This window comes from Bidens hawaiensis, unplaced genomic scaffold (assembly GCF_021521415.1).
Source record: "Bidens hawaiensis isolate Kalapana, Puna unplaced genomic scaffold, B.hawaiensis_p1.1 tig00012954_1, whole genome shotgun sequence".
NCBI classification, from domain to species: Eukaryota; Viridiplantae; Streptophyta; class Magnoliopsida; order Asterales; family Asteraceae; genus Bidens; species Bidens hawaiensis.
The window spans coordinates 523,644-595,732 of record NW_027492082.1 but is presented as its reverse complement, the minus strand read 5'-3'; the positions used below and the strand labels follow the sequence as shown (position 1 = coordinate 595,732).

Genomic DNA, 72,089 nt, shown 5'->3' with positions numbered 1-72,089 from the left:
CAAGAACACACATAATGTACCTAACAAAACCTTATCCTATGAAACAATCAACAAGTGTAATGTGGAATAATAAACCTAAGCAAATAAAACCAAGTAATCATACGCATCAATTAAATCAAACTCAACAATTTACTTAAAACATAAAATCCATAACGAACATAATCCCAATTAAAATCCAACCAAACAAAGGTTTATCATGGCCTAGGTAGTTTATAGAGTTTAGCCTAGCATTAAGTAATCAAAATCAAACAAAGTAATAAAATACGAAAACATGGTGAAATAATAAAGAACGGAAAATCAAATGTGATAAACCTCGTAATCTTCACCGGCTGATCTCTTGCCTTCAAAACCGCCAAGAATCTCGAATAATAGCTCAAGTAAACTCCAAATTCGTCTGGTGGTTGTAGGGTATTTTTCAGGTTAAGGTTAAGGGTGTTTATATAGTGAAATAGAGCCTTAAACTAACAAAATCGGAAACTTTTGGAATTTCTGGGTTTAGGTTCCGTGCGGCCATGATTGGCCCCTGATATACATCTATTTATACAACATGGATCCCTTGTAAAGTTATGTTTATTTAATGTTTTAAGTTCGTTTTAGTTCGTGTTTAGTTTATCTTTTATTAATTTAAGTTTTTGAGTCAAGTTTATTATATGTTTACATGTTTTATATCTTTTGGTGTCTTGCATGTTAAACTTAATTCTTTCTATCTTTTCATGCGAGGATTATGCTCGTTTTGTTCATCATTGGTTACGTGATTGCTTCACTTAGAGTTTTTATTTGTTGTCATGTAGATGATGGTTTGGAGAAGCAAGGGAAACAAGTTCTAGAAGATTCTAAGTGTTACTTGGAGTTCAAGAAAGATCAATCAAAGATTGGGCAAAGATTTAACAAGAAATAATAAAAAAATTCCGAAATCCACCCATGGAGGGCGCCGCACCGCGCTAAGGCTAGGGGCCAAGGCGGCCACCGGGCGTCTAGGCCTTCTGGGCTGCCAAATTTTGCAAGCCAAGCCCATTATGCGTTCTATATATACATCTTTATAACCAATCCGATTCGAAGACTTTGGCAGCCAATTTTCATAGGGTTTAAGCTAAGATTGAAGGTGTTTTGAAGGCTAGGAAGATAGGAGATCATCAAGCTTCTATACGGGTGTTCAAGGGTCGATTAAGACGGGTTCTTTCGTTCTTTTTTCGTTACCTTTGTTCATTATCTTTCATGATGTTTCCCTTTGTTCTTTGTTTTAGTTATTTGTCTTTGTTTATAACTATGCTAGGCTAGACTTCATGTCTACCTAGGTTTTATGAACATGTTTGATGCATGATTCTTGCTTTGGATGTATGTTTTGATTATGGATTTCGCTATTTAATAGTAAAGACTTGGTTTTGTTTTCATGATGCGTATAGGTATTTATTATCTTGATTGATTATTAATTATTGCTTCACATAGATCTCTTATCTTTTGATTGTGTTCTTTAGATTTAGGGTTTATGTTTAATCATTACTTGGTGTTTTGATTTTTGTGATTAAATGGGCCCGTTAGATCATAGAAGCTTATTAATTGTTAATTAGGATTTTGAATGTTTTGCTAAATTCCAATAGCTGTAAGGTGAGGGGTTATTCATGTGTCTTGGTCAATTGCATGCTATGATAAATAGTGACAATATTCTTGCTTATTGTGTTGATCCATGTTCATGATGTCATGTTAGTTTATCAAGTTATCGAGGGTTTAGTGTTTCGTAAGATTGCTTGCCTAAGATACTACTAATTAACCCTAATTGATGACTTTGCGGAAATCAATATAACTGATTGCTTAATAATCTAATAATTATCTTTGGGATGTCGTTTGATTCAGTCAAGGGTCCTTTAGGGTTTATTAGATGAATACGTTCAGAAATTAGTTTCCATAATCTTGTTATTTGTCCATTGCTTTATTGCTTGATGATTGTTGATGCATGGGATTCTTACCTAGGTAGATTCCTTCTCTATTTGGTTTCGATCTTGTGTTTGGTTGTTTGTTTCTCGTTTACTTGCTTATTTGTTTTCTTACTTTAATATTAGTTTTAAAATCCCCCTTAAAACATTAATAATAAATAGTCGAGTCGTAAGTCGAGTCTAATTAGTTAATTAACGTAATTTATAGAGTCCTGTGGGTTCGATATTCCGGACTTACTTAGCTTAGTACAATTGACCGGTTCACTTGGCGGTGTTTTATTTAGTTGAGTCTTAGGTCTAGTTTTTATTACTTGTTTAATTTAGTTAATATTTAATTAACTGTTTTGAGCACATCAGCCCCCATGGTCGCGGCGCGGCACTATCAATATGGGCGGCCGGTCTGACCAGCTGGTCCGACCGGTTCTCCTTCCGGTTCATTTCCTGATGCGTTCAGGCTTCTCGTTTAGGCTATTTTGACTTCTTTTTCGCCCTTTTCGACCAAGATCAACCTCTGGAACCTAAAAGACACAATAATGTTAGTAGTATGCAAATCTTAGCTAAAAACGATTAAAAACTAATTAAATATTAAATAAAATATACAAGGAAAGCATATATATTTAGCATTATATCAATTACATATATAATTATCCCTTATTAACGTTATTATTTATAATATAATTTTACTATTTCTTCGTCTTTTAACCATTTCTGTTTCTACACTCGTCCAATATCTAGCTCGTTTTGCAATAAATTTTAAACCTTTATTGGTTATGAAGCCCGATTTAGCTAGATCTAGGATTACCAAGTGATCCGAACCTAAACGAACAAGCTATTCGTTATGAAACGTACCTTGGATGAATCGGTTTCACGAACACGATCTAGTCTTGGCGTTATCTTGCTCGTAGAGACGTTCGAACACCAACAAGCCCGGGTTTTTCCTCGGATCTTGGTTCGTGATAAAGAGAGTGTGTTTGTGTGTGTGTGAGTGTGTATGGAGGCTAGAAGATGGAAATGAGGGTTTTAGGGTTTTAGGGAGGTTTAAGGGAGTTTATATACCTTTAAGCTCATGGACCTAAGGCCCATAACCATCCTTAATCCCATCTTTTATTGTCCAAATTCATACTCTATTATTTTTACCTATCATAACTATATAATAACACACTATTAAATAAACGAAATTCTTTTACTTATTATTATTATTATTATTATTATTATTATCAATAGTAGGATGTTACACATTAAAGAAGAAATTATTTTATGACTCAAATGGTTGATTTCTCGTTTTTGACAAATCAATATTCACAACATGAGGGGGAGTTAACAAGCAGTTGGAGAATAAAATTTTTTTTGGAATGAATTATCATTATGTTATATTGATCCTCAAACTAAAAAGTTCAAATGATAATTCATTTACAAGAATATGCGTATTAATAATCATAAAAATTCGCTGACCTAAATAAAGTGACTAGCTAAGTCACATGTATCAATTGTTAGTGCTCCATTTAAGATTAGTGTCCTGGAAGAACAACCATACATTGGTTATAAATCTATGGCACGCCCGAAGCGTGGTAGTCTATTCGGTTTCAAGAAAAAAAATCCTTGAAAATAGAGCAAGTGATGAAAGTGGTCAAGTCGAGGTATAGTAAAAGGCCTCCCGAAGAGATATTAGACATGATGGTTCCAGAAGAAACTAAGGTACCTGAATAAAGTGATCTCAGTAATTATATCATGTTTGAATTTATGTGGAACCGATACAAAATCGACGTCGTTTAAATTTAGCGCTTGAAATAATGAAAATGATGAGGATCGAGAACTAAGTTCTTCTGATAAATGAAATATGAATTTTTGACCAAAAAAAAAATGGAAAGATGCATATAACGTTTATGAATCTATTATTTTGGACAAGTGGTTCATACAACTGAAAGTGGTAAATATGTTAGATACAAATGAGAAAATGAAATTATAAAAGTTAAGACGTAATTGGTGGCACAAGATTTTTTGTAAAAAGTAAGGAGATATGTTCTTCGGTGGTTGATGCAACACCTTTTTAATTTGGTAATACAAGGATAATTGATATGCATCTAATAAATATCATGACAATGAAATTGTATGGAATTCCTATAGGTTTTAAATTGCCAAAATCATATAAAATAAGTCCTCGAGAATGATATGATTGCATGACATCCATTCGGATACAAATACATTAAATTTGTTGTATACTTTGAGAATTAAATACCCAGACCGATGAGTTTTTTATGGTGATTTACTGCATAAAGTAAACTTCTTGAGGATGTAATGTTGACGACATCTTTGAATATGATATAGAAAATGATTTACTTATTAGATGAAATTTATGTGTCAAACTTTTGAAGAGTAAATTTGTATACAAGATTGATCAACATGGAAGGAAGTTCATGGAATGTAAAAAAACTTTTGATTAGTATATTGCATACATGACTAATCAACATGGAAGGAAGTCCATGACCGATTATACATGCATGAAGCATTTTATGATACGAAATTAACAAGTTCTATATGTAGACTACAAAAGTTGAGTCAGACATAACATAATCAACTCGGTGATTATCTCATGTAAAGAGAGATTATTATGATGTATAATTCGTGATTATCTCGTGGAAAGAGATATGTATTTGTTGTAGCAATCAATGTCTTGAATATTTTAATATTAAATCAATTATATCATGTTGATTATTGCATTGTATCTCATAAAGAGATGGTATGTGGGTTGAGCATTTGTATTAGAATACATTAAAACATTTTAATGTGAATGAAGTTCATCTCTTATAAAACAAATTACCCGTATTTTTAATAGAAATAAAGTATCATAGTTTATTGCAATTGATACAATATTTCTTGTTAATTATACACAACTAGATATATTATTAATTTTTATCTTGTTTCAAGTAAAGAGGCATCAAAATGACTTAAACATAAATATTTTGATGCGTGAAAGGTATAAAAGATATAAGTTTATATTTTACTAACCCGTAAAAAAAAAGTTTGGTTAGTCGTATTAATACAGGAAATGTAATTTAGCAAAGTCATGGATCTCATGTTACTTATTTTCAAGATGAGGCACTACATGTTACTTATTTACAATAGAGAAAGTCTTACATGAAGATAGTACATAATTCCACCGAATAAGGAAGTGCACACTACAAGATCAAGCGGTGAATTATCAACTCCATATTCTTAGAAAAACTTTCACAGAAGATCAGAACCCGTTACTTAAAGGATGTATAAATGAGGGGGAGTATTATACGCGTTGCACTATTTTTCCCTTAAATATGGTTTTATCTCACTGGTTTTCCTAACAAGGTTTTTAATAAGGCAACATTACTAAGTGTATATCATTATGTGGATAGTCAAGGGGGAGTGTTATGAATGAACCATAATGTGGTGGCTTTCTACATACATAACTTACATCCTTAATTATGTTGTATTAATGTTCTAGCCCTATAAATATGGCTCTTGTATTTGGTATGAGAGACACATCTCAATGAATAAGAACTATCCCCTTTTCCACTTCTCATTTCTATCTATTCTATGATTATATGCATTTCCGATAATGTTAATAGGTCGTTGTTTTACAACAAATTTGTTGTAAATTGGTGCGAAAGATTTTTCTTTTTTATTTGCGTTTTTTACTTTTACTTTCAGTTCCGTAACCCGAACTGACCGTATTTGTGTCAGTTATGCGCTACAATGTGTGGTTTTTTTTGTATGATTTAATCTGGACACTGTCGATTATGATGGATTTCGCGTCAATGATTCTGGTCGATTTCACGTCAATTCTAAATATTGCCATTAAAAAAATAATAAAAAAAATTAAACGCATCAGTAAGACACCTAGTTAGGCTATGTGTAGTGGAGGGGCTACAAAATGGAGCGTTTTATGCCATATGACGCCCAATCAGCAAGGGGTGAGTTTTTGTTTTACGGGTGTAGTGGTGTAGTAACCCCTATATATATGTGTGTATATATCACACACACATGATTATTTGTGTCGCACACACAAATACTATCCCCCCCCCCAAAAAAAAATCGCCCCTATGTAGCCCAGGGTGGTGTTCACTAAAAAAATCACCCCTTTTGTCGCCCCACCACGAATGACCTTATAACTATAATCACATATAAAAGTTGCTGTTAAATATATTAATAAATTTAACTCGTGCTAATTATATCAAGTTACTTTTACAATTAATTAATAATAATCGGAAAGTATTGAGTGTTTTATCATTAACATATTTCCATATAATATAGACAAATATAGTTCGAAAAAAAATATATAATATAGACAAATTGTTTACAGATGTAGAATATAATAACAAAATTAATGTGTGATGTAGTCAAGCCAAAATAACATTGGATTGGTTCTCAACAAATTTTGGATAGAATAAGTTATCATACATTCATATACATACAAAATTATGGCTGTTGATAAAGTGCTATAGTTTGACTATGACTCTATGAGCAGCATAAGCGAGCACATGTAGAAAGACCAATTGTTTCATTAAAAAAATAGAAACTAAAGCTCCCACGCATCTATAAATAGCAAGCAGCTTGGCCTATTTTGAAAATAAAACCAGCAGCAAACTCAAAGCTTCTGGTGAGGTATATATCTCTTTGGTTTTTCATATCCAAATAAAAGTTTTATGCTTAAGTAGATTTAATGCATAGTTATAACCCTCTATATATATTTCTTTTTGTAGGTTCATTCGCTTAAAGTAACAAGATGGGAGCAGGCGGTAATATGAATGTTGACAACGGTGAGAAAAACGTCCTAGAACGCGTTCCTACCAAAAAACCTCCATTCGAGATTAGTGATCTCAAGAAAGCGATACCGTTGCACTGTTATAAACGTGATCTCCAACGTTCTCTCTACTATCTCTTTGCTGACATAGCCATCGTCTTCACAATTTACAAGATTGCATCAAATTTTATTCCTCTTTTACCTACACCCCTTAAATACATAGCATGGCCGGTTTATTGGTTCGTCCAAGGTAGTAGTTTTATGGGTATATGGAGTATCGGTCATGATTTGGGACATCATGCGTTTAGTGAATACGAGTGGCTTGACGACCTAATTGGTTTCGTCGTCCACTCGGCATTCCTCACCCCCTACTTTTCGTTTAAATATAGTCATCGTAGTCACCATGCTCACACCAATTCAATGGAGTACGATGAGGTTTGGATCCCCAAACGAAAGGCGGATAAGTTGTATTCCGAAATTCTAAACAACCCTATAGGTAACTTGTTCATGACTGTTGTTAGGTTAGGTTTCAGCTTTCCCATGTACTTCACTTTCAATATCCACGGCAGGCCTTACGATGGGTTTGTGAGTCATTTCTGGCCGCAAAGTCCTATGTTCAACGACAGTGAGAGGAAACTAGTTTGGCTCTCTGATGCGGGTATGCTTGCGGCTGCCTATGGACTTTACAAGATTGCGCAAGCCACAAGCGCTTCATGGTTATTTTGCATCTACTTTGGTCCTTTGTTTGTTATGAACGCGCATTTCATCTTTTTCACGTTTCTACACCATAGCCATCCTTCCCTAGCTCACTTCGACTCACGAGAGTGGGATTGGCTAAGAGGTGCCATGTCTACAGTCGACAGGGATTACGGGATCTTTAACAGTATTTTCCATGACGTGACTTGTTCGCATGTGGTGCATCATATGATCTCAACTATTCCACATTACAATACTGTAGAGGCCACCAAAGCGGTCAAACCCATCATGGGTGACTACTACAAGTATGACGATACGCCAATCCTAGAGGCTTTCTGGAGAGAAACAAAGAACTGTGTTTATGTTGAACCCGATGAAGGTGCTGAGGATAGCGGTGTCTATTGGTTCCGCAATTAGACTTGATAATAGTTGTACTGTACGTGTTTATGTACCTCCTTGAAGAAAAATAAGCGTGCCTTGGTTTATTTGAACTCGGGTCCCGTCATGTAACTTCTTTATTGATATCAAGATATATGTTCTTTTGGAATTGTATGTTGATTATATCTTAAACATAGATCAAAACAAAGAACCTTATTCAACCAACAATATAAGTAAACATGTAAATTCATACGACTTATTTGTGGGAAGCACGATCTTTGGAGAAGATGATAAATCATAGTAATTCCCGTTATGATGTCTTTTAGTGATGGATAATTGAGAAGTGAAATTCATTGTTGTTTATTAGAGTTTTATGGTGCTGATGATCGCTTATAAAACTCATTTCATTCTTTTCATTAAAAACAACCAAAGGGAAATCATAAAGCCCCTTAAACTTATTACATTTACTTCCATAAGTAAATGTCGGGGCTTGTAGTTATTGTCATATTAGTAAACTTAATTCAAATGATCCACAAGGCCACATTAACGGGTTATTTCCAACATTCTCTCACTTGGTCGGATGATCATTTGTTATGAACATAAGTTTAGCCAAGTTGAAACACTAATCAAGTTTCACATTAAAACTATAGCAGATAGTTACAGTCATTCGAATTTCAATTAATTCGAGACCCCAACATTCATACTAAAGCCTTAATATAAAATAGTTAATCATAAAACCAAATGACTTAAATAAATCCTTTAATGTACACTATTTAATTTGTACAAATTTGTCTATAGATCATTAAGCACGCATAAACATTATTATAGACAAAGTATTGAGGAAATTAAAATAATTCATACATACTACATGCTATTATATAAGGTCTCTACTAATACCCATCCGTAGTATAAGTTCTTGGAATTTTTAGGTGGGAGACTTGAAGTTATCGGATATGCTAACATATCTTTTGTGTTAATGTATTCGCTACAAAGATTAATTTCCTCTACTCGTTCACGTACGACTACGAACAAGTAATTTGTATCAAAATGTAATCCAACGCCACTCGAGCTGTTACTAATCAAGAAACTAATGACAGTTGAGTTATAAAAGTAAATCTTCAATGGACATGATATGGAGTAAGTTTGATTCCACTTATCATATTTATTAACAACATCCTCCCGTGGCACGTTACATTGTACACTACAACGTATTCGACCATCATTATGGAGGTTGTGGTTAACTGTTTCTTATGACTCCTCCATTAAATTAGTGTGCCTGTCATTTAGAGATGTACCTCGGAGTTGATTTCTTATCATCATTGCATTTAGCAAAGTCAGAATAAAAATAGCCAACTACTACCAAAATATTGGTTATTTTGTATGTGAATTTATAATTATCACAATACTTTCTTTTCAATGAACTAGGCAAAGATAATATTAATATGAGCCTAGCATTCCAACAATATATGTGATATCTAGATGTATTGTAAGGCCCCGTTCCCGGTGCATCACTTTGGACGTTGGATTTACTCATCAACACAGTTCTACAAATTAGAGTTTATTAAAACTTTCGCGGAATATAAAACATTAATCATTCGTTACAAAACATTCAATCTTTTCTTTAAAACCATAACATAAAACATCATAGTTAGAACATCGTTTCTTCTATCTTCAGATGCCAGCCATTCAATCCATGCCATGTGCCATCCTCATGACATCTCGATAAACATTATATACATGCGTGCATACTAAAAGTCAGCTACGCTGAGTGAGTTCTAGTTAATCAGGTAACATACAATACATACACATATCATACATTCTTATGTATCCGAAGATACATATTCATACTTAACCAGTTAACCTTCTATTCTACATACATACTTACTACTACCTACCTCAAAAAACAAAGAGTATGTTCATAGTCTGCCGTCTATACCTATACTCAGGGTCGTGAACATGAAAAAGGTCTGCCGTCCTTACCTATGTTCACCATTTATGATACGTACAAAGTCCGCAGTCCTTCCCTATACCATCCTATATTAACAACACGTGCAAGGTCCGCAGTCCTTCCCTGTGTTACAACCTATTTATTATCACGTAAGAGGCCCGCAGTCCTCCCCTATGCTATCACAACACAATTACAGCAAGTATAAGGTCCGCAGTCCTTTCCTATGCCGAATCCTATTTCATAAACACGTATAAGGTCCACAGTCCTTAACTACGTTCTCATCTATCGTATATAACTCGTATAAGGCCCTCCGTCCTTAACTACGGCATCACATGCCAAGTCTATGTCCAACGGAAGTTAGAGGGATTTGCCATCCTAACTTACTAAGTCAGATATAGAACTCATTTGCCATTCCTGTACCTGCATACACTTATTTGCATATACAATAATCACATCGTAGCATAAGAACACTCTAGGCGTTCTACACATCATTCATTTAACAATCATACTCCTTGTCGATACGTGCAATATCCGAAGATCGTTCACGCCCCGACATGCATTCATCTATCATGGTCATACATCATCTATACATTACATATAACATTCATATCTTTATTTATAACCTGACAGTATGCGCAATATCCGAAGATCGTTCACGTACCGACAAACAATCATTCATATCTATCACATATCATATATAGCATACACTTACCACTTAAGGTAAGTGTATTAACTAATCACATCGAGTATGCACACAGCCCCGAAAACATAACAAGGAATGGGGCTAGAAACTCACCTGAACTCGGTTAGGTTTACTGTTAATGGTTGTCCTTCTCTTTAGCTGTGCGCGACTAACTGTATAACAATTATACGTATCAATTAACTATCACTACCCATAACGCGTTCCTGGTCTAATTATAATCCTCAACGAACTGGGGTTCGGGGGCAGTGCCCCTGACAGCGGGGTTATAGGGGCGGCAACCCCTAGCAGGGTCCAAGGGGCAGAGCCCCTGGCTGGGGTCGAGCTGCCAAGTCAGCTTGGAAAAATTTTATTTACATTAACTGTCTTAACACATTTTCCATTAGGATTTTAATTTATCTTCTAATTCGTTAACTCATTCTTCATAACGAATTAAGTCTGATTCACTATCCGATTCGTTACCTTAAATGTAAGCGAACATACAGGTTAGGCGAACTTAACTTAAGTGAGGTTAACATCAGCGAACTTAGCATCAGCGAAGTTAACATCAGCGAACTTAGCATCAGCAAAGTTAACATCAGCGAACTTAGTATCAGCAAAGTTAACATCAGCGAACTTAGCATCAGCGAAGTTAACATCAGGCGAACTTGTATGAGTAATGAACTTAGCCAGCAGCGAACTTAATCAACAGCGAAGTTATGGAGTAGCGAACTTGTACATCAGCGAACTTATGGAGCAGCGAACTTGTACAGCAAGCTTGCTGTAGCGAGCTGCTGCTGTCCGGGTTCGTTTTATCAATAAAAATACGCGTTTTATAACCCTTAATCCGCTCGTTTATGGTTTAGCTTTAATCCCAGCCATTCTCCAGTCCGGTTGCGGCCCAAACTTGACCCGTTTGTAATATAAAGTATGAACCTTTAAGGCTAACGTTTAAAACTAGATTTAGGGTTCATTTTAGACGAGCCGCGCATATTTGCAGGTCCATTAAGTTCGTTTTGTCAACAAGTTTACAACTTTATGGTTCATTTCTACCCGATCTATTCTACGATTAAGTTTCGATACTAACCGTTCATAAAAATGTGAACTTTATGCTTAAAAACATACCTTGCCAGATTCGTTTGGTCGCGGTTAGTTCGGTTATGAACTCTAGATCTTGCGTCTATCTTGTATATGGAAGATATATTAATAATCACGCTCGCACGATCTCGTTCTTCCCTTTCCTCTCTCGGCCGCGATTAACAAAGAGGTATGTGTGTGTTTCTTTGAGTGTGTAGGGATTTTGGAAAGATGGAAATGAGAGTTAGGGTTTTAGGATGGTTTAAGGGGGTATTTATATCCCTTAAAGCCCATGGACCTAAGGCCCATTACTCTTTAGTTCATCTTAGTTAATCCAAGTCCATGATCTTTTCCTTATTACATGCTAGTTAATATTAATTAACGCACGACAACTTAACACAACTTTCTTTATTTAATATTATAATATTTGGGATGTTACATATATACACACCGAAGCATAATGTATCAATCACATTCTCAACCACTATTATATTTCTAGATATTAAAACGAATTGAAAGTATCTCATTTAATTACCGGAGCAACTAATGGTGAGCAACATTGCATATTATATCGTGCAAGAACACGATCAATACAAGCCTTATGGACCAAATCTAATATCCCATTGGTACGATCTCTGTGATTTTTTACGCTTGTTACGTATATGGCTTTCTGATATCATTCATGTAAAAATTATGCGAAAAATTGCTTTAATACATGCTATAAATCTAAGCTATTATTTACCAAAATGGTATCATCCACTTAAAGAACAAGTATAGAAAAATTGCTCCCACTCATTTTTAGGGAAGTGCATTGATCCACTTTATTCATGATAAAGCCTTAATTCTTGACGATCTCATCAAACTTTAAGTACCATTAACATGATGCTTGTTTACAGATTAAGTGTTCCTAACCTTCGGACTTTAAGAGCCTTCGGGTTAAGTTATGAAAATATCCTCATATAACTCATTATTAAGGAAAGTGGGTTTGACATACATTTGATGTAGCTGTAAGTAAAATGAGCTACTGATGTCATAATGATAGTCAAGAAACCATTTAGTGATATAACTGAGAAGTTTTCTTGATAATAATTCCCTCTTTTTAAGTATAGCCTTTAACAACCAATATTGCTTTAAAGTGTTCAACATTTACATTTGGGTGGTTTTGTAAAACTGTTTACATCCAATGGGTTTTATACCCTCGACTAACTTAACCAATTCCCAAACTTCATTTGGACTCATGATCACTAGTAATGACTTCATTAATTTAAGAGATTGGATAAATAGTCTTTCCTAAATCCAAATCAGCTTGATTAAGGTAGGCTATATAATCATCAATGTTACTAGGCCCTTTAGACCTTGAGGACCTCCTCAACTGATTTTTATGTTCGACAAACTCGTTTACAGGTTCATGGATTTGGACTTGCTCTTGCTGGTTTAACGTGCCTTCATTCTTATTATATTAAGAGCATTAATTTATGAGAAAACATGAGGTGGTGGTGCAGTGTCAAGTACAAGTGTAACATCTAGAAATTTCTGGAATAATATTTAATGTATTATTTACGTCGGGTGAATTAATTGAGTTAGTGGAATAATAATAATAATATAATAATAATAATAATAATAATATAACAATAAAAGTGGGTTATGGACTTGGATTAGTAAGAAAGACCATGGGCTTAAGCCCATGACCCATGTTATATATAAACCTTAATCACCCATTAATCCATTCATTTTCACATATTCCTTACACCATCAAAACACACACTTAATCTCTCTCCCTATTTCTCTCTTTCTCTAGCCGAAACCAAGAAGAAGAATTGATTTCTGACCCGAGGTAATGATAGTATGATATTGAATGGACCCAAACCCGCTAGATCTAGTCGTGAAACGATGAGCCGACACCTTAAACCGTTAAAGTCACGAGATCCGGATGGAATCGGGTATAAACCGATCAAAAGACGAGCTTAGGGGTCACCCTAGCTCAGATCTGGATCAAACGGGACGAAAAACGGTGGAAAACGACTGAGGTCTCGCTTTTCCGGCGAGATTCCGGTTTTCCGACGATGACGGCGCCGAAAAAACACGTACGGGGTTGAAGAGAATGTCAGAACCCTAACCCTAATTCGTTATGGAAAACTAGCGAATTAACAGTAATTCGTTAACGGAAGGATAACGAATAAGCCTTAACTCGTTACGTCAATTCATTAAGGAAATAATAACGAATGAGCTGATTCGTTAGGCCATCCGCTATGCCAGTTCGTTATGAGAAGATAATGAATGAACCCTCATTCGTTAGAAGGTTCATTTGTTACAGAGGGGTCATTCGTTGTACAGGCCAGTTCGTTATAAGGGTCAGTTCGTTATAAATGTCAGTTCGTTAGAGAGGCCAATTCGTTAAGAAAGAGCACGCGAGTTAGGAAGCAACGAATGAGCCCCAATTCGTTAAAGAATTGTATAATGAATTAACTTTGAAAGAATGATAGAAAGGTCCCTGGACTTAATAAAATGGAATCATTACAAAGAAGCCCTCGAACTTTATGAGTTAGAAAATAACATAATAATTAAGAATTCTAATGGAAAATGTGTTAAGACAGTTAATGGAAATATAATTTTTCCAGGCTGACCTGGCAGCTCGATCCCAGCCAGGGGCTCTGCCCCTTGGACCCTACTAGGGGTTGCCGCCTCTAGAACCCCGCTGCCTGGTGCGCTGCCCCCGAACCCCCGTTCGTTGGGGGTTATAGATAGACTAGAAACGCGATATGAGTAATGATAGTTAATTGATACGTGTGATTGTTATACAGTTAGCCGCGCACAACTAAAGAAAGGGATAACCATTAACGGTGAACGTAACCGCATTCAGGTAAGTTTCTAGCCTCATTTCCTTGTTATATTTTCGGGGCTGTGTGCATACTCTATGTGAAGTGTGAATACACCTACTTTAAGTGGTAAGTGTATGATATAAATGATGTACGAATTATTTATCATGTAGAGGTTATGAATGAATACTTGTTGGTGCGTGAACGATCTTTGGATATTGCACGTATCACCAAAGGGAATGATCTCCAAGTGGTTATTAGTGTGTGTGAATGTTATGATGTAACTTGTTTATTATATAAATGATGAACTAATAGAAAGTGTGTTATAGACAAGTAGATTAATGTGTGATAGAAGTGGAAAGGGGTCTAGTAAGGGTGCTAGTGGCATGACGATAGTACGTGGTAGGGTAAGCCTATACGTGTCGTCGTTATTAAAGTGGCATAACGAGAGAACGTGGGAGGACAAACCTCTACGTGCCTCCGTTATTAAAGTGGCATAACGAGAGAACGTGGGAGGGTAAGCCTCTACGTACTCCCGTAAACAAGTGGCTAAGACGTAAGTGACAGGTAAGAGGTTAAGCGGTAAGGTGAGCAGCATAGATAGTGGACTATGTGTCTTCGGACGCGTATATAATGCATGTAATGGTTGTATGGTAAGTTGCTTGATTAATTAGAACTCACTCAGCGTAGCTGACTTTTAGTATGCACGCAGGTGAGCAGACTAAGGAGCTAGCATGAGGACGGCACATGACATGGATTGAATAGCTGGCATCTGAAGATGGAAGAAGCGATGTTTTAATAATGATGCTGTATTTTATGTTTTAAAGAAAAGATCGAATGTATTGTATCGAATGATCAAAGGTTAACGTTTCCGCGAAAATTTTAATTAACTCTGATTATAGAACTGTGTTAATGAGTAAATCCAACGTCCAAAGTAGGGCACCAGTAACGGGGCCTTACAACAAGAGGTGTAATAGGAGATAAATTGAATAGCCCGCCCACTCCTTTTTGTAAGGCCTCGTTCCCGGTGCCTTACTTTAGCGTCGGATTTACTCATAAACACAGTTCTACAAATCAGAGTTTATTAAAACTTTCGCGGAAACGTTAACTTTAATCATTTGATACAAAACATTTGATCTTTTCTTTAGAACGTACATATACAACATCATATTTAAATCATCATTTTTCTTACAACTTCAGATGCCAGTCATTCAATCCATGTCATGTGTCATCCTCATGTAGTTCCTCCGTCTACTCACCTGCGTGCATACTTAAAGTCAGCTATGCTGAATGAGTTCTAATTAATCAAGCAACTTACCATACAACCATTTCATGCAATTACATATGTATCCGAAGACATATAATCCGCTGTCTATTCTGCCACCTTACCGCTTCCACTTATCTATCACCTACGCCTTAGCCACTTGTTTACGGGAGCACATAGAGGCTTACCCTCCCACACACTCACGTTATGCCACTTGTTAACGAAGGCACGTAGAGGCTTATCCTCTCACGTACTCTCATTATGCCACTTTAATAACGGAGGCACGCATAGGCTTACCCTACCACGTACAATCGTTATGCCACTAACACCCTTAGTAGACCCCTTACCACTTCTACCACACTTTATTCTACTTGTTTACAACACACCTCCTATCAGCTCATCATTTACATAATAAACAAGTTACATCATATAATTCATACACACTAATAACCACTTAACAATCATGCTCCTTGGCGATACGTGCAATATCCGAAGATCGTTCACGCACCGTCAAGAATTCATAAATAACTCGTATATCCTCTATAGCATACACTTACCACTTAAGGTAAGTGTATTCACACTTCACATCGAGTATGCACACAGCCCCGAAAACATAACAAGGAAATGGGGGTAGAAACTCACCTGAACTCGGTTACGTTCACCGTTTATGGTTATTCCTTTCTTGAGCTGTGCACAGCTAACTGTATAATAATCACATGTATCAATTAACTATCACTAATCATATCGTACTTCTAGTTTAATTATAACCCTCAACGATCAAGGGTCCCGGGGTAGCGCCGCTGGCAGCGGGGTTCTAGGGGCGACAGCCCCTAGCAGGGTGCAAGGGGCAGAGCCCTGACTGGGGTCGAGCTGCCAGGTCAGCTTGGATAAATTTTATTTCCATTAACTGTCTTAACACATTTTTCATTAGAATTTTAAATTATTATCTAATTCGTTAACTCATTCTTCTTAACGAATTAAGCCAGATTCATCATCTGATTCGTTGTCTTATCATGCCTAATTCATTAGCTGATTCGTTATTTTGGTTCGTTATCTTAACATAGCGAATGGTGAGTAACGAATTGCCTAATTCATTATCCTAACATGGTCTGGTTCGTCATTGGAACATGGCCTGATTCGTTATCTCTTCTTAGAGAATTGGCGAGTAACGAATCACCTGCTTCGTTGTCTTAATCATAACGAATTGGGTGAGTGACGAATCAACTGATTCGTTATTTTAACATAACGAATTACCAACGATTCGTTTAATCATAACGAATCCACATCAGTCTTATCTGAATCTTTGACTCAAGGGTCAAAGTCAAAATCAATAAGAACACAGATTAGTCAACATGTATCAGATCTGCAATAAACCTTCAAATCTCAACGAAATATCACGAATTTGGTATCATTGAGCTCGTAATGCTAGCGCCTACAAACCCTAACCATTTATTCATACAAACATCGGGTTTTTAAGGTGCGATTGATTGATATGGGCATACGGCTCATAGGTGATTAATTAACCTAACATATGTTAACGAATTTCAGTAAGATTCGTTGCACTAGCTTCGTTTTACCATACCCAAACAGATCTAAGACTACCTAAACGAATCCGAACCTAGATGAACGATTTCTCGTTATAAACGTACCTTAAACGAGTCGGTTTACGAACACGAGTTGCTCTTAGTGTAGGTTTGGCTCGTCACGACGTTCTAGCACCAACAAGCTCGGGTTTTCACCTTTGGATCTTGGCTTGGGTTATAGGATAATGTTTGTGTATGTTTTTCAAGGTGTAGGCTATGGTGTAGAAATGGATAAAAATGGAAATGATTAGGGTTTAAGGGGCATTTATACTCCCTTAAGCCCATGGACTTAAGGCCCATCTTTCATTTTTGGTCCATCTTTACTTCCACTAAACCAAGCCCGCTACCCATTTATCAGTATTATTATATTATTATTTTTATTCCACTAACTCAATTAATTCACCCGACGCAATTATTATATTAATATTATTCTAGAAATTTCAGGATGTTACACTTTTGCACTTCTTGTAAATCAAAGACTTCACTTTCACTACTCCCACTAATCATAGAGTTCTCTAGAAACTCAACATGACGAGCTTCTACTATGCGAGTAACAAATGAAGGAAAATACAATCTAAATCCCTTTGATTATTTAGGATATTCCATAAAGTAGAAATTGACTATCCTCATGTCAAATCTCTTTTGTAAAGGATTATAAAGTTTAGCTTCGGCATGGCAACATCATACTTTATATGTTTTAAACTTAGCTTCCTTCTAATCCAAATTTCTAAAGGAGACTTAGAAGAAACCATATTTAGTATATGAATTGTTGCCTTTACGGACTCAGTCCTAATTTCCCCTTTAATATTTCCTTTCCTCTTAGGTGGGTGTTTATCCTTCTGTACACACATATTATAAACTCACTCATTTAACATTCGTCTTTCAGAGTGTTATAGTTGAAAACATAAAAACGTGTGGGAAGATAACTCATTATTAGGAGCATTAGAAAAGCTTATTTCCATGTCTAATCCCTTTGATTTATGGGACATGTAACTCATCATCCTTATGTACCCCTTACACACCACTAATTTCACATACATTTAGGTTAGTATCTTCAAAATAAGCGCATAGCTCCCCCAATGGCACTAGAGATAGAATTCTTGATAACCATTAGACATTCAGTTTGACCTCTCTTTTTTTTTTATCTGCATTACTTTCATCATAAAAAAACACTACGAGTGTCATGTCTTAGGACATAATCTAGATCAACATTTCAAGAGTTATTTGAATCAAGTCCCTCCATGCTTCATTTTAAGAGATACTAGAATGATATAAGAGTTGAAGCTAAATTATGGATATCGATTAACACATGCAGAAGTAAATATATTGAAGATTAAACCTATTATAACACCAAAATAATAGGCTGAAAATAAAATTCTATTTGAAATTTGGCTTTACGTTGGCTACGACCAAAATTCAAATGTTATGAACAAATTAAAGTAACATTATACTTGAACGTTGGCTTTGTGTTGGCTTAAACCAGCATTCAAGTACTACGAACGTAATTAAACTAAGTTTTGACTTGAATTTTGGCTTCGCGTTGGCTATGACCATAATTCAAATAAAATGAACAAATTTAAGTAATGTTCTACTAAATTCTAGCTTCTAGTTGGCTATGACCTAAATTTAAATATTATGAACAAATTAAAGTAAGGTTCTACTTGAATGTTGGTTTCGCGTTGGCTATGACCAATATTCAAGTACTATGAACATAATTTAAGTAATGGTCTATTTTAATTTTGGTTTCGCGTTAACTATGACCAAAATTCAAATATTATGAGCATATGTGAATAATAAAGTAAAATGCATAAATACAACATAACACCTTTAGGCAAGAAATGAAATATTTATGTAAATTAGGCTAGCAATTCATCATATGTATCATCACAACAGGTAGTCATTGGGTTTATATTGTTCTAACAACACACCTAATTACATAAAATGACATTATTTAAACTTAAATTTCCAACTAAATGATATTCTGTTGGTTCAATCATTTAATCTTTTATTAAAGTTGCCATTGAAATAAAGAGTATTGTGAAGGATTAATCTTGAATATTAATAAAGTTAAAGGTTTATTTTGTTAAGTTATAATTTATTTATTTGAATTGTAGTAGGTTTAGGAAAGTTATGTCTTGAATAACAAGTTTAGTGAGTCTATATATAGGGTCTAGATTATTAGTTTTAAGAGAGTGTTGAGAGAGAGTTAAGGAGTCTCATCTCCATGTACGTTTGATAAGTTCGTGAAGTTCGTTTGTTAAGTTCGTTTGATATATGAAAAGAGTCGAGGGTTGTCACCCAATATCGCGTGTTTGTTTGTTTGATAAGTTCGTTTGATTCAATTTTTTGATCCGACTGGGCTAACAATTGGTATCAGAGCATAGGCTCGTTGCGCACCGGGTTTTTCAATCAAAGTTAGGTATTCAAGATTTCCACCGTTTTGTTGTTTGTGTTACTTACCAAGAAAAGACAAAAGAAAGTCTAAGGAGGTTTTATTTTCTGGAAAACCCGACGTTGGAACTTGGTTTGGGATTTACAAGAAGAAAAAAAATCTATTAAGTAATTTCTTTAATTCTTCATAGATTTTGTGCGTGAATAGAAAGAACTGTCTTTCTTGCTTTTTGGTTGCTTCCACGATATCAAATCATAGATATAATATTGATATTTATTGTGAAGAAGTCTTGCTAATCAACAATTTGTTTGTAGTTTGCTTCTTGTGTGTGTTCTATCAACCAGAAATTTTTTTGCCGTGACTGCGTTAGAATTGTGGCATGGCCGGTGCTAAAGAAGTGGGAAGCTAGGAATAATGAAAGAATCGATAGGTGGTTGTGTTTTACAAGCACCGAAGTTAACTTCGACCAACTACGCATCATGGTCGGTTATGGTAAAAATTATTTTGGGTGCGAATGGTTTGCATGATGCAATTGATAAAGAAAAGGGTGCAGGAATTGAAGAAAGAAAGAAGTTACTGGCCTTGGGTGTTATCTTTCAAACCCTACCTGAAGATGTGATGCTTCAGATGCCAAGTATTCAGAACCGAAAGATGTTTGGGAAGCGTTAAGAGTTCGTTATCTTGGTGCAGAAAGAACTCAGAAAGCTCGTGTTCAAATGCTACGAACCGAGTTAGATGGATTGAAGATGGGGGAGACAGAAAGTATTGATGATTATGCAGCGAAGTTGGGTGAAGTATAGTCAAAGAACAATAGCTTGGGAGCGGTACTTGAAGAAGAGGTTTTGGTAAGAAATTTTTGAACTCTATGTCGGATAAATATTCACCTTTTGTTTCTTCTATGGAGCTACTCGCAGACATCGAAACAATGGCGTTTGAAGATGTGGCTTGATATTTAAAGGCATATGAAGAAAGAAACAAGTTCAAGAATGTGAATGGAAAATCATCCCAAAGTCAGCTCATGTTCACCCTAACCGAAAAGAAAGTTGAAAACTACCGAGAACATGGTAGAAGTCGTCGAAGATATAACGGACGAGGAAGAGGGAATCCAAGATGGAATAGTGAACGTAAGAATGATGAACGGGTTGAATACCGGAAAAGGAACCCTGAAGAATGGGAAGATAGAAGGAAGTATGTAACGTGCTACAATTGTGATAAGATTGGGCACTACTCGAATGAATGTAAGGAACCAGGCAAAGGGAACAATGAAGTGAATTTGACAAAGAAAGAAGATTATGTTGATCCTTCTTTGTTCATGGAAGTTTTTCAATAAAGAAAGTAAGTTTGAATGAAGAAAGGGTTATCCCTGGTGTGTTTGAAAAGGATGAAAAGAATAAAGGAACATGGTACTTAGACAATGGTGCAAGTCATCATATGTCAGGAAAGAAAGAGTTCTTTACTACATTAGATGAACGAGTTTCGGGTCAAGTGAAGTTTGGTGATGGATCCGAGATCGAAATCAAAGGTAAAGATATTGTGACTGTGGTAAGTAAGACTGGTGAAAAGAAAACGTTTTATGATGTTTTCTATATCCCTAAGTTGAAGACCAATATTCTTAGCTTGGGAAAGTTGAATGAAGAAGGATGTAAGGTTGAAATAGCCAATGGGATATTGAGGCTATATGATTAGAAATAGTGATTGTTGATGAAGGTTCAGAGAAATCTGAATAAGACGTACAACATCAAGCTCCATGTATGTTGTAATCCTAATAACTTAGAAGTTGAAAAGAAAGAAAGTTATGATGCGAAATCGATTATGAAAGTGAAGGATATTGGGTTTGGAACAATTCCAAATGATTTGTTTGGAGTTCGCGAGAGTATTGACCAGGAATGAGTTGATGAGAAGAAGCGATTCGAGAAAGAAAATGACAATGTGGTTTCGAAGTTAAGCGCGGAAGGAACGAATGTTAAGTTTGAAGAAACGGTGAAACAAGTATGCTGTAGTCAGTTTATTATGAGAAACAAATGCAAGAAGAAATACAATTCAAGATTAAGGGGGTGAATGAAGGATTAATCTTGAATATTAGTAAAGTTAAAGGTTTATTTTGTTAAGTTATAATTTAGTTATTTGAATTGTAGTAGGTTTAGAAAAGGTATGTCTTAAAGAACAATTTTAATGAGTCTATATACAGGGTCTAGATTATTAGTTTTAAGAGAGTGTTGAGAGAGAGTTAAAGAGTCTCATCTCCATGTACGTTTGATAAATTCGTTTGTTAAGTTTGTTTGATATATGAAAAGAGTCGAGGGTTGTCACCCCAATATCGTGTGTTTGTTTGTTTGATAAGTTTGTTTGATTCGATTGTTTGATCCGACTGGGCCAACATATTGTATTTGCAAATGAATGTCGTAATATATGTGAAAATAGATTTTCGTTATGGCCATGTGCTAGTTAGGGCTATATGTAAGTTTGGCAAGACTCGAGTTAACGCCATACATAAGTCAGGTCAATATAAAGTTTTGTCATACGCAAGTTTATACGAAAGTTATGGCATACACAAGTTTATACGAAGCCATTCGGATATTTTTTGCTAAAGTCAGGTAACATAAGGAATGCAAAAGTTTAATAAAATGAGCCGTGTAAAATAAAACAAGGCATATCAAAGTCTAAGATGTATGCGACATATGTTGCATACAAAAATCAGCTTCATGGAAAGATTAGGCGAAAATCATTCGTACACAAAAGCTATCATTCAGATATTTAAGTTCATCCAAATTAAAAAATAAATATTTTCATCAAGCGTGTATACAAAATTGAATAAATTTCCAAACTGATATCAAGTATGCATATATGTTAATTCATATTAAAAATAATAAACTCGACTTATTAGTTATTAGCTTAAGGAAGTCATCAGTTCTTTCTTTTTGGGCCAGACAAAGAACAATTGAGTCCATGCAAAATTAATTTCGATGCACGTTTTAGTTTCAAATCACACGTCGTTACTCACATGCGAAATTTCCAGTGGAAAGCTTCATATGTAAAGTGAAATGGAAAATTCTCAAATGAGTCATTTTTTAGAGAGAAAATGGAAAATAAACCCCTATTTTTCAATGTTCCTAAAATAGACCAAAAAATTGGATCGAGGCGACATCTTGGGTAACGTTCCAACGGATTCAAAAAGATTTGTATCTTGTATGCTCCGTTCAAATTTAAAGTGAATCCCGTCTTTCCTGTTCAAATTTTAAGTTAATCCCGTCTTGAAATTAAAATATAGATTTCTAGAAAATGTGACAAATCTTTATGTGTGAGATTTGAGATCTGGTCTACTTTGTTTCCATTTTACGGGTCAGATAAGCAAAAATAAAGTCATTATTTTGGGTCGTCTGTAAAAATTATTAGTATGTTCGACCATAAAAAAGTTTAGTTAAAGTTATGGACAAATAATTTGCCACGCCACATCTGACTTCAATTAAACTCCAGTTTGTCAATTACTTTGTTCATGAAGGCTGAAGAAAATATGAGTTTGTAAATCATTTAACAAATAAATAAATGAATTTATATGTACTCCATTCTACTTATCCAAATAAGGTAATAAACTATGCATTTATCATTTATCTTGAGATGGAATAAACTAAAGGGTATTTGGAAACAGAAGTTGAAAAGTGAGGCATCCAAATTAAATAAAACAAAACATACGGATTGTAAACTTATGTCTACTGTATATAATGGAGAAGTTAAGGACCTCTTAATTTTTAAAAGGTATAAGATTTGTTGTTAATTGTATAACACACAATGCATAAAAAACCGAATTATATCTTCTAATATATTATATTTAGAAAAAAACCGAATTTACCGTTGTGACGCGCTTATTTTTGTCAACGTGTTTGTATAAAAAAATTTCAACAACTATGTGTAGTCTATAATGTACAAGTTAATAAAGCATTAATGTACAAACAAATGATGCAATTATAAACCTATAACATGTTACACATACAACCCATGTTCTCTTTTTACTATACCTCAAATATAAAATTACAAAACAAGTCCTTCCAATTATACCACCATTCAAACTACAAGATTTAGTGTCTTAACTTAATAATTATACGTCATTAATCCTTATAACAAATAAACCACATAATGATTGTGAATTGGTTTTGTTTATTTTTCATTTTTAGCATGACATTTAATGCAATTATTATAATATGTTTAAATAAAAGTTTGAAACAAATTATTGACTTTATTATTGCATTATCAAAATTATCAACATAAAATTTTTTTTCTTTTTCGTAATTAAGTACATCCTTTGAACCTATAATATGTTTTAACATCAAGTGAAACTAATTTTCATTAGATCATATAAAGAAATATTAGCATTAATCTTATATAAGTTTGTACTATTGTAAACATGTTAAGCTTCTATCAAGGAACTGAACTGAACTCGAACATGGCTCAAGTTTGTTTGAGACGAGTTTTAACTCAAGTTCAAACATAAAAAAATAAGCTCAAACTTGGAGATATTAAGAAAAGCGAGCTCTAAATATATAACGTGCCACTTTATTATAGTTACTTAAAACTATGTTATAAATGCATGCCACTTATATTAAGTTTTAAGTTTTACTTTGTATGCTGATCTTTAACAAACATAAAATGAGAAGTTATGTTGACAAAATGAGTTAGAAAAACATCTAAAAACAACGTTGAAAAATTAACAGTAAAAGTCATATAACAACTTTTAACACATATAATCACTATAAGATCACATGTTACATAAATTTACGTTAAACTACATCTTATTCTCATATGTAATGGTCATAAGGGAAAAAAGAAACATTTGTGAAGTAAGTAGCCATAACGTAGTGTGCAATTTATGTAGAGTTAATGGTTATACTAAGTCATATAACATAAGAGAGTGAAGTGTCTCACTTAAATCTGTTTAAAAAGGTAGCCTATCAAATCCACTTTAGCTAGCTCGAATTGTATCATAGCCAAATTGAAGTTCTAAGGTTTTTTTTTATTGAAGTTATAAGGGTTTTTTTTAAAAAAAAAAATTCATTGAAATTTTTTTTTTTTTGAACTACAAATTCGTTTTAACTTAATTGACTACTATGAGCCCAACTATCTATGATTTGTTATGGATTCCGTTGTGATGTTCATAGGTTATTATATAAATAAAGAGAGATGAAAATTGAATGATGAAGGAGGTAAAAGTTAAAATTTTGTTAAATACTTAAATAACCAAAAATGCTTCTAATAAATGTGTTATCCCAATATAAATATGCCATTCCTTTAACACCAAAACTAAAATTACTAAAATAATATTATCTTTATTTAAGTTGATTTTTTAATTTGTTTGAAAATATTGCATTATACATGGTTTGAATCATTTACTTTATATTTCACATATTAAACACCTTACCACTCAATCAAAGTGGGAATGACTATTTTAACTTGAAATATTTGCGCTCGATGATATTTGATTTTTCAAATAGGACAACTTTTTTTAAGTGTTTGTAAATTTACATATCTATATTATATATCATGCAGGAGTGGTGGAGCACTTAAAACTTTTTTATATGACAACCATGTAATGCTTATGAAATATATAGGGGAAGGTTCATGTACATTTTGATCTTAACATGAGTACGTAAGAAATAATGCCAATTTATTTAAAAATGCGAACGTAAGAAACAATACCAACTATAATACCAATCTACATAAACAATAACTTATAATAACAAAGAAAAGAACCTAAAAACTACAACAAAAGAATCAAAATCAATAACAAAATAATAACAGCATATACCAACAAATACTTATAACAGCAAAAGAAAACATCTAATAATAACAACAAAATATAAATAAGCAAATACTTATAACGTCTCATAATCGAAAATTAGCAAATACGAACAAAAAATAGCAGCAAACACCTATAAAAATAAACCTAATCATAACAACAAATTGTTTCTCACCGTTTTCATGTTAATAATAACATGTATTTGATCATGTTTCTAAATATATATGCCACATTCATACTATTAACTTAAAATCTTTAATAACTAATAAACAAATAATATTATGAGCAGTTGTAACATATTACACGAATAACAAAACTAACAAAAGTACAATACAATATATCACGAGATGATTGATAAATCAACATAAACGAGTATAGCGTTGCAAATTGCTGACGCCGCAGCATCGCGCGGGCACTCGACTAGTCTAAATAAAACAGTTACTTTAAACCGTGATAGTCTCACCGACCAACAGATATCCAAAATGCATATTTATATTTTCAATCGCTGATTTGTGGGATCAATAGCAAATCGATGAAATCATGTTAATTTAAATGGCAATTTTATTTAATTAACAAGTCATTATGTTATTGATTATCAAGTACATCAATCTTAAGTCATCGTTTAACTTGAATGGAAATCACGGTGACGGTTTTCTTCATATTTGATTCATTCTCGAAACATACGGATTTGAAGTTTCAAGATTTGCAACTTGATTCAGCGAATGAATAATCTAATTCACTGATTGAATTGATATAATCAACATTTCTGATACCACATGTTTATTATATCTTAAACATAGATCAAAACAAAGAACTTTATTCAACTAATAATACAAGTAAACATGTAAATTCATAAGACTTACTTGTGGGAAGCACGATCTTTGGAGAAGATGATGAAATCATAGTGATTCGAGTTATGATGCTTTTTAGTGATGGATAATTGAGAGAGTAAAGTTCATTAGCGTTTATTAGAGTTTTATAGTGCCGATGATCACTAATGATGATCGGTTATAAAACTCATTGCATTCTATTCATTAAAGATATCTAAAGGGAAATCATAAAACCCCTTAAACTTATCACAATTACTTTCATCATGTAAATGTTGGGACTTGTAGTTATCGTCATATTGGTAAACTTAATTCAAATGAATAACAAGGCCACATTAACATATTATTTCCAAGATTATATGAATGTTTCTTCTTGTTTTCCTCTTCTACTTTGTTGACATTAATGTTTTTCTTTTGTTTTTTGTTTAAACATCAATTATGTTACTTCTACACTACTATAACATCACTATATACAGATTGCATCATCTTGCAAGTTTGAACTAATTGCATCCTCTTGTAGGTTTGAAAATGCACTCTCCATCTAAAAAGCAAGCATCTTTAAGTGGGCTAGGCAGCGGGCCCCACATTTAGGAATGAGCTCGATACTGAACCCGCATCAATCTTGAAAATCCCGATCCTCATTTCCCGAAAACTTGGTACTGTGCCAGTACAAGTACTGAAAGTGCTCGGTTCGGTACCGGTACCATACCTCTGCCATTTACTCGTCCCTACGCACAATAGCCTTTAATGTCACATCTGCCTGTTAAACTAGTTCAGTTAACTATCATAAGTAATAGATTTATTGTGAAATGAAAAATAGTATGTGGCATTAGATATTTGACATTTAAACTTTTTTACGCTCATAACTCATCTATTCAGTATTTTGCAAAAGATTTTGAAACAGCCTAAAATTAATTATCAAGGTCACTCACTTTACAAAATAATAGTAAAATCAAGGATGCTGCTAAACGTATTTTTCCTTTATTTTTACTAAACGTGTTTCCTACTTCAAGTATAACAATATTACGATTTAAACATTTTTGTTTTTAGTTTTTTTTATTTTTATTTTGATCTTTTGTATCAATATTTTAAAAGGGAATATCTCATAGAATAGTAATTAACTTTCAAAAGTGTTATAATTATGTCATTCATGCATATATTTCTCAAATCGGGTCATTAAATCTTCAAATTAAGTCTCACCGATTTTTTTGTGCGTCAAGAAAAAAAATTGAGGATAATATTTGGGGGTCGGAATTTGCAATATATGTAATTATATTTAAAAAAAATTAAAAACGTTAATTATTTTAAAATTCAAAAATAAAAGATAAATTCCACGTCGCCACTCAACGTCAACATAAAAAAAAGATAAAAAGATTTCCTATGTGAAACAAAAAATAAAAACGTTAAAAAAACATGTTAAAACCTATAATTTAATAAAATATGAAAGTTGAGTGACTTAATTGAAACAATTTTTAAAGTTGAGTGACCTAATTGAAACACTTTTGACACTTAGTTACTATTCTATAAAATTGCTCATTTTAAAAGAAATCTTTAGTTTCCTATATCTGTAAAGAAAGTTTTTTTTCTTTTATTATTATATATTATGAATCGTTTTTTTTCTATTTTTTTAATACCTTCTTTCTTCAAATTTTATTTTAAACAAAAATCCAAGATAAATATGATAAAATAACATAAAGGTTACACGGTGAGACTAAAGTAGATGAAGCTAAATGTGTTCTCGAATGCTTATATTGTAAGCCCGTTGTTTTCACCCGAACTCAACAAGCGTACACAACCGGAATAGACCTAGCTCGTAAACATGTCTAAACTGTATACCCGAACCTAAGATTCCTCATAACCCAACCCGGTTTCACTATTTCAGTTTAGTAATTAGATGGGTTCGTGTCAATTTAGGTTAACCTGATTAACCTAAAGAAGTTATGATTTCGAATCTTGGTTTCTTTTTCTAGGTATATATCTTTACCTATTATGAGTGTCAAACAAGAATCATAACAAATATACAACATGCTTTGTTTCTTCTACATCCAGCAATACGAGTTCAAAGTTCCAATCAACTTGTGCAATCTAGTTTCCACGTTTGTATGTTTGATAAATATTAAATTGAAGTTATTTAATTTTATAAATGAGTACAACTTATGCACATTCCAAAATCAAACAACCCAGTTAGAGTTGTTCGCTTTCTGCCGAATTAATATTAAATCTTACGTTCCTTGGTAACACCCGTTCATAGGAAGCCGACTCACAAGTCGGTGAAATTGATGTTACTTGTTAACAAAGTTATATTATCCTGAGCAAGAGAAAGAGAGACAAATTACGTGTAACCAATTATCACCGAACATTACGGAAAAAATACCTTTTTGGCAAACAAGCAATATTATCAAAGGACTAGTTTTAATCAGAGGGGCTTGCCCCAATGGCCAGAAACATGATGGATGACTCGGATTTCCCAGGTTCGAATCCTGATTCTGACCGGATTCAGTGGCGAAGCTTGAACTGAGGCACTGGGGGGGGATCAAATTTTCGGCCGAAAAAGGCTAAACTTAGACTACGTATAAAATTTTCGGCCGAAAACGGGTAAATTTACACTAATGCGTGAAAAAACAGGGGGGCGGGGCCACCTCGGGCCTCAATGAAGCTTCGCCCTTGACCGGATTTTCCAAAGCATTAAAACCTGTCGTGTCTTCGAGCGGGGTGAGCAACTGGGTTTTACCGGGATCGCCAAGCCAAACTCGAATGCCAACGTGAATCCCGATCATGTCAACATAGTTGGCCTGAGTGGGGTGGTGGGGCGCGACATGGTCGCGTAATGAAATAAATTAATGGTGAAAGTCACCGATCGAAAAATTTAAGGACTAGTTTTGTAATTCACTCACAAGTCAAAACCAATTACTTGGCCGTGGCCAAAACGACTTCCTTTCGTAGAAGCCACAATGTGGGACCCACCAAAAACAAGAGAAACGTGTGAAGGTCACGTAACCTCACAAGCTGTATGTTATTCTTTTTCCTTTCCCACCAATCATATCACGCCACGTCATATATCTCCCAATTCCGATTTACCCTTTTAAAGTCTGTTGTAAGCGGCAAATGGAAACGGTTTTATTATTATTATTATTATTATTATTATTATTATTATTATTATTATTATTAATTTTGTTTCTCAAAATAATAATAATAATAACAATAGCTTTATATAGTTTCCAGCGAATCAATCAATCAATTGGCGATACATCCTCTCAGGTATGTATGATCCCATCGGAATTGATCTTCGTGTTTAATTTTAGTTTTAATTATGATGATTGAATGCTTGATTGTTATTTTGTAATTGTTTGATTAGATTGGCGTTGTTTAATGGTTAATTGATGAGGAGTTTTGGTGTATGTAATGAACCTAGGGTTTTACGATTGTGTGATTGGTTATATATATATAGATTGTTCATGATGCCGTGTTGTGGTTTTATATTGTTGTTAGGGTTTTAGCAGTATTTATGATTTGGATCTTTGTTGTATTGTGAATTTTGGTTGAAGAATATTATTATTGTTATTATTATTATTATTATTATTATTATTATTATTATTATTATTATTTGGTTGAAGAATATTGGAGATTTTTGATCATTTTAATTGTGGAATTTTGGTTGTTTTGATTGCAATTATTATACCTAGTATGTATGAAATTGTTTATGATAGTGTGGATGAAGAATCTTCGGTTTCGGTATTTGTTTTTTGTAAAAGATAGTTTGAAACAAGATTCCAAAGGAATTGATTTCTGTTATTGAATCCAGTTAAATGGATCCTTTCCGTTTATTGTTTCCTAAAAGATTCTTGTAGTTAAATTACATAAACTGTTTTGTTTTTTATTAATAAATATACATTTTTGCTGATCTTGAACGGTAACTTCCAAAAATTTGCTGGCTTAAAGTTTGGGCCTATGTGAATTGTTTTGATGCATGAAATTATCTGCATGGTTTATGTTTACGGGCATGTTAGCAAGCTTTTCAAACTGTTATTTTTAAGCTTATTTCAGATGTTATTGTAATATGTAGCTGTACCCCTTAATCTTGGTTTTGGTCTCTGATAAACGTGAAATGTTAACAACAGTTACAGAACATATGATCCTGCTTTTGGTGATTACATGAATGCGTGTCTGCTCTTTTCAGTTATCTGTTCAATCTGTTAATTCTACTTTATCCGCGCATGCAAATATGCAGTTCTTAAAAATAGGATAAATGAATGAAAAGGCAAGGTATGCATTTAATTATTTTGCAGTTTTAGTCTCGGTTCAAGGTCTAATCCAAAGTTAATTGTTTGGAGGAACAGTTTGGATTTGGAAGGTTTCAGATTAAGTAACAAGAAAGCAAAATATGTGAATTTTAATTTTAGGCAATTCAACTATACAAGTAGTTAGGAATGATATAGTTCCTTATTTGACGTTAGTATTACAGAAGTTCGAGATTTGTGAGTATTTTAGTTATAGGATGATAGCTGGTTAACTGAAGCATTTGAAAGTCAAACAAACTTAAACGAACGCTATTTACTATTTGATATAATTCTAAACGACTTCTTTCTTCTATTACAGTTTGACTGCATGATCTTCATGATTTCAAGAAGCATTGCTGTATCCACTGTTTCCTGTGAATCGGGAAACAAGAGCAACTTCCCTTTCTGGATTCTGATTTGCCTATTCTCAAGAATCCTCGGGACCTCACTTTTGCACTCGACCCTTTTGTCTCTCGTGAACCGCCCATCATCAATTTAGAAATCGCAAATCAATTATCTTCACCTTTGGACAATGGTTGCTTCTCAGTGTTTGCAAACAACCGCAAACACTACAGTGAAAACTGTCAGCAACCAACTGCTTCTTTCAATGGGTCCACCTGATGCTCTTTCTGTGGATCATGTTGACTTAGAGTTTGACTTCTCCGACGTGTTTGGCGTGGCCCCACCTCAAGTATCATCTGCAATTAATAATACAAATGACTTGGTCTATGATGAGCCGGAAGTTATTTGCAGCCGGTCCCATTCATTGGTGGGCCCTACAACTTTTGCCAGTCAGTCCATGAAGCTTAGCAAACTCACTTTACATGAGACTGAATATGATCTTGTTGATGTTGATAATGATGATGATGGGAATTTACTGAAAAACTTTAATAATATTAGCGTTGGACTTGAAGATTTTGAAGTTTTGAAAGTGGTTGGTCAAGGTGCATTTGCAAAAGTTTATCAAGTGAAAAAGAATGGTTCATCAGAGATTTTTGCAATGAAGGTCATGCGTAAAGATAGGATTTTTGAGAAAGATCATGCTGAATATATGAAAGCGGAAAGAGATATTTTGACAAAAATAAACCAACCTTTTATCGTGCAGCTCAAATACTCGTTCCAGGTAATGATTACATCACTTGTAAAGTTTCTGGGGGTATATGTGTCTTTTTGCTCTGAAAGTAGGCCTGTAAACGAACCGAATGTTTAGTGAATAGCTCGTCTGTTCGGCGGGAAGTCCGTTTATTTAACAAACAAACGAACATGAACACATGTCTCGTTCGTTAGTTTATGTTTGTTTAAGTTCGTCGGTTTACATTCGTTAATATATTTATTTAATTTTTTCTGACCTATTACAACTTAGTCTAGTTCTAATAACCTTTTGGACCCAACACATTGTTCTTCACATTATATTTAACTGATTTTAGCTTAGTTATGTTCGTTCATCTATTTTCAATTATATCGTGAACCCTTCGTTTACACTGTTTACAAACGAACATGAGCACATTCATTTTTCTTAATGAACTCGTAAAAGAAACCTTGTTTGTTTACTTGTTTGTGTTCAGTAAAAGTTATACGAAAGAACTAACATGAACATGCTTCGTTTGTGTTCGTTCGGTTCATTTACAGTAAAGGTTCTAATGGTCCAATTTTCTAATGCCCTTTTTTTCTGGTTTATATGTATACAGACCAAATATAGATTATTCCTTGTTCTTGATTTTGTAAACGGGGGCCACCTTTTCTTTCAACTCTATCGACAAGGCTTGTTCAGGTATTTTTCACCTTTAAGAAAACTTTTGTTTCATGACGTTGCATAAATAATAAAGGATTAAACATTGTTTTCTGTCTACAGGGAGGACTTGGCCCGATTTTACACTGCAGAGATCGTATCTGCTGTTTCGCATCTCCATGATAATGGTATAATGCACAGGGACTTGAAACCTGAAAATATTCTTCTTGATGCAGAGGGACATGTAAGATCATCTTCCTGTTTAATATAACATTCTTACTTTGTGCTTTGAGTTTTAATATACTATATATGTTTATTTCAGGTTATGTTGACTGATTTCGGTGTAGCAAAGGAATTTGACGAGAGTACTCGATCAAATTCCATGTGCGGAACATTAGAGTACATGTCACCTGAAATCGTACAAGGGCGGGGCCATGATAAAGCTGCTGATTGGTGGAGTGTTGGAATATTAATGTATGAAATGCTCACAGGGAAGGTTGGTTTTCTTTAATTAAGTTAAAATATTTTTTTGTAATTTTCCTCTTTGTTATTGTTCTGATTTTCGTTGTGTCTGCAGCCTCCATTTAGAGGTGGAAACCGACAGAAAATTCAACAAAAGATAGTTAAGGATAAGATTAAGCTTCCAACCTTCTTGTCAAGTGAAGCACACTCTTTGTTGAAAGGGGTAATATACTTTTTCATGTACAATAGTTTTTATATATCCGTTTTTGATGGTACACTGAATATAAAGTTACCCTTAACATAAAAAAATGAAAATAAAAGCAGTAAACTATATGCCTACGCCTTGGAATGGATGGTTAGTTTTTTAAGTTAAGTGGGTGTGAAATGACTAAAATGCCCTAATGTTTAAAATAAATGTAAAAATAGCATATTAAATGGCCCACTTTTTATAAGTTTAAAACAAAAAATAAAATGATGTTGTGGTGTAACTAGAAAAATTAGCGCCCATCCATTCCGAGGGCCATACTTGTTACGCTTTCGAAACAGCAAGGCAAACCCCCAAGTAATTAACTGGTGAATATATGTTGTGTCAAGACTTTGTCACATAATTCCTTCATAAGACTCTTGTACCAGGTTGAAACTTAATGATTGCGGTGTTTTTTTTTTTGTGATTGTTTAGTTGCTACAAAAGGAATCGAGCAGGCGTTTAGGCAGTGGAGCTGGTGGAAGCAATGAGATAAAAAACCACATTTGGTTTAAATCAATCAACTGGCAAAAATTAGAGAGTCGGGAAATAAAGCCGTGTTTTATTCCACAAGTTGCTGGTAAGCAATGCATCGCAAATTTTGAAGAGTGCTGGACCAATTTGCCTGCGGTGCTTGATTCTCCGGCTGCTAGCCCTAAATGTATTGAGAATCCGTTCAAGGGGTTCACGTATGTAAGGCCTGCACGACACATGAATGAATGACGGTTTGGGATTTGGTTTAAGAAATAAGTTGATGTTTGGTTGGTAGTTATGTTGTTTCAGGTTTACAAAAACCTGATTCAAATGCAATTGGAAGTGAACATGATTATGTACTCTTGAATAAAAATGTTCTAAATATTTGTTTACTGTAACCTGTGAATGTTTATGTTGAATACGTGTCTGGTAAATTTTTAATAAAATATGTTTTTTTGGAATACCGTTCGTTGGTAATCCGTGGATAAGTTAGAGGGGAAAAAATAACTTTAGACTATTCGTCATAAATTAAAGGTGAAAAAAAATGTTTTTTTTTTAAATTAGCGACAGATTTTCCTTCTATAACATCAGTAGACGTCGTTGCTAAATTCCGTTGGTAATCTGTCGATAAGACGTTTTATTAATTTATTTTTAAAGATTTTGCGAGCTTCGTTGGTAAATTACTAACGGATTTTTTACTCGGTAAAATTCAGTTTTATAGTAGTGAAAAACCAATATGTTTGACCTTTCAAAAAAAAAGATGAAAAAAGAAAAAGTACAATCGTAATACTGAAACGCTTTTATAAGTCCATTCCTAACATAACACTAATAGAACTCGGATTTCATGTAGTAGTCTTTGGGGTATGGTCCTCTTGACGTGAATTGTATATAATAATTAATAAGTTTGTCGACGCATTCAGGTGGTTGGTCATCAAACTTCTTATTTGCTTTTAGTTTGTTTTACATTTTCAAATTCGTGTCGGTTCGTTACAGAAAAATGCGCGCGGGGGGGGGGGGGGTATCGTTGATACCGTCAAATGATTTCGGTTAAATTCGCGTCAGCTGGCTGTCGCAACCCAAGATTTTTTTTCCCGTGACTTATTTTTAGTCAATCGATTATGGACAAATCCGCGTCAGGTCAAGGCCACAATGCACGTATACTTTTGGTTTCGCCATGGTCTTTTTATGTAAAAATGTTAATTTGTTGTATTTTAAGTGTGGACGAATTAACTTATTACTTTAATTTCGGTGTTGGAACCTGATACCAACCGAACCCGTGTCGGTTCACCACCACAACACATGGTTTTCTATGTACGATTTAGTCTCGGCAACGTCAATTCCGACTGAATTAACGTTAGTTCGCAAACGAAATGTGTGGGGTTTTATTATAATTTTTTTTATCCCTTTATTCAATAATCAACAAATTCGTATCAGTTCGCAACTGCAACACGCATATTTTTTTTAGTTCGGCACATTTTTTTTAATTTATAAATATGTTCAATTGTTGTATATTTAAGAGTTGACAAATTTATGGTTTGCTTTAATTTTTGGGTCGCAACCGAAGTGCCATCGGTTCGTAACCGCAACACGTGTTTTTTTTTTTTGCTAATTTGTTGTGTTTTTGCGTTAACAATTTTTTTTTGGGGGGGGGGGGGGGGTAATTACTGGTTTTGTAACCCGGCACCGATCGAATTCACCTCGACTCGCATACACATTGCACGACTTGATAAGTTGTACGAGTACGACTGTCAATAACATAAAGATGAAATTTAAGCTTGAACTCGTTCAAATAAAACTCGAATATAGTCATTATCTATACTACATTTAGAATTGGGAGCCAAAAAATTAACTTTCATTTGTATTATTTGTTATCATTAAATTTGGAGTCAAAAATTAACTTACCATTTGTTTTATTTTTTTTATCACTAAATGAAACCACTAACGGTTATTCTAACTTTTCTATAATAACAGTCACAACCCTCTACACCGGTAATCATAACCGTCGCCTCCCCTTTTAACACACCTATATAAACATGCACCAGAGCAAACAGATCGAATAACATACAGAAACTGGAAGTCGATTCGGCGACGAACTATCCACCCTGGTGACATATTCTTCTGCAACAACACCATCACGACCAACACATTCACGACCGGTGACGAATTTACACATTTCTGTTAGTACATTGTCTTATAGGTCAAGATTTATCAATTGCAGATCATAATGGTTTTATGGTTGTGAATGAAAAATAAATAATCTATCATGAGTAACCGAAATAACCCAAATAATTCAATGGAACTAATTACCGAACCCAAACCAGTTTTGTGTTTTTCCGAAATCTGAATTTCCGGTGGCGTGTCGCTTTTGAATATATAGATGTCGTCTCTAAAACCTTTCAGATTTATAAATCTGAATTTCCGGTGGTGTCTCAGTTTTGCACATGAATTTTCAGTGGCATAGTTTTTATGTATATCTATCTAAGCAAGGTGAATCAATATATTTATTATATATATATACAATTATGAACTTTTGTACGCATCACAAGTTGTTCTTTGGGCATCATTGGTTTTCACTTTTCATCAGTTCATAATGCAACCCACCACTGTTCTCTATCTTCCCATTTTGTGCACTACCTACGAACGATTGTTGCCACCGCAACCGTCACACCACACCACCTAAATCATCTAACCCATCTGTACGAAACCACGTTTTTAATCAGCTCTTCTCTATACAACTAAGTGATCTTCCAATTTCAGATTCAATCGCTCTATAAAATTGGGAAAATTGTGATTGTGTGTTCAATTTATGATAGGTGTAGCTGCACAAATAAAACACTATGATGAAATTAAAAAAATTATCATTACATGTATTTAATTTAATTGTATGGTCATGTTGAAATTCATAGGTGTAGTTGTATAACTATAAAAATTGTCATTATGGGTGTTTAGTTTAATTGTAAGGTTATGGTCAAATTGACAGGTGTTGCTGCATAACTGGATGATGACAAAGGATTATCCCAAACGGTGGCGGATATTAAGGATGCAAATAATTGATGAGTCTTGCATTTTGCTACGCGACAAGGGCAGATTGAGGTCTGCAAGTATTACCAGAGGTGGAGGAATTGAAACTTGATGTTAGTACTTAATTTTAAAAGATAGGATGGTAATTCACTAATTTATATTTTTGTTTGCAAAATGTGACACAATATAGTAAAGTATTATAGTTATTGAAATATATGAATTGTTTAAGGTGAGACACCTCTTATTCATGCGACAAGACAAGCCACAAGGGCATATTTCCACTGCTAAATATATCATTGAACATGGTGCTAATTCCTCGTTATCAAGTGAGTTAGGCGCTACAGCTTTGCATCATGTTGCTGGAATACGTAAGTGCTTTTAGAGTTAATTATCATCTTTTTTAATTCATCGTATATAGCCTGATGTATGTGCTTAAATTGAGAACTTATAGAGTTTATTGGAGATATGGATTAAAACTAACCTTATTTGGTGAATCGAATCAACTGATTCCAAGGTGAGAGTGAAACGGAGGAATTAAAATCTCATAAATGGTGTTGTTGGAGTTCTTGCTGAGGTACTTAATCTCATGTTGTTCTTTATGTTTCTAAGCACATATATGTTGCTCCATTTCAGACCTAAGTTTACCATTTTGAATAATCTATTTTTCAACATAAACAGCCTAGGTTTGAATTTAATTTAGGCCGTTCAATTTAAGTGATTTTTGTTTCACTGATGCTTTGTTAATGCACATTATCTGGGGATTATTTAGCTGGTATGTATTAGCATGTTAGTTGCTTTAAATTAAAACATGAAACACAATTTTAGGGTCTTCAGTAAATCTGTATATGCACAATGTTTGAATAAATTTGGGACTATGATCAAGTTATATTTTTTGCACTTTTGCAGGTTTTTGTTTTGCCGATTATTGTGTCTACTTCAGTTACAGCTATGGCGGCTGGCGGCACTGAGCCATGCTTTGTAGATTGGTTTTATTTTGGTTTCGCTCTTATTTCATTCCAACTTAATGAATACTTTTCTCAAAGGTAAGGTAAGTATTCGAGTTTTAAATTTACCTGTTAATATAGTGTATTTTTAAATTTAAAATGAACGTACAATGTAGCAACCATTTTGCTTTACTGAGACTCAGGTTGACATTAAAATTACATTATTTGTTATTTCATTTAAGCCAATGTTGCAACCTTTTTAAGTTGTAGCCATTTGGGTTTCTGCTTGATAATAATATTTTGCACCTTTATTGCTATCACATGAGATGGGTTTACGTTTGTTAGTCTGTTCTCTGTCAATGTGGTTTTGTACAAGAAAATGGGGATTCCAAATAGTAAATTCTTCATAATTAACCCTAAGGTACTTCTTTTCCTAGTTGACTATTTTGGTTTGACCTATCGGAAAACTAGAACATGTATATGGGTAGTTTGGTCAAATTTTTTAGAGTTACTTTTTTTTTAATTTAGTTTTGATTTTAAATTTCAGGGTGAGGTGGCGATTAGTCGTCGTGGCGGCGGGATCGAAATTGTAGTTTATATATTTACATTTACAAGTGAAGTTGTGCATTGTCTCTTATACCATGTGTTTTTTATGTTTGTTACCTTGCTTACATCATGAAGGCTGTCCGCGTTATTGACGGCTGTCACTGATCTTTCTACGTGTCTATTTTTTGTTTAGCCCACAATTGACCTTCATATCACATATTACTCTTCCTTGTTTGTTGTGTGTAATTCCCAAAGATGAGTGTGGATTTATATAACAATATGAAGCATTGTTTTTGTTTTAATTAATTATTGGATGGCCATATGTAGGTATTATTAAAAGCCTCATGTTGTGTAATTAAGACTTTAATATCGTTCATTGTGGTAGGTTTTGATCACATGATGATTACTTAATTCCTATAAGTGTTTCATGACAAACAGTATTTTTGACAGCTTTTCTATCTCGATCTATATAATTACACAAAAAAGATTACATTTTCTCTCTTATGGTAAAGTTAAAATACAAAGGACAATAAAAAAGAGAAGGGTGAGAAGGAATCCAGTCCATTGATCTTAGATTTGAATGTCTGAGATTAATTTAATAAATAAAAATTGATGGAAAAGGCGTGAATGTAATTACATACTTTTGTTGACTTTCTCTCTCCACATGCAAGACACATGTCAATTCCTTCATCATTTTAAAGTGTCCATAACTTTTTCATACGATATTTTTTTAAAAAAAATTCACCATAATAATAAGCGTTTTTTTATCTTTAATATGAGTATCATATTGTTATATAAAAATAAAAAAAAATTAATGGGTTTTTTAATTGTGTTTTATTCATTGTGTCTTTTAGTTGAGTTTTCATATGAATTGTATTATAGATTTTGATCATTATATTTTTAAATTGGTACTCATATTAAAGACAAAAATTAAAACAAAGATTACGTCATTGTGGTGTTTTGTTCGTCATTAACTTTTAGTCATTGTGTAATATGTTCATTGTCTTTTATTCGGATTGACATATGACAAATTCATTTAATTTGAGAAAAATAGTATTGCGTTCATTGTATATTACGTTCAAGTCATTGTGCAATATGTTTGTTTCCATTGTGTTTTACGTTTCAAGTAATTGTGTTATATATATTCACCATTGTGTCTTACGTTTTATGTCATTGTGTTATACGTATTCACCATTGTGTCTTATGTTTTAGGTCATTGTGTTATAGGTATTCACCATTGTGTTTTACGTTTCAAGTTATTGTGTAACATGTATTAATCATTGTGTTTTATGTATTGGATAATTTTTAGTTATTTTATCATTAATTTAACATATTATTATTACACAACGGTGTTATTAGTATTTAAAAAAACCATAATGATGATTTGAAAGACATAATGAAGAAAAACGACACAATGATAAGTGAAAAGACATAATGGTGTGCGAAAAGACATAATGGTGTGCGAAAAGACACAAGGATAAGCGAAAAAGACACAATGGTGTGCGAAAAGTCACAATGACGAAAAAAGACACAATGATAAGCGAAAAGACACAATGGTGTGCGAAAAGGCATAATGACGAAAAAAGACACAATGGTGTGCGAAAAGACACAATGACGTGATTTTTGTTTTAAAATTTATATAACAAAATCATACTCATATTAAAGATAAAAAAAAACGCTTGTTATTATGATGATTTTTTAAAAAAAAAAAAATTATCATACGAAAAAGTTATAAACGTTCTAAAATGATGGAGGTATTAACATGTGCCTTGCATGTGGAGAGAGAAAATACGTACAATGACCTCTATACCTTTTTTCTTTTGTCCTCCACTTGACACATGTCAATTATTTATGGCTTTTCATACTTCTCATTTTTGTTACCATTTGTAGAATAACTTAACCATTCTCTCTTATATCCTATTAAATAATATATTTTTTTTCATCTTTATCAATACGTTTTCTCTCTTCTCCACTCATAACCACATATAAATATATTAAAAAATAAATAGAGGATAAACAGTGATCCTCTAAATTTACTCAAAATTTCATCATCTCTTTTAAAAATTTTGTCTCCTCCTTTCACAACCACTTACAATCCTCTAAAATTTTTTAGAGAAGCTGCTGAGATTGCTCTAAGGGATATTATCACGCATGAAAACAGTCGATGTGTGTCGAAATAATATAATCTTCATGACAACTTAATGTCAAGGTTTCATGGTTGGTGATTATATTCTTATGTTTATGTTTTGTTTGCATGTGTCTATGAGTAAAAATGAACAAACCGGTTACATACCAAATCGGTTCAGGTTAAAAACTGGTCCGGGTAGATGCATGGTCATAACCATTTTGGAAAAACCAGATCAGGTTTCAAACTAGTATGGAGGCAAGAATGTTGAGAATTTCTGATTGAGCTTTAATACGTTTAATCAATTTATAACGATTGATCTAAGGATCTAGTTATGTGATATGTGTAGGTGAATAGCTAATAGATTAATGAACGAAGTAGAAGCTACATATATTGTTTCCTCTTCCGTGTTTGTTATGTGTAATTCACAAAGATGAGTGTGTATTTATAACAATACCAATATTAATATAATATACAGGGAATATTTATTTTATATAGCAGATGATTAAAACAAAACTCACTTTTAGAAAAAGAACTAGAGAACTAATAAATAAATATTTATTTTTAATTTAATTAGAAAAATATTTCTTAATTTTGTTTTCAATTACTGTATTATAAACTGTATAATTATCTAATAGCTAAGTAGTTCATACACGAACCGTCCATATTTTGTAGATATCTATATGAGCAGGATGAATTATAGGGGTTAGGATAAAACAGAAAGTTGTATGAAGTTTAAGAAATAAACTTTACAAACTATAGACATGAAGCGATGAGAGTTTCAAGTTAAGTTCTTTTTTTCCTTTTCTTTTCTGTATCTTAAACATGTGTCCATGTGCTAGACTGCTAGGTACATGTGTTTATATTATCTAGAATTCGATTTTTTTTTGTTATGTTATAGGTTTAAGATAAAGAGTGCCATTAATAAATGAAAATTTTGGCATGTCACTCTTTAAAATAGTTCTGTGCACGTGCTTTTATTGCTAACTATAAGGTAGTGTTTGATATGAGGTAATAAAGCATGGAATGGAATCCATTTAGGGAGAATGAAAATATGATTGTTTGGTTGAAGATTAGAAAGAAATCAGTTATTACTAAATGGAATGACATTCCTTCTAAAACCCTTGATTTTTTTCCTTCTCCAACCCATGTATTTTTTTCATTTCATTCCTATTTTCCTTAACTTACCACTTTTACCCTTCTATTTTTCCCTCTTCATTCACTAACCTGGACAAATAATTAAATTTAATAATTAATCATTTTTGTTCTATTATAATTAAAATCATTCTACGAACCTTTACATTGTCCATATAATTAAAATCACTTTCGTACCAAATGGAATACCATGCCGTTTACATATATTAGTTAGTGATATTTGGATGATTTTTAAATTTATTTAGTGAGAAACTTTCACTGACTTTAAATTTTTATTAGTTAAAAATATTTTATTTTTCATAATAAAGATTCATTAAGAACTTTAAATTTAATTACGTAATGTTGTGAAAATTTTCATTTCTTTCCTTTTTTTTCTTATGCAAGGACATTTTATGTCATTTTGAATGTATTGTATTCTATTTTTATAGGTTAACCAAACAATACAATGAAATGGTAATGATCAATTTTATTTTATTTCATTGTCCATTCCATTCCATCGATCATTTCATTCTCTCACTCATTCCATTACCACATACCAAACAGACTCTAATAGTTTTGTCATAATAAAGACATTATTTTTTATTTATGTACTTTTGGACGGCCATATGTAGGTATTATTAAAAGCCCTTTCAAGTTTCATGTTGTGTAATTAAGACTTTAATATCGTTCATTGTGGTAGGTTTTGACCACATGATGATTACTTAATTTCTAAAACTGTTTCATGACTAATAGCATTTTTGGCAGTTTTTCTATATAGATTTTTATAATTACATTAAAAATAATATATTTTCTCTTTTATATACTATTAAATATTATTTTTTTACATTTTTATCATAAATTTTTTAATCTCCTTCACTCAAAATCACTTTCAAATATATTAAACAATAAATAAAGGATAACAATGTTCCTTCAAATTTACTAAAAATTTACTCATGTCTTTAAAATTTAATGTATCCTCCACTCACAACCACTTATAATCCTCTAAAATTTTTAGAGATTTCTCTCACAATTTTTTAGAGGCGCGGCTGAGAATGCTTTAAGGGATATCATCACGCATGGAAATAATGAGATTGTTCCACTCTACATAATCGATGTGTGTTGAAATAATATATTCTTCATTACATTTTAATGTCAAAGTTTCGTGGTTGGTGATTATTTCTTATGTTTGTGCTTTGTTTGCATGTGTCTATGATTAAAAATCTACAAACCGGTTAAATACCAAATCGGTTCTGGTTAAAACTGGTCCGGGTTGATGCATAGTCATAACCGGTTTGGAGAAACCGAATCGGGTTTCAAACCAGTATGGAGGCAAGAATGTTGAGCTCGATCAAACCGGCGGACTTGGGAACAAAAAAACTCGTTAACTATTTTATTTTATTTACTTTTGCATGTTTTTTTTCAAATCAGGTCGGGTCTAAACCAGGTTGAGGAAAATATATCAAGAACGGATGAATCAGAAGACGAAGACTGGGTCTTGAACTTAGTGGTGGAGTCAAGATATTTTTCCTTTGGGTTTAGGATTTTTCGGTGCTCGATTTTTTCAGGCGTCAAAGATTCCGGGCCCTGATGGGTCGGGTCGTCATTCTTCCAAATAAATAAAACGCAATATCAACAAAAGTACGTCATTGTTTTCGGTCCTGAAACGAGGAAGAAGGAGTCGATAGTCTAGACCTAGTTAATAAAAAATAAATTGATTAGTCGTTGTTTTCGGCCTTTTTTTAACTGGGTTGCGCTTATTAACTCATTCTATTAATTTAGGGCTTTTTTATAATCTATATGTCATATATGGGTAATTATTGACCCATTTATAATGTTTGTCACTAAATTTTATAGTTTTTTAATAACTTTATATTTTATAAAAGAATATTCAAAGAACATTTTTTGAATAATTTTTCCATAATCACCGGGTTTGAATACTTCTTTTGCATGGGGACTTGAAACCTGAAAATATTCTTCTTGATGCAGAGGGACATGTAAGATCATCTTTTTGTTTAATATTGTTGGACTTAATTTCCATCCTCGAGTTAATGAGGCGGGTTGGGTGGACTCGATCCTATGATGAGTTGGTGTCTTATTTATCGAGTTGAGCACGTGACTTGGTTTACATGAAATAAATTACTCGGTGAACAAGTCGAGCCAATGACTTGGACAACAAGAAATTTATTTATAAATTATTGTTTAAATATGTTTTTACTAATTAGTATTTGAGTATAATAAGGAGTTTGTATTTTAGTCTAGTTAGGTTTTCATGTTTAAACTAGTATATATACCCGAGCTTGTGGGTTATATTATTGTGAGAAGAGATTTGAGTATTGTAATTTTCGAGCTAATGAGAATTACAAAAATCGAGCTTATGATCTAAATTTTTATTTTTGTGTTTATCGATCCTGATCACCAAACTTCAAATATAACATTCTTATTTTGTGCTTTGAGTTTTAATATACTATATATGTTTATTTCAGGTTATGTTGACTGATTTCGGTGTAGCAAAGGAATTTGACGAGAGTACTCGATCAAATTCCATATGTGGAACATTAGAGTACATGTCACCTGAAATTGTAGAAGGGCGGGGTCATGATAAAGCTGCTGATTGGTGGAGTGTTGGAATATTATTTTAGCAATTTAACGATTTGTATAACAAATTCTCATTTCACCACTTATACATATTTTTTCTACATCTTGTGGTTTGCATAGAACAAGGTAAAAAATTCTTATGATATCTACATATATATATATAACGTTTGAAAGATTTCCACTCGTGTGTAACACGGGTCAGTATCCTAGTGATGAAATAAAACATAACCACCAATGGGGTTGATGACCCATTAGCAAGAAAAAACCTTTAAAACACCAATGAGTTAGGATTTGAGAGAACTTGTGTTCAAGTCTCTCATATATCATAAATTCGTTATTTAAAATAAATAAATAGATAAATAAAACATAACCACATTTCACAAGTTCACAAGGACATTTATATCGTCACTTTTGAAGTAATTTAAGGGAAAAACTTCAAATGTATTACAATAAATACAGCTTCTTCATAAGCTTTTAGAGTATATTGACCATTTATTGACAACAAAACAGAAAGTGCACGCATGGCTTTATGACATTATGTACTTATTAAATCGAAATAGGGTATGCAACAAGTGGAGTTGCTCTGAGCAAAGTTAGGCCAAAGACATCATTAACGTCCATATATTCTCTAGCATGCACTACGTGAAAATTGACCTTCGGCCACACGAAAAAAGTGTGGCTGTAGGCCTTTAGCCACACACATTTGGTTCAGGTCATATGTGGCCAAAGGTCGCGACACCGTAGGTATGATATGGCCACACACAGTTTTTAGCGGCCTTATGTGGTAATAAGTGTGGCTAAAGGGTACAGGCATTAGTTGCTGGCCATCAAGAATCCTCTCCAATAAGTGTGGCTAAACGGTAGAAAATGGCCACATGACTGTTTACTATGAGTGACCATTGCACGTATACAGCCACATGAATTCATGTTTCAGCCACATGAATTTTATAATAATGTGGCCAATAGGGTTGTGTTAAGCTTGCATTGTGACCTATACCATGTAGATATAGCAAAGAAATAGCCACTTAAATTAAAAATAGAGTGGCTAATTATATCATACAGACACTAGAAATTACGTTAAAAGTGGCTAAAAATGTTTGCTTGCCACCCAAACACTCCTTTGTAGATTATAGTGTGGCTATTGTCTTACCGTTTGTCACACATAATGCTTTTTGTAATTTAAAGTGTGGCTATTGTCAAACTTTTCGTGACACATAGTGAGGTATTGTGTGGCTAAACATATCATATAGACACTAGAGGTTATTGTCAATGTGGCTAAAATGTGAACTTGCCAGTCAAACACTCTTTTGTAGTTTGTGGTGTGGCCATTGTCTTACCGTTTGTCACACATAATGCTTTTGTAATATAAAGTGTGGCTATTATCATACTTTTGATCACACATAGATAAATGTGGCTATTTCATAAGTTTAACAAACACAATAACATAAATTCAAAACAAGTTTACATTAACAAACCTTCACTAATAAGTTATGAATTCAAAATATTTGAAACTACTACTAATTACTACCGACCTCAAACTTTCTCATAAACTAATCAAATTGTTTTTGCCTCATTTCTTCGTTTTCCTTAAGTTTTTTCCATTTATTCCATTCGTTGCGCTCATTCTTCCAACTCGTTTCTTGACTTCTTTTCATCTTTTTCCATTTCGGCTTTAACTTTTTGAACCTAAAATTGTTAAAATATTAGCATCATAACTAGTAAAGGGTTAATGTGAGGCGAAACCTCAAAGCACGACGACTATCACGCACAATCACATTAGCTATAATGTATACACAAACAAAAACTTGAATTGACGACTTGTTGGTGATAATAATTAATGTCAACTGTACTAAAAAGTTCTAACATGTATTCACACATCGTATCATGGCAAATCAACCAAACATTCATCATACAACTTAACTTATGATCACTTAGTTTACGAGACATATTATAGCATGTACAAACTGATTTTATTCACTAATAAAAGATTAAGTATAAATTCTACAAAATTTACCACAGTAGAATATATGAATTAGGTTTCTCAAAAAAATTTTATAATATTTTTCTCATACATACAAAACTCACAACAATTCAACCATTAAAGATATGTACCAATAGTTCAGCAGATTGCACAACAAACACTTGTATAATGGTTCTATCGACTCATTAATCTAAATGGTGCAAGACCGGTTGGGTTGTCTTCAAAACTCATAATACTAACTTTCAGAACTGGAAACAACCCGTTTGGTTTTGTCATTAGGAAGTTATAGTGTCGGAAAAACAGACCAAAATATAACTCCCCAAATCAGCTTTGACCAGTGTTTTTGTAAAATCATAAAAACTATTCAAAACGTGTCCAAAAATTACAGACTTTACCTTTATGGAAACTAGACTCATAGTGCTATATCCTAGAATCAAAAATCGTTCAGTAATCATCCTTTAACATCAAGTTACATACCAATAAATAAACGAAAAAGAATCTGTCAGCAAACTGTTGTCATCAAACAAATGAAATATATACCTTTTTAGCGATGAAAGAAGATGTACTAAGCTTCAATTACAAGAAATAACACTTAAAATTGAAAATCCCCAAACTTGGTTCTTAGGGCTCTTCACACTCAACACGAATCCGGCAAAAAACGAGATAGAATTGATGAAAACCGACACCACACATGAATTCCTCTCGCAAAAATAATTAGATTAGAGCCCGGAATCAAAGGAATTGGTTAAGAATTGAGTGAGTTAGAGAATTAATGATTGAGGATTGTGGTGGGTGTAAAGAGATGAAGAAGAAGAATAATAAGAAGGAATGAAGAGAAAGAAAAAAATGTAGGTTAAATATGTGGTCAAATTAAATTTAAGAATAGGAGGGTAATTTAAAATTTTTTGAAGAAAAGAGGGGGTTGAATTTAATTTGAAATTTTGAGGGAAGTGAAATTAATATGAACTAAATATGAATTTAATTTATTTTTAATAATTAAAATAAAGAGTTGTTAGTGTGTGTGTGTGTGTGTGTGTGTGTGTGTGTGTGTGTGTGTATAACAACTAATTAAAACTTATATAATATAAAAAATTGTATTTTAAATATAAAAACATATAAAATAAATACAAGTCATATTTATAGTTGCTCTAAAAGAGTTGTATAAGAGTGTAGTAATCAGTGTTAACGCCCAATAAACCATACTTTCATTAGTGGGTCATACTAATTCTTGATCGGTGTTAGTGTCCCATTATAACATCTATCATGTCACACTTGCTCTAAAAGAGTTGTATATGACTGTCATTAGTCATGGTTAGGTGTTAACGCCTGATTTGTGTCAATGGCCCAACATGTTATACATTCATCAATGGGCCTTGATTGGTATTAGTGGTCATTATAGCATCTATCATGTCCTCGTTGCTACAAGAGGGTTGTATATGAGTGTAGTGAGCCATAGGCATGTGTCAACGCCCGATAACATGTCATACTTTTATTAATGGGCCATATTGTTGTTAATGGCCAATATCGTCTCTATCATGTCATAGTTTCGTTAACAGGTTGTATAGGAGTGTAGTGAGTCATAGTTGGTCGTCATACTTTGCATTAATGGGCCGTCTTGGGCCTTGATTGTTGTTAGTGACCCATTGTAGTCTCTATCATATCATAGTTTCTTTAAAAGGGTTGAATATGAGTTTAGTGAGTCATGGTTTGGTTACGCCCGATAATATGTCATACTTTCATTAATGGGCCTTATTGGACCTTGATTGTTGTTAATGGCCAGTATGGGTCTATCATGTCATAGTTACGTTAACAGGTTGTATAGGAGTGTAGTGAGTCATAGTTGGTCTCATCAAATGGCGTTGATTGGTATTAGTGGCCCATTATATCACCTATCATGTCATAGTCGCTATAAGGAGGTTGTATATGAGTGTAGTGAGCCATAGTCATGTGTCAACGCCCAATAACATGTTATACTTTTATTAATGGAACATATTGGCCTTGATTGTTGTTAATGGCCCAGTATATCTATATCATGTCATAGTTAATTTAACAGGTTGTATAGGAGTGTAGTGACTCATAGTTGGTGTTAACGCCCAGGAGCATGTTGATGTGTTCTAAAATATACATATTATTATATAAATATTTCCTACATTTTTAAATACTTTTGAGCCAGATTTTTATCGAATACTATTCTTAGTTGATTCATATATGACTTTTAAGATTTTAAGAAATAATGAGCTAAATTGCAACATTTTCTTTTTACTATACAAATGAAGCTTCATACTTGTTTTTATACCTGTCAATTGTTTATTTAAAGCATGCCTACACATTTACCTAAATCTCAAGTCATGTGTAATTATATAATATTATTATATTAGTTTTATTTGAAAAAAAAACAAATTCAACACAAGTTGTAGTGCTCACGTGAAATAATAATAATTAATAATGATAATAATAATATTATGTAAACCTACGTTTATGAAAAATGCAAGAAAGAAAATATTATAATAATATAAATCTAAATTGGAGTCACATGATTTTGTGAAGACTAAATTAATTTATATAGTGGCAGCTAAAAAACAATGGAGACATGGATTATGGAGCACTGATTGGAGCCAGAGAGCATGTGCATCATAGTAAATCTTGGGCTTTAAAGTAAATAAACGAACTAAGGGTTTTCATTGGGCTAGATCTTTTAGGCCAATTATGACACAATAGGGCTGCAATGAGAGGGAGTCGGTTCTGTTAACTTAGAACCCTCCAAACTAATATAAAAAGAAGGCAGGAAAGGAACAAAAACGATTATTCATTATTAAGTGGACGACAGATTGTGGACGGCGAATAGAGGGGGTTTTTGGCAGACGAAAGTCAGAGGGGGCACCCCTGCTTGGGGCGATTGTGTTCGGGAGCTAGACAAGAATTGAAGAAGCAAGCTAGCAGGTCTTATTTATTATATTATTCGATGAATCGTATTATTTGTTATATCTTTGTTTCGTCGAATATTATTATGATTGGCTAAACTTTTATACTGCCTGGGTTTGGATGAATACTTTTTAGACTCGTTTTATTTTCAGTCTTGGATTATTTACTGATTGGTTCATGTTTTGGTAAAGTTTTTATTTTATTTGGTTGTGATGCATATGCGTATTTGGTATTAATTTATAATCAATTTATTGTTCCATATGCGTCTTTGTGAACGTCTTTCATGTATGGATGCATATTAGGTTGCTTACTGTGTGTTTGTAACTAGTTTATGGTTTATTGTTAACGTATTCCATAGGAGCGGTAATTGAGAATTTAGAGATACCTTATATTCTGTCACTTGAGAGACCGGGAGGTAATTAAGTGTCGCCTGTTTTGGTCTTTTGCGGGTTTTGGTAGTGATTGCACGGGAGTGAGTTACCCTAGATTCCTTTAGATTCTTACAGATCCGAATTATAACAGAATTTAATAAGAATACCTCTTTACGCCTTAGGGTGTTTTGTGATTAGAGAGACCGGGAGGTGATTTAATCTTTGGGTACCTTAGCATAGTTAGGTAAGGTGAGACCGGGAGGAGATCCGAACCATTAAACCGTTGAGCTTACATGATATTTAAGGTTTTTAGGTATTGTTGGTGAGACCGGGAGGAGATCTAGCTTACTATAGTTATTCCTTAAATTTCATATTTTTAGAATACGGTACCGATCATAAATCCAATTCCGAAAGTTTACGAGTTTACTAGTAGAATTCCTTACCTAGGTAGTTGTTTCCCCTATTTGAGTTCTAGTTCTATTTTTCCGTGTCAGTTTTAGAGTAACTATTATTTATTTTATATTATTTAATACTTAATAATAAAAAAATACAAAATCTGAATTTTCCTACGAAGAGTAATGAGGAAAAGTTGGTTTGTTTATCCACAACTAGAAAAAGATCAATTGGGTCCATTGAAATGAAATGTGTTTTTGCTTTCCCAATGAATGGGCTTATAGGAATGATCGTCTTTTGATGAAGCAATCAGTCAGTTAAAACAATAACAAGGAAAATCAAATAAAAAAAGATACAATTTTTTGTATTCGAATATTTATTCGTGAATTGTTTGAATTGTATGTATAGGGCTCTAGGGCTATACGGACTCGAACCGTAGACCTTCTCGGTAAAACAGATCAAACTGATTATTATCAAAATGATATGAACTGTTTCAAAGACCCAACATGCATTTCTTGTGCATTGGGCTCTTTCATTAACTGATAGAAATATCAGCTAGTCCACCATTTTTATTTTTGACAGAAAAATAAGTAGATGGCTCCATGTGCTCTGAGTCGATATGTTGATTCAGATTCAGGAACACTACCAAAGTTTTTCAAGGGGCGTTATCTTGACGTAGGTTTGCCTCTGGCCTAGATTAACTTACTAGATTAACTTAAGTGAAATGAAGTCTCTATCGCTCTACTTAAAAATCAAATATGAAACTTCATACACCTTAAAGTTCATAGGACGAAAAGAGGTTTTTTTGAGGCCCTGATACTCAGCCTAGCATTGAATAGACTAGGTATTCACCTTATCAATATATCAAATCAACGGTGGGGTCTGTTTAGCACCTAATTGGGCACCTAAATCGGACTGAACCCTTGTCAGGCTATTGTTCTCTTCTTCCCTCAAAGTTATCGAGTAAGACATCGATTTATCAATAAGATCAATTTTTTTGATTGCATGATGCACTCCCGTGAAAAACATCGGCGCGTGTGTAAACGAGGTGCTCTACCAACTGAGCTACAACCTTTAGTGCTTGTAATACATATTTTATTATGTAGATAATTTCTTGTCAAGATGACTATTCCATGATCCAAGATCATATTGATCAGTATTGCTTCTAAGTAATATGATCTTTATAATCCATCGACGGGAGGAGTCCCTTTTAGTTTTCTTTGTGAAGATAAATGACCTACTTAACTCAGCGGTTAGAGTATTGCTTTCATACGGCGGGAGTCATTGGTTCAAATCCAATAGTAGGTAGAACTTATTATCTTTATAAAAAAATTTAATAGAGATTCGGGTTTTATAAGTTATTTGGAAGAACCAGATTTTCGTCGAGCCTTAATCAAAAGCTCTAGCCGTATTCAAAGGCGTAAAATGGTTATTTGGGGACCGTCTCAAGGAAATCCCCATTCCCCCCTTTTTTTGGAAAAAACGGAAGATTTTCCTTTTCCTATATCTGAGCTACTGAAACTTTTTTTAAATATTAGAGATTGGTCGGGCAAAAAGTCAGAATTCGAGATTTTAAATCAACAATTCCAAATAAAAAAAAACGACCAGGAAGGCGCAATAGAATTCTGGGAGAACATTCCATATGCACAAAAATCAAGAAGTGTTCTGTTACTAGCTCAATCAATTTTTAGAAGATATATTAAATTACCCTTATTGATAATAGCTAAGAATATTGGCCGTATTTTATTGCGAATAAAAATCAATTTATTTAAGTTATTACTCAGAGTCTAGTTTAGGTGTCGCTAGTGTCCTTTGGGTTCGATATCCGGACTTCATTAGGCTTTACTACAGTCGATAGGTACACTTGCCTGTCTAGTGGTCTAGCATTAGGAGAGTCTAGATTTATAAATTTAAAACTAGAGTGTCTAGATTAGTTTAGTTTTATTAATAGACCGTTTTGCACATCACATGTCATACTTTGCATTAATGGGCCGTCTTGGGCCTTGATTGTTGTTAGTGACCCATTGTAGTCTCTATCATATCATAATTGCTCTAAAAGGGTTGAATATGAGTTTAGTGAGTCATAGTTTGGTTAAAGCCCAATAATATGTCATACTTTCATCAATGGGCCTTATTGGACCTTAACTGGTGTTTGTGGCCCATTATAGCCTTTATCACATCATAGTTGCTCTAAGAAGGTTGTATAGGAATGTCATTAGTCATAGTTAGATGTTAATAGCCGATAACATGTGATACTTTCATCAATAGGTCTTATTGGGCCTTGTTGGTGTTAGTGGCCCATAATAGCCTTTTTCATGTCATAGTCGCTTTAATGGGCCATATTAGTGCTTGTAATCTCTTAGTGGCCTATTATGGCATGTGATATGTAACATTAGATATTTAAGGGTTATATCGTGTTATAGGGAGTCATATTAGACCATAATAGACAAATACAAGTCATACATGTCCTAATGGGCCATATTGGGCCTTGAAATCTCTAATGGCCCATTATGCATATAATTTTAAATTGTGTCTTAAGAGGTACAACTCGCTTAACCCGTCGATATACATTAAACATAGGGGTGGCAAATGGGTTGGGTTGGGTTGAAACGGGTTATGGGTCGGAATGGGTTAGGGTCGAAACGTGTCAGGGTTGGAATGGGTCAACTAAAAAAAGGTTGTTATAGTTCGGGTCGGAACGGGTCAGGTTCAAAAGGTTCGGGTCATAACGGGTCCGGGTCAAAATGGGTCAAGGTCTGAACGGGTCAAAACGGGTCTCGATTCTTTTTTTTTTTTTGAACAAGGACAACGGAGGAAATGTTTTAGTTTTATCATTAAAATTCATGTTCCAGTCCAATTCGTTTCAGCACTTAACAACTCATTTTACAGCAAACAACATGCTAAACAGCTCGTTTCAGCGATTTTTCATACCATTTCAGCACTTAACAGCTCGTTTTAACAACAAACAGCATGTTAAACAGCTCGTTTCAGCAAGTTTTCAGTTCGTTTCAGCACGTAACAGCTCGTTTTTACAGCAAACATCATGTTAAACAGCTCGTTTCATCGATTTTTCAGTCCGTTTCAGCACTTAACAGCTCGTTTCAGCACTTAACAGCTCGTTTTTACAGCAAACAACATGCTAAACAGCTCGTTTCAGCGATTTTTTAGTCCATTTCAGCACTTAACAGCTCGTTTTAACAGCAAACAGCATGTTAAACAGCTCGTTTCAGCAAGTTTTCAGTTCGTTTCAGCACGTAACAGCTCGTTTTTACAGCAAACATCATGTTAAACAGCTCGTTTCATAGATTTTTCAGTCCAACAATGATAAAAAGTAAAGATTCAAAAATGTCACTTGCAACTTGTATCAAGATTGTTTAAATTAGAACGAACACTAATCAAATGAATCTAAGACCTAATTGCTTACATTCAAACCCTCGAACACCCAAATTTCTCAAAATTAAAGTATAAATCACCTACCTAATCAAGATGAGCTTCAATCGATGTTAATGAGTGATGAAAGTATTAGCAGCAGGTGATGGATTATGGTTCAGATTGGTTACTGAAGGGTGGATGTCTGGTTGGTCACACAAAAGAATTAGAATGTGGCTATTAATTATCAATATTCACACTTTTGTTTTAATGTAACTGTTAGCTTTTAACCATACATAAAAATTTATAAGTGGCCATAAAATAATGTTTTATAGTCACATAAACCCCTTAAGTGTGACCACATGTATAAGCTTTTAGCCACATATGAAACAATTAAAGTGTGACCATTAACTACTAACGATCACACGTTTTGTTTGCTGTCACCGTTAACTTTTAGCCACATATAAAACTTATAAGTGGCTAACAAACAATACTCTATGGTCACATATACCCATAAGTGTGGCCACATGTATTAGTTTTTAACCACATCGTTATCAAACTACTGTGAGCGTAGATCATATTTGGCCATAGTTTGCTAAGTGTGGCAAGTAAAAGTCACATTTTTTTATGAAATTGTGGCTAACGGTTTTGAACAATTGTGTTTTTTGTCACACGAATTGAAAAAGTGTGGCTAAATGTTCCAGCAGGTGTGATTTTTTGCCACAAAAATCTAATTTATGTGGCTAAAGGTTCTAACAGGTGTGTTTTTTGTCACACGAATTGAAAAAGTGTGGCTAAATGTTCCAGCAGGTGTGATTTTTTGCCACAAAAATCAAATTTATGTGGCTAAAGGTTCTAACAGGTGTGTTTTTTGTCACACGAATTGAAAAAGTGTGGCTAAATGTTCCAGCAGGTGTGATTTTTTGCCACAAAAATCTAATTTATGTGGCTAAAGGTTCTAACAGGTGTGTTTTTAGTCACACGAATAACAAATGTGTGGCGAAAGCGACCTTTAGCCACACATTTAGACCGAGGTATGGCAAACCGCCCAGAGCATTGTGTGGCTAAAAGCCAATATTCACGTAGTGATGAGTAAGTTTCCAATCAAAACGATATACGAACGACGCCACCATTAAACTCACCACTCTGTGAGCCAAGGGTATTCCAGGACACATCCTTCACCCTGATCCAAATGGTAAAAACTGAAAGTGTTGACCCTTATAATCAACCTCGGTTTTCATGAATCTTTCAGGCATGAAGCTCAAAGGATTTTCCCAATACTTTGGGTCCCATGACATAGCCCATACGTTAACAAGAATTTGTACGTTCTTGGGTACAACATATTCGCCGAGTTTAACTTCTTTCCCAGTCTTATGAGGCACTAATAAAGGAACAGATAGATGAAGACGCATTGTTTCTTTGATGACAACATGCAAATACGGCAGGTCCAGGATTTTCTCTTCTTGGATTTTACCGTCTTCTCCTACTATAGTGGAAACTTCTTTTCGAACTGTTGCGAACATATCAGGGTTAAGAAACAGTTCGGTAATAGCCCATGCAGTTGTGTTTGAGCTCGTTTCTGTACCGGCTATGAATAAATCCTATCAATTACAAAAGATAATGTTACTCAAAAGTTTTCGCACCATCATTAAGTTTACTAAACTACTGATATCATTATTTCTTAATGATAAAGTAACCTACTTCTAAATGCTTCTATAAACCACCTATACCTGCACCATATACACCCTAAAATAGAGGAGAATCACCTTATCAACACACCTTGTCCCTTACTGATATCTCATACTTGATAGTACTATAGTTTTTTTAACAAGTGGAATCTGCTAAAATATTTATTTTTTGTGTTCTTAAAAAAAATAGTTTCTGTTATAAATTTTTAAAACTAGTTGCATAAAATATGTGATGTCCTTTTCAAAAGATATATTGTTTGTTTTCTGTCCCATTCATTTTCTTCATGTATCAGTTTTCTGTCCCATTCATATCAATCATATTTTTTGTTTTAAAACTACTTACATAAAATCTCAGTGTCCAATGTCACCTCAAAAGATATCCATGGCCGTCCCTAAAAATGTGTGGACCCTTAAGACGAGTAAAAAAAATGGTCCCTTATATAAACTTATATATATAGGAGAAAATTAACGTATAAATGATATTAATGTGTTAAACGTGATAATTATTAAGTAGAATAAGTATATATACAAGTAGAGTAATTATTTAATTACATCATATAGTAATACATAACTACTCTATGATATAATTACATAATTACTCTACTTGATTCTCACGTTTAACACGTTAATTTTATTTGTATTTGAACCAAACCTTATATATATATATATATATATGATTAGGTTCATTTCAGAAATGATTCTTATTGCGAGAAGTGCGAGAAATGAGTCTGACCAATCATATTTTCTCTTTTATATTGTCATTTATTTAATAACAAGGGTGCTATAGTAAAATGTGCATCTTTTCATATTTGGAATGTCATAATGTATGGAGAAGTTACAATTAGTTATTCTTTTTATTTTTTAAATATAGCCAAATCAACTTATATTAAATTCTTTTTTTTTTGTTATTTTATCAAATTCAATTTTGTTGATTTATCAATATTATTTTTTTCCCTCGTAATTTGAATTTCATACATTTATCCGGATAATAGTTCTTATATTCAATAGCGTTGATAAATATAAATTACACAGTACATAAATGAACATACACATGAATTAAATTACACATACACAATTCGAAATATCACCTACATACTACATATATAGCCTATACGTACATAAATGAACCTATACACAATAAAAATTATACATACACCATTGGAAAACCACCTGTACAGTAATATATGAACCTACACAGTTTATAAATGAACATACACACGATAAAATTTATACATACACCATTGGAAATACCACATACACAGTAATATATGAACCTACACAGTTCATAAATGAACCTATACACGATAAAATTTATACATACACCATTGGAAATACCAAATACACAGTAATATATGAACCTACACATTTCATAAATGAACCTACACACGATAAAAAAATACACATACACAATTCAAATACTAGATACACAATTCATATATGAACCTACAAAATAAATTATTTTTTTTATTTTTCATATTATACTACATATAATAAATAGCAAATCATGTTAATAGCCCACAATTGTAAAATTTTCACATATGCATTCGTGATTTCATCTTCACAATATGCATGTGTTTATAATACATAAATTTGTGTAGGCAATATATAATATTTAACGCATTTGAAGAAATATTATTGAAGATATTATAGTATTTTATTAAAATTATATTTGTTTAACATTACTTTGATTAATAACATCAATTAAAAAATAACAATTAAAAATATTTAAAGGTAACTTTCAATTAGATAGTAATAATAACAAATTAATGTTATTAATGACTTAAGTTTCACTTTGAAAAGTCAAAAAAAACAAATACTAAACTATCCTTTTTAATTAAAATATTAGTATATTAATATCTTCATAATTACAAGTTTGCCATAACTTTTCTAATCCATTGATTAAACATAATCAATGGTCCATATTGATTTCTCGCACTTCTCGCTATAACTTGACTTCTCGCAAGATCCATCCCCTATATATATATATATATAGACACACACACACATATATATATACACACACATATATATATATATATATATATATATGTTACCAGCAATAAACGATAAGTGTGATAACATTAAACAAAATAATACTATAGGAGCAAATCATTTTTGTTTGGCTTTTATTCAAATCAAATTTATACTATCTTTAAATACAATTAAAGCAATACAATTGTACACATGACATTCATATAGGTTGTCCACATGTGCAATCCAGTCAACAACTTTCCATTCACATATTCACTATTAGGCCGCCACATGTCATGTTGACCAAACACTCTATATTTAAACCTTAATAATTCATAATTTTTCACCCTAAACATATTTTTCTCTCTTTCTCTATTAGCCGGATCTTTTTTTAACCCTCTCATATATTCCGGCTACTCTAGATCTAGATATGTATTAATCGTTTTCCTGTAAGTTTATATATTATAATAAACTTCCGATTGTTGATATATGTATTTCCGGCAACATTATATTTTCTTCCGGTTATTGTTTCCTCTAACCTTTTTATCTTTATTTTAATTGTCAACTGATTTTACTAAAACCAGTTTAGGTTGTAAATCAAAAAAGCGATGAAGCTAATATGTGGACGTATTTACGTTTTTCCGGTCAGTTTTTCTGGTTAGTTTTTCCATTAGGTTTTTCTGGTAATGTCTTATACCCTATAACAATGGTTGTTTTATATTTATTTGAAATTTTATATTTTTCTTTCCTCTCATATATTCCGGCTAATCTAGATCTAGATTTGTATTAATCGTTTTCCGGTAAGTTTATATTTTATAATAAACTTCCGATTGTTGCTAATCTAGATCTAGATTTATATTTTCTTCCGGTTATTGTTTCCTCTAACCTTTTTATCTTTATTTTTATTGTTAACTGATTTTATTAAAATCAGTTTAGGTTGTAAATAAACAACGACGATGAAGCTAATATGTGGACATATTTACATTTTTCCTGTTAGTTTTTCCGTTAAGTTTTCCGGTTATGTGTTATACTTATTACAATGGTTGTTTTAGAACTTTCAGGTTATTTTCATTGTCATTTCAATTTCTTTTCACTTTGTTTTTTGTATTCTTTTTAATCTTAATCTAAATTTACTATAATCTATATAAGTTATACATCAAACTCCAAGATTCAATTGACATGCTGAAGGTTTTGAGATATACGAAAATATTGTTGATTTATTTCCTTATCGGAATTATTATGATAATTATTTCGATTACATCCATTGATAACTCTTACTGATTTGTTTTTTAATAGTTCAGTATATCTAACATTAATTTATTCTTAATAATTTCATATGGCTACCCAACTGTGTAGATTGGCTAATTGCATGGAAAAATTATTTGATTAAGAGTCGATTGATTGTGTTTGTTTTGGTCATTATGATTGTATTTTAGTTAACTCTTTTTTTAATTTCTCTTGGTTTTTAATTTGTAAAATATTGATATTTTCTTGTATTTGTTTGTTACTCCCTCCGTCCCATTATAAGTGTCATAGCTTGACTTTTCAAGTCTTTCTTTTGCAACCTTGACTGTAAATATTTTTGTTCGTGTCATATAATACTTGATGAAAATTATATCAATGTAAAATACATTTAAAGCCCAATCCATTCATATATTTCACATCAAGTATTATATAACACAAACAAAAATATAGTCGGTCAAAGTTAAACAAGAAATACTTGAAAAATCAAACTACGACACTTATAATGGGACGGAGGGAGTATTTTTTTGCAGTATCGCCATAATACAATGTTAAAGTTTGTTACATTTGAATTGTTATGTTAATTATTCTATTTTGAAGTTAAAAAACTCGCATTAAAAGTTTTACAATCTCAAAATTCTTTCCAGCCTTTTTTAGAATTCCATTAAAGTACCAATTAATTGTTGCACGATTCTATTTGAATTTGAATTCGAATTCAAGATTATATTATCAATGTTAATTATGTCAAATTATTGGTTAAAATAAAACCCTTTTGGTTCTTAAATTATTCAAATTTATAATTTATGTAAGATTATAATAATTTATAAATACAGCATTTGCATTTCAATAAATTTATATGATGTTACATATATATTACATTTTAAATATGTTACACCCATGTGTAACACGAGTACTATCCTATTTCTATTAATTGTAAACATGTTTTGATTGTTAACATGTGTGGATGTTAATGAAAATTTCTATCAATTTTAAAAGTGTTTGTCATTCGTTTTTTTAATATACTTTTTACATAAAACTTTTTCCAGTGTTTTTACCGAATAACCTTTTAAAATAAAAGTAATGATTTCAATTGATATTTAAATTTTAAATGAAGATAGTCATTTGACTTTTCTTTAAAATCTTACTTAAAATACAAGTCTTTGTTACTTAAATTTTGCTTAATATTCATGACATAATTAATAAGATTAAATACGTATAAAATTAAAGCATTTTTTATGCCTAAAATATGTCCTAGCATTATTACCGAATTCCAGCATTAATAACTTCAAATACGTAGTTTGACCAAAATATAAGTATTATCTTTGTTACTTAATATTCTTAATTAATAAATCATTAACATTCATAACATATTTATTTCCGATTAAATACGAAATTTGACTAATTACTAACTACCTTTTAAATCTTTCCATATTTTTCAATATCAACCAACTTGCCATTTGTTTATATTTGATCATTTTTAATTACGCATAAATGTTAATTACTGTCTAAAAATAAACCCCCAAATTAATAATTTCAATCTTTTATTCGAAATTCAAATTAGAATCATCATTATAAGTTACTTTTAAGTTACTGAAAATATAATAAGTTGTTGCTTAAATACGAAATTTAAATAAATCATTTCGAAGTTATATTTAAATTTCAAATTTTAAATAGTCACTATAATTGCTTAATTTATGGTTAATAGTCATAACATAATTAAACTCGATTAATACGAAATTTTACAAATTAAACACAAACTTTTAAAGCTTTCCATAATCTTTAATCTCAACAAACTCTTCATTTTCTTATATTTGACCATTTTTATTATGTCTAAATGTCAAAATTAAATTCTAAAATAAACCTCACGATATCGATGTTTCAAAAATCAAAAAATTTCCATAATTTTTCGAAGTTGACTAATTAACCATTTTTTTAAATATTTTGTAATTATTTCGAAAGTGTTGTTTTAAATTTAAAAGAGTATCATATTTGTTTGGTATGAATTCGTGTCGTCACAAGTTATTTTTAAGTTATACTATTTTTTAAGTAAAAAGACATATTCATTTTCCATATATAAATCATTTCGTAACCAAATTTGACAAAATATGAATATTTAAATTAAACCAAAACTTACACACTTTAATATTTAAATTTAACATTCAGATTTATTTCATAACCAAATTTGACAAAATATGAATATTAAAATTAAACCAAAACTTAGACACTCTAATCTTCAAATTTAATATTCAGATTTAGACAAAAACTGACATCATAATCAATTCAGTCACATCCTTACAAATTTTATCTAAATCATCTATAAATAAAAACCGTGTAATAATTTTGTCAAATAACTTCTATTATTAACCGTATGATAATATAATGACTATCTCTATATAATTTTTATCATAAAATTCATTCTTTCATTCTAAAGATGTACATAAAGATTTATGATTTGTTTATAAGTTTGTAAATTGTATTTGTACCTTTATTTCTCTTATTAACAATACATTGAATTTGATTTTGTAGTTATTTTAGTTTTCTTTTTTGTAAGTATAAAAAATTACAACACATTTCTTTCTATTTTGAAATTGTTTAATAAACAAGACTTTATGACTTAATATATCATGATATGTAGTTTTTATTGATATATCTTTTTGACTTCATGGATTAAGTTAGAAAGATATTTTAAGTTAACATTTTACGTTATTTGTTGTTGTATGTTTTTTTGTTTTAATAAAAACAACAATGTAATACCTTATAATGAATGTAAAATTATTTGTTCTTATAAATATTACATTATCAATTCATTATTATTATTATTATTATCTTGTCGCTATATATATTTATATATAATTTTCACGCGTATGATACACATGTTACAAACCATTGAAAAATATTCAAATTTTACATTACTGTTTGAGTTTTTGTCTCCAATTCTTCCAACGTTATACAAAGACATTTTTTAATATGTGAACCTTTGTTTCTAAAAACTATTTTTATACACATAAAATGTATAATAATATCGATATGAATGTTTTGTTTTAAAATAAATCAAACAGTAAGGTTTGGTTTGCAAATTAGAGCTTATAATTAATAGTATATAAATATATCAAAAACTTATTATAAAAATCATTATATAATATAACTCAATTTACGTATTACATGTTATATTTAATTTTTACTTTTATAACTTTCATCCGTGTATAACACGAGCTTTCATTATTAAATATGTTATTATTTTAATGGTATATTTAATTTGGATTATATTGTTTTTATAATTTTTCAGGTGATGAAGCAACATGAGTTTCCTTTGTTATACTATTTGAAGAAGTTGATGGTGGTTTAATATGAAATAACATGTTTAGGTCTTTTGTTGATGTTTTTTTTGTGGTTTGGTGTACACTAACTTATTTTAACCTTAAACTTTTAATATCTAGACATTGTAAATGGTTAACGTTTTGGTCTGAAAGTTCTAGAAGTTTTGTGCTTGAATTTGTTGTTTAAATTTATTATGTTTGTTGACATGTTTTCCCACCCGTGTGTAACACGAGCTATACCCTAGTATAGTAAATAAAAGTTTTCACTTGTCACGTGTCATTCTCTGGTGTATTCTTAATCTTTCTTCCCACCTCTCTCTCTCTCCTATTAATTATACATTAAACATACATATTTCTTAATTCATTTTGATTTCTTTTTTTTTAACGACCAACTAATTCATTTTGATTTCTATAATTGCTTTTGCAAAACGTATATTATTTTAAAGAAAAAGTTAAGTTTGTTTATTTAACATATTTATAAATTGAACATTTTTCATTATTTAACTTCTTTAATATGAATTATATTGTTTTTTATATATACAAAAACATATACAGATATATGAATCATTTTAGTCTTTGAAACTTACTCGGGTTCATTGTTAAAAGCATGTGGATCTTAACTGAACCCAGCCCAAATTCTTTTTCTCTATAACTGTAATCTCGTTATTTCTATCCATATATTGCTGATCAAAACCATATCGATTCTCTTTTATTGCACATTCTTCTACTAATTGGAAGCTTTCCACTTATGAAAGGTTCGTTTTGTTCTGATTGTACCAGTTATGTTCTCATACTACTATGATTTATTTTTCAGTTTTGTTCTGATTCTCTTTTATTTCTATCCATATGTTGCCATATTCTTAGAGATTTAAGATTTATTTTTCAGTTTATGTATTATAGTTGCTATTTAACTTTGTACTTATTTAATGTAATACTCAACTTTAATTATCATTTTCTTAAGTTGTTCAACCCATATAGGACACGGGTACCTAACCTAGTATAAGACTATAAGTAATAAAAGAAAACCCCTTAATGCACATTGCATCTCTTAACACCTATCTATCCTCCGTGACAATACATAAAGGTTTTTAATCCCCCACTTTACCACATATGAACTAATAAATACAAATAAATAATAAATACTCATATTAAATACAAACTAATAATTAGTAAATACTAATAATTAATATGGAATAAAAATTATATTATTGTTACTAATATTATTTATATCATCATTATTACTTTTATATGAGGTTTTTAGGTACTCAACAAAGAGGTGTGAAAAAACAACAAAGTAGCTAAGGAAATACGTATCGATCATCGGTATTTTATAAGTGTTTAATGCAAAAGAGTATTTTATCATAGTCAATCTTTTACAATAGATTAGTTAAAATGAATCAAGGGTTTTCAGTAATTTGGAAAAAAAAAATTGATTTCAGGTTATAATCTCTGGCAGGGGAGGTTTAGGATCAACGTTTGTGTTACTGCAAAACATTGTTAACCGATTCATAATTTGATACCGATCGAGGTGGTTTTTTAAAAACATTATTTAAAAAGACTTAACCGGACAAAGTGTGTTTCAACTTTCAGGTCATGACCTTGGTGACAAATCTTTGGGTCATGACTTTGATAGTTTGATGACATATCAAAAGGCTGATTTTGGAAATTTAAAATTTGGTTTCGGATTAGATTCAAAGTATATATTTTTTCATGATATTTTTAATTTGATAGAAGTCAAATTTCTAAAATTAACATTTTTTGCATCTTGGTTTCTTTTAAACTACTAACAGGTCAAAGAAGAATAAATCCATGCAAAAGTTTGAAGAGATACATATGTTAGTCTATTTAGGTTATATGTTAGCCCACAATAATATCTCATTATGTATATAATTTGTCTGAGTTGTTAAAATTTGTGACATGACGTGGTGATATAGGCCACAAGAAAAAAAAATTGTAATAATGTTATCGATTTACAAAAGTTTGAAATGATTTATGATTCAAATGTATTTTTGGGATATGCATGTTTATTGAACATTTCATATATCTTGAGTTTTTTTATTACTTGCATAATTTAAATTGTTCAACCTGTGTAATACACGGGTATATAAGCTAGTTATATAATATACACACGTAGTTTTTCAAAATTATAGGCCCCGCAAGTTAGTGAGCCCTATATGGCTGGACACCTTGCACATGTCTAAAGACGGCCAAAAAAGATATCTTTGTATTTTTTATGAGATGATAAAAACATGGATTTAGTGATATGCGTACCACTAATAAAGTCTTGATGTGTATAAGGTTGAAGACTTGTACATTATCTTCACTATAATCCAGCAGTGAATCCAACATGTCACCAAACCTTGGCAGCTTCAACTCCCTATGCTTTAACCTCTCATTTATGAAACCTTGTACCACATGGTCTAACCATGCATAAGCAGCCTTAGCCTGTCTTCGTATGTTCTGCGGGTCCAATGGCTTAAGTATGGGAAATATGTCGGCTATGATAAACTTCGCGTCTACCTCCATTAATGTCTTCACCGCGGTCTTAAACCCTCCAATATCCTCGGACTCATAATTCGTCACGTTTCGTGAAAAGCATGTGTTGGATATCTGGTTTACCGCCACCGCAAATGCCAAGTTTCCTATGTTCACAATTTCGTTTTTTAGTGCGGATTGGTTAAGGAACTCTAGCATCTCATCCACCACGTTCTGACGAAGGTCAGAAAGAGTGTCGAGTTTGTGTTGGTGGGTGAGGTATGTATTGAGGGCTTTTCTTATGGCTCGCCAATCTTCTTTGGCTGAGATCCATAATACTGCCTTGTCATGGTTTTGCAAGGCAGTGACAGCGTCAGGGATCATGCGGCCAGAGCAAACCTCATCCTGGCGTTGAAGGATTTCTCTGGCCGCATCAGGTGTGGATGCTACCACACTTGTGATGCTGCCCAAACGAATGGTCATAAGTGGACCATGTTTTTCAGAGAGTTTGGCTAGTGACTCATGTGGTTTTGGTCCAGTGTCAAGAAGGTTTCCGATGATGGGGAAGCCCGTAGGGCCGGGTGGCATTCGCCTTTTGCGGTATAGGTCGAGGCCATGGAGGAGGAAGAAGAAGAAAACAATGGTGGAGAGAATTAGAAGTAGAAGCTCCATATATTATTTCCTCTTCCTTGTTTGTTATAAATAGTGGTGGATACTTAACATCTATTAACTTGTACAAATGAGTATTACTTTATGATTTCTAAAATCACTAATATATATTGAATCTAATCATATAATTCTAGAAAATAAAATGTCATGTTCACAGCCAATTGCTAGATAACGACATTTTATTTTGAAAATGACATGCACTGGTTTTTTTTATCTTCTTTTGAACGGCAAATGACGTGCATTGACATATTAGGAAAATAAAGCATATGTCGTATTTGATATAAATCTAAGATTTCGACAGTTATTCTATTTCAAGTTATTTGAAAGCACCATAGCAGTTTGAAAACACACGTGATATATATTTAATGTAAAGTTATATGGAAGTTTGCAATTACTGTATTATAAACTGTATAATTTTCGTATGGCTAAGTGCATGGCTAATACACGAACCCTTCATATTTAATTTGTCGATAATCTTAGAGAGGACGGGGCAACAATATGAGTAGGGTACATGACTTCCAAACCACGTGGCAACACCACCCCACCTCATGTGGGTAAGATGCATGGTTTCATTCTATGACAAATATTTGTCACATAAAATTGATTCATTGTTAACCATTGAAAATTTAAAATAAATTAATAAAGTTTTAGGGTATTTGTGGGTGGACCGTAGATGCTGCTAGTAATTTTGTAATTTATGGGTAATTAAGTGTGGAAGTGAGGAGACAGTACATGATTGATCGGTGCATGAGTAATATTAATGAGTGCTCTTCCCCCCTTATAGGGATTAGGGTAAAATAGGAGGTTGTATTTTTTTATGAAAGCCTAAGAAATACTAGTAACAAGTTTACAAAATTATACATGAAAGTGATGAAAGTTTCAACTTTCAAGTTAAGTTCAGTTCATTTTTTATTATTATTTTTTTAATCTTAAAACATGTGTGTATCTGCTAGACTAGTAAGTAGGTAACCCTTAAGAACTTCTTTTGGTGTTATAAATTATTCTTTTTTTATTTTTTGAATACTTTATATTTATTTCATCACGAAACTTGGACTTTAGCCATTTAAAAAGACATTCATATATTAAAAACCGTTATATCAAAGGCCCTTTATGTTATCTAAAAATCGATTTTTTTTTGTTATAAGTTGAATATAAAGAGTGCCATTAATAAATAACACTGAAATCACTTTATAAAATCTCGTAATCATCAAACAATTATTATCGACCGTCAATTTGATCATCGATTCGATCATATGAACAAAATATGGAACGTTTGCAACTAGGTTTCTGCAAATGGCGCTTAAACCTTTAAACGTTTAGTTAAAACCCATCACTCAAAACTCAAAATTGATTAATTGAAACTTCAAATTGATGATTAATTGGACTAATTTCAAAATTTAATTGATCAATTAGTTTAACAATTTCAATTTCAATTTCAATTGGTCACTTTTATCAAACTGACCTGTGAACAAATCGTAACAGAGGAAGATGGTGTACGGTGGACGGAATCGTTGGATGGTGGACGGTGGACGGAATCATTGGATGGTGACGGATTTCTGAACGGTCATGGTGAAGGTGGACGGAATTGATGGGAGCAACGAATCAAATTTGATGAAAATTACAGTATTGCCACCGCGCGTTATTTGAAATCAACGGGGATACGAATCGCGTACATAATGTACGATTATGGATTATTTTATTGGATCCTTTATCTATATATATATTAACAAAATGTGATTAAAATTAAAGGGCTTGTAAATATTTTTGAATCATATATTGTTTGTTAACCGTATAAGAGATTGAAAAGTCCATATTACACCTAAAATCTCATAAATTTATGCATTGTGTGTTGTACATTGTGCATGGTTTTATGTACCTCTTAAAATTTAAGATGTCCCTAACTCATGTTTTATATATAATACAGATATAGATAATATTCTTTTAAAATATTTATCATTATTTGTCCCTAAGTTCACAACCACTTTCAAATGTTTAAAAAAAGAAATAGTAGATAAACAATGTTCCTCCAAATTTATTCAAAATTTTATCATCTCTTATAAAATTTTTTGTCTCCTCCACTCACAATAACTTACAATCTTCTAAATTTTTTAGAGATTTCTCTCACAAATTTTTTAGAGATGAGAATGCTCAAATGGATATTATCACGCATGAAAATACTAAGATTGTTCCGCTCATAGTCAATGTGTGTTGAAATAATATATTCTTCATGACAACTTAATGTCAAAGTTTCATGGTTGGTGATTATATTCTTATGTTTGTGTTTTGTTTGCATGTGTCAATGAGTAAAAATGAACAAACCACTTATAATACCAAATCGGTTTGGGTTAAAAACTAGTCTGGGTTGATGCACGGTCATAACTGGTTTGGAAAAACCGGATCGGGTTTCAAACCAGTAAGGAGGCAAGAATGTTCAGCCGGATCAAACCGGTAGGCCTGGGACCAAAAACTCGTTAATTATTTTTTTTTTTTTTGCATATTTTTTTAAAATCGGGTCGGGTTTAAACCAGTTTGACGAAAATAAATTAAGAACTGGTGAATCAGAAAGTTGGGTCTTGAACTCAGTGGTGAAGTCAAGATTTCTTTCCTAAGGATTTGGGATTTTTCGATGCTCGATTTTTACAAGGGTCAAAGATTCCGAGCCCGGATGGGTCGGGTTGGTCATTCGACCAAATAAATAAAAACGCAATATCAACAAAAGAACGTCATTTTTTTCGGTCTTGAAATGGCGAAGAAGTAGTCGATAGTCTAGACCTAGTCGACAGAAAATAAATTGATTAGTTGTTTCGGCCTTTTTTTAAACTGGGTGGGCTTGTTAATCAATTCTATTAATTTTGGGCTTTTTTATAATCTATGTGTCATATATGGGATAACTATTGGCTCATATATAACGTGGGTCAAGTTATTCTGCAAAGGGTAACATAAATGAGAAGTGTGAGAAGTCATAAATAATTGAGACGTGTCAAGTGGGGACCAAAAGAAAAAGGGTATGGAGGTAATTGTACACATTTTCTCTCTCCACGTGCAAGACACATGTTAATACCCCCATCATTTTAGAACGTATATAACTTTTTCGTATAAAAAAATTCATCATAATAACAAGCGTTTTCTTATCTTTAATATAAGTATGATTTTTGTTATATAAAATTTAAAACAAAAATTACGTCATTGTGTATTTTCGCACACCATTGTGTCTTTTTTCGTCATTGTGTATTTTCGCACACCATTGTGTCTTTTCGCACACAATTGTGTCTTTTTTCGTCACTGTGTCTTTTCGCACACCATTGTGTCTTTTCGCTTATCGTTGTGTCTTTTTTCGTCATTGTGTCTTTCAACTCATCATTATGTTTTTTTAAATACTAATAACACCGTTGTGTAATAATAATGTGTAAAAATAATGATAAAATAACAACAAATTATCTAATACATAAAACAAAATGATTAATACATGTTACACAATAACTTGAAACACAAAACACAATTGTGAATACGTATAACACAATGACCTAAAACGTAAGACACAATGGTGAATATATATATAACACAATGACTTGAAACGTAAAACACAATGGAAACAACATATTACACAATGACTTGAACGTAATATGCAATGAACGCAATACTATTTTTCTCAAATTAAATAGATTTGTCATATGTCAATCCGAATAAAAGACAATGAACGTATTACACAATGATTAAAAGTTAATGACAAACAAAACGACACAATGACGTAATCTTTGTTTTAATTTTTGTCTTTAATATGAGTACCAATTGAAAAATATAATCATCAAAATCTATAATACAATTCATATGAAAACTCAACTAAAAGACACAATGAACAACAAAAAAACACAATTAAAAAAACTCATTATTATTTTTTTATTTTTATATAACAATATGATACTCATATTAAAGATAAAAAAACGCTTATTATTATGATATATTTTTTTATAAAATAATGTCGTATGAAAAAGTTATGGACATTTTAAAATGATGGGGGAATTGACATGTGCCTTGCATGTAGAGAGAGAAAGTCAACAAATGTGAGTTTTTACCTTCATGCCTTTTCCATCAATTTTTATTTATTAAATTAATCTCAGCCTTTCAAATATAAGATTAATGGACTGGATTCCTTCTCATCCTTCTCATTTTTATTGTTCTTTGTATTTTAACTTTACCCTATATAACGTTTGTCACTAATTTTTATGTTTTTTTAAAAACTTTTTATGTTTAATAAAAAATATCCATTACTAAAAAAACATTTGTTTGACTAATTTTTAGGCAGTGGAGCTGGTAAAAGCAAAGAAATAAAAAGCCACAGTTGGTTTAAATCAATCAACTGGCAAAAATTAGAGAGTTGGGAAATAAAGACGAGTTTTATTCCACAAGTTGCTGGTAAGCAATGCATCGCAAATTTTGAAGAGTGTTGGACCAATTTGCCTGTGGTGCTGTGCTGGATTCCCCGGCTGCTAGCCCTAAATGTATCGAGAATCCGTTCAAGGGGTTTGCGTATGTAAGGCCTGCACGACACATGAATGAATGACGGTTTGGGATTCGATCGGTTTAAGAAATAAGTTGATGTTTGGTTGGTAATTAGACCATTCTCATTCACAAACCAACCCAAACCAATCTTTTATTATAAAATCAATTTCTCTGTTTTTCATTTACCCAACTCAACCAAACCAAACTTTTCTCACTCATTAGCAACCCAAACCACACTATTTTTTATTAAATAAATATAATTTATAATTGTTGTTTTTTTGTTTGAAGTGACTAAAAATATAAAAAGTGATAACTTTATTTAAAAGTTTAACCATATATTAAATTTAAAAATATTTAAAAAAAATAAAAAGTATATTTATACTCATCAAACATACTTCATATTTATTTTATATTGAAAAATATTTTTTACGAGCTTTGTTTTTAATAAATGTTATATCGCCGGGTTCACAAAAAAACATTGAACAAGACTATGTTTTTATATTTTTAAAAAACTTAATTATCAAAAGTTATTAGAAAAAAACAACATTATAGTTAAAACTAATTAGGGTGAAATAAAAGGGGAAAATAAATGAAAAAGTAGACCCACAGAAAAATTGACATGTGTCCATGCAAGAGTTTGCAAAGTAGTTTGTTGAGACAAACTAGTTTGCTTCAATATTTTAATTTTTTATTTATTTTTATTTTAAATAGTGTTATAAACCATATGTGGTTTGCTAACGGGAGTGATCTTATGTTGTTTCAGGTCTGTGAAAGATTTACAAAAACCTGATTCAAATGCAATTTGGAAGTGAACATGATTGCGTACTCTTGAATAAAAATGTTCTAAATATTTTTTGACTGTAACCTATGAATGTTTATATTGAATATAGTATTGGGTAAATTTTTGATAAAATATGTTTTTTTGGGAACACCGTTTGTTAGTAATTCGTGGATAAATTAGTGGGGGGTGTTGGGTGGTGGTGGGGGGGGGGGTGGAAATAAATTAGATTATTCGTCGGTAAATTAAAAGGTGAAAACAAAAATAATGGTTTTTTTAACTAGCGACATATTTTCCTTCTATCCATCCGTAAACGTCGTACCTAAATTATGTCGGTAATCTGTCGATAGATTGTTTTATTTATTTTTTTAAAGATTTTGCGAGCTTCGTTTGTAAATTACTAACGTATTTTTTACTCGGTAAAATCCAGTTTTACAGTAGTGAAAATCCAATATATTTGACCTTTGAAAATGAATTAAAAATGAAAAACTACAATCGTAATACATAAACACTTTTATAAGTCCGTTCCTAACATAACACTAATAAAACTCGGATTTCGTGTAGTAGTCTTTGGGGTATGGCCCTATTGACGTTAATTATGAAATAAAACATAACCACTAATGGGGTTGGTAACCCATTAGCAAGACAAAGTCTTTAAATCACTTAAGGGATTAAGACATGAGATATCTTGAATTCAAGTTTCCCAAAGGCAAAAAAACAAAAATTCGCCATTCATAAATAAAACATAACCAGATTTCACAAATTCACAAATACATCTATGTCGTCACTTTTGAAGTAATTTAAGGCAAAGACTTCAAATGTATCACGATAAATACAGCTTCCTCATAAGCTTTTAGAATATAAAGACCATATATTTATTGACCACAAAACAGAAAGTGTACGCATGGCTTTATGACTTATTTAACCGAAACAGGGTATGCAACAAGTGGAGTTGCTCTGAGCAAAGTTATGCCAAAGATATTATTCATGTCCATGTCTTCTCTAGCATTAGGAAGTTTCCAATCAAAATGATATACGAACGACGCCACCATTACACTCACCACCCTTTGAGCCAAGGGTATTCCAGGGCACATCCTTCGCCCTGATCCAAATGGTAAAAACTGAAAGTGTTGACCCTTATAGTCAACCTTGGGTATTCATGAACCTTTCGGGCATGAAGCTCAAAGGATTTTCCCAATACGTTGGGTCCTGTGACATAGCCCATACGTTCACAATAATTTGTGTGTTCTTGGGTACGACATATTCGCTGAGTTTAACTTCTTTCTCCGCTTTACGAGGCGCTAATAAAGGCACTGATAGATGAAGACGCATTGTTTCTTTGATGACAGCATGCAAAAACGGCAAGTCCAGGATTTTCTCTTCTTGGATTTTACCGTCTTCTCCTACTATTGTGGAAACTTCTTTTCGAACTCTTGCAAGCATGTCAGGGTTAAGAAATAATTCGGTAATAGCCCATTCAATTGTGTTTGAGCTCGTTTCTGTACCGCCTATGAATAAATCCTGTCATTTACAAAATATAATGTTAATCAAAAGTTTTCGTACCGTCATTAAGTTTATGATAAAAAGATGGATGGATTTAGTGAGATATATATATATATATACGTACCACTAGTAAAGTCCTGACGTGTACAAGGTTGAAGACTCGTACATTATCTTCACTATAATCCAGCAGTGAATCCAACATGTCACCAAACCTTGGCAGCTTCAACTCCCTATGCTTTAACCTCTCATCTATGAAACCTTGTACAGCATGTTCTAACCATGCATAAGCACCCTTAATCTGTCCTCGTACGTTCTGCGGGTCCAATGGCCTCAGTATGGGAAATACGTCGGCTATGTTATGTTAGTGGGTTAATTCAAAACTTAGTGCACGTGGTTGAAATAAAGAAGGCTGGGTCTAGGTTGTGTCCTATTCTTCAGCTTGTTTACGTTTGAAGTTGTTAGTCAATTTCTGTTTTATTTGTTCAGCTTTTTATGTTTATGAACGTTGTATGATTGGCTATATAAAGCCTAGTTTATTATTGAATACATATCACATTCATCAATCTTAATGGAATTGGTACCAGGTCTTGAACACGAACTCAAAACCCAGACACATTAATTTGGCTAACACCCAAACACGAATATTATTATCGAGAAACTTCACAAAACTCAATTACCTAAATACCTAATTACAATCTCTAAACCTCAAAGCACGGGTATTTATAATCTAACCTATCACAATTAGACTACAACTAGGATTGCTAAATAATAGGACATGATAATTATACTAACAATTAAATCTAAGCACGTCTATAATTATCCACTCCTTAAATCTCGTTACTTAACCTTGCACGCCAAGTAACGGCCTTGAACCGAAATTCCCAACAATCACCCCCGGAATTTCGAACTCGAAACCGACAAGTCTTCAACTCCAAGTAATTCCCGCATCTCCTTGAATTTGATTCTCCCAAGAGCCTTCGTCAAGATATCGGCACATTGCTTAACACCACTAACATGCTCGACGCTTACTTCGTCACGATCAACACATTCTCGAATGTAGTGAAACCGAAATTTAATGTGTTTGGTCCTTCCATGGAAAACCGGATTCTTCACGAGTGCTATTGCTGATGTATTATCGATACGTAACACCACTGCTTGAATTTCCTTGTCGAATAACTCACTTATCAAGCCCCTTAGCCAAACCGC

At 32.6% G+C, this 72,089-nt stretch overlaps 2 protein-coding genes and 2 pseudogenes across 3 annotated transcripts in view; 2 read left to right on the top strand and 2 right to left on the bottom strand.

The window, feature by feature from the left end:
- Positions 1–6,625: 6,625 nt before the first annotated feature.
- On the top strand, positions 6,626–7,950 carry LOC143542732 (delta(12)-fatty-acid desaturase-like). The gene has a single exon (XM_077035257.1). It carries the CDS (start codon positions 6,688–6,690, stop codon positions 7,816–7,818), a length of 1,131 nt encoding a protein of 376 aa, XP_076891372.1. The 5' UTR covers positions 6,626–6,687; the 3' UTR covers positions 7,819–7,950.
- Positions 7,951–29,305: 21,355 nt separating this feature from the next.
- Positions 29,306–33,671, top strand: LOC143542731 (serine/threonine-protein kinase AtPK2/AtPK19-like). Its single transcript, XM_077035256.1, has 7 exons — positions 29,306–29,411; positions 30,750–31,553; positions 32,119–32,201; positions 32,283–32,403; positions 32,482–32,655; positions 32,737–32,844; positions 33,301–33,671. Exons 2-7 carry the CDS (start codon positions 30,963–30,965, stop codon positions 33,586–33,588), a joined length of 1,365 nt encoding a protein of 454 aa, XP_076891371.1. The 5' UTR covers positions 29,306–29,411; positions 30,750–30,962; the 3' UTR covers positions 33,589–33,671.
- Positions 33,672–44,250: 10,579 nt separating this feature from the next.
- LOC143542710 (cytochrome P450 76T24-like) lies at positions 44,251–64,108 on the bottom strand (annotated as a pseudogene).
- Positions 64,109–70,101: 5,993 nt separating this feature from the next.
- The window catches only part of LOC143542709 (geraniol 8-hydroxylase-like), a 10,591-nt pseudogene continuing 8,603 nt past the window's right edge, over positions 70,102–72,089 (bottom strand). Inside the window, exons 3-4 of the transcript XR_013136939.1 lie at positions 71,008–71,238; positions 70,102–70,901 (exon numbers count right to left, since the gene is read on the bottom strand). The product of XR_013136939.1 is annotated as a geraniol 8-hydroxylase-like (transcript). The remainder of the gene's footprint in view (positions 70,902–71,007; positions 71,239–72,089) is intronic.

Coding starts and splice junctions, on each gene's coding strand:
- LOC143542731 (XM_077035256.1), top strand. CDS start 30,963: ATGGTTGCTTCTCAGTGTTTGCAAACAACCGCAAACACTACAGTGAAA. Junction 31,554..32,118: donor AGCTCAAATACTCGTTCCAG/GTAATGATTACA, acceptor ATATGTATACAG/ACCAAATATAGATTATTCCT. Junction 32,404..32,481: donor TTCTTGATGCAGAGGGACAT/GTAAGATCATCT, acceptor TGTTTATTTCAG/GTTATGTTGACTGATTTCGG.
- LOC143542732 (XM_077035257.1), top strand. CDS start 6,688: ATGGGAGCAGGCGGTAATATGAATGTTGACAACGGTGAGAAAAACGTC.